The sequence below is a fragment of the Eulemur rufifrons genome, chromosome 15 (assembly GCF_041146395.1).
Source record: "Eulemur rufifrons isolate Redbay chromosome 15, OSU_ERuf_1, whole genome shotgun sequence".
Lineage (NCBI taxonomy): Eukaryota > Metazoa > Chordata > Mammalia > Primates > Lemuridae > Eulemur > Eulemur rufifrons.
In genome coordinates, this window is record NC_090997.1 from 60,188,353 (window position 1) to 60,251,532 (window position 63,180).

Sequence of the window (63,180 nt, forward strand, 5' to 3'; positions counted from 1 at the left end):
CCTGGCTGGAGATCTAGTTTCCTGAATCTCTAGTTGCTCTCATGTACTAACCTGTTCAGGTAGGAGAATCAGGTCCTTTCTGGGCTGTGATGGAAGGCAGTGGAAGAGGTGGCTTGTCTTCCTCTTTGACAGCTAGAAAACAGATGAAGCATTTTTCATCCCCTGGCAATCCCCTGTTGCAGTCATTGGCCATGACCACTGGCACACTGGCAGGAAGGAGACAAAAGCCATGTCATGTGATCTTCCTGATAGGGCTGTTGACACAGGCCTCTTCTGCAGCTCCACATTCTAGGGTGGGAGAGCAGCCAGTGGCCTCTGCCCCACCAGGCTCCGCAGTGGGGAGAGGGAAAGCTCTGCTCAGGGGCAGCTCTTGCAGAGGTCCTGAGGAAAATTCCAGACGGCCCAAGTAGAAAAGTGAGTATTTCATCACTAGTGGGAGAGAGTCTTAGTCTAGAAGAACGGACAAGTAAATTCAGGGCTAAGAAATTCTCTGAGCTTCTAATTGTGTCTGAAAAATATATTCTTTCCTATAGGTATAAAATGACATTCCTTCTAATAACAGTTATTCTGAAGTTTCAAGAAGGTCTTTGCAGGTATTTATCACTTCTTTACTGATTTAGAAATTTAAAAGGCAAGATTTACTTAAGAGATTGGTGATAAACATATGAAGTGATTTGTATGATTTTTCCTTGTTTCTCAACTAACTAATGAATATACAGGACTAAGCCCTCTGGGTCTTCATAATGCTTTAGACATGTTGTAACCATTTTGATTTTCCTGCTAACACCTATTTCAGAAATACTAGGAAAGAAAAAAAAATAACTAATGAAGGTAAGGGAAGAATTTGAAATCTCAGCTTGTTTTCTTAATTGTAAGTGTTACATACAGTGTACCCCTCATTTTAAGTTACAGCTTACAATTCAGTTTATGCAATTTCTTTAGTTTTTGACAATAGTGAGATAACTAATCAATTTGGATTTTGTTAGCATAGCACATTTTAAAAATTGTCTTTAGCAGTGGAATGGGCCATTGGTGAAAATACCTATAGAGAGATGGACAGACATATGAATAGTTGGTCAAAATATAAATTGAAAATTGCATACCTTCTTTTCATTGTATGTGGCTTAGCTAATCACACAAAAGTAGGATATATAAAGGTAAATTTTTGTTATAGGAAGTTAATAGAATCTAACAAGGGGGAAATGTGCATTAGGATTGCCACTGCAATGCACCCTTCTGTGATCCTGATCTTCAAAGTCACATTTTGCTACAGTATCTCATAATAGTTACACCAAAGGAATAAGATTTATAAAGGCTTTCACCAAAATTTTAAAGACTAATAAGAAAACCATTTCTGGTAACTAAGAGCTAGGAGTTGAGAACCTTGGAATGTTGTCAGTTTTTGCTTTTGTTTGCCAAGTGAGAGCAAATCCCATCCTCTGACCCTCAGTTTCCTCAAAGCTAAAATGCAGGGGCTGGGCTAGAAGAACTGCACAGTTCTAAAAGTCTTGGACATTTTAATGAATAAATTCAAAGTAGATGTATAGTCCTTTTCTTTTACCTGTAAAACTTCAGATTTGGTACTTGTTAAACAGCTTGTGCCAGAAATTTAAAAATGTAATTAGTAAATGAGTGTTATGCCTTTGTTTCTAATTTTATTTGGTATGAATGACTAGAATTTACAAAAATTCCCCTCCCCTTTCCAGACGTCTGATGGCACGGACTCTGTGTCTCTCAAAAGCAACATCTCTAGACACAGCAGTGTAAGTGTGTGGGGATGGACAGGACTTGGGCACTCAGAACTGACCATACTGCATTGTCACGAAGTCAGCAAGTTATTTCTGTCCACACCTGTACTGAGCAGGCTACACTGAGCCTCTGTTTGACTTAGCCCCCCTTTTCTCACAGTTTCACAATTTTATGGCTCTCCTGGTTGCACTGATATCCTTGAAAAAGACAGCCAAGTTCGGTTAGTGAAACCGCAGTAAAGTGTGGCTGCCTGGTCAGCACAGGGTCTTATCGGGAGAGAAATGTGTTTTGTGGAGTATTGAGGTCCAGACAGGTGGAGTAAGGCTTTTTTCTCTTTTTCTTGTTGTTACTTTTGTTTTGCTTCAGGTTTAACCTTTTCTATTCCTTACTATTTTAGAGCTCTTTTCTCTAAATATGAAAGAAATCCAACTTTAGCACTTTCGGAGGCGGCAGAAAATGTGCACAGGTGAATATGAGAGCGAGAGAGAGAGGACACAGATACTGGAAAGCAAACCAGTTGCGGCTCCCACAGCCAACTTGACGACAAATATTGAAATCTATAACTTCCTTTTACCAAAACCCCTCAGGTGGCTGACCTAATTGTATACACTTACGTATGCATGGAGGTGCTTTGTGTGTATCCCTTTAGTAAACGAACACTTCCAAAGTCACTGTTCCAGCCATACTTCCCACAGTTCTGTGTGAGTCGTTTATTTTGGCCAGTGTGGTTAGGAGGAAGGCGTGCACTCTTCCCTCCCCTAGCACCATTGCTTGTCCAGCTGCAGCTACTGGGATGCCATTCGAGGCTCAGCTCAGATGATGCCTTCCCCATAACCCTGCTGCCCTGGTTGCTCTCTCCTTTCCTCTCCTGGGCTGCTTCTGTGGCATCTATCACATCATTCCCTGAACTGCATACACATGCACACGTGCTTGTACTGTGCCAAATTGGGAAAACTTTCTCCATGTCCGGCACCGTGTCTGTAAAAATGGTCCACTGAGCAAATGAATATATGGAAGACTACTGAATAGCTGGCTGCCTTTACCATTAAATTCAACTGGTCCCTGTTCTCTTGATTTTTCATTTCTCTTTATTTCTTGTCCTTTTGGTCTTGAGAACCCGAATTTGGATCATTGGGAATTTCAAACACACACTTTTCCGCACACACTAATCTGTCGACCACTTCTTTAGTTTTCCTACCAATGCAAAATAAACTAGGTGAACTTTCAAACTATTAAAATTTGACAGAGAGTAGTATATGAGATGGCACCAAGTAAGGAGCTTGAATATTAGTCTGATACTGGTGTGATGTGAATTAGGGAAAGACACCTACTCTTATTGGGCCTCTGTTTCTGCTTCTGTAAAATGAGGGGTTGGACTGATGGACAGTGGTTCTCAAACACAGGCCTCGGATCCTCAGGCTGCCTCCATAACCAGATTTCTGCTTTTGTTTATTCTATTCATTAGAATACCTCTAAGATTTCGGTAGGTTTAATAGAAGAAAAAAAGATAGTCAGTGGTGGTTCCATTACTACAATAAGATGTTTGATATTGTTATATTCTACTACATTATCTCTAAGTTTCCATACGGAATTGTAAAATTGTGATTTGAAGAGAGTATGAGAAGAGCTTTACTAAAACTGAAGTGAAAGCCTCAAAGAGAATTATTACACACAGGAATTGGGTTGTTGTTTAGTTTTGATTTTAACCAGAGTTGTTTGTGGTACTTTTGGATATAAAGTGTTGAGGATTTTTTAACATTTACTTTTTTATTCTTTAAAAAAAACATGAGATTATTTCAAAAGAATGTATATCCTTGAGCCATCAGCTTTCTGGGCATGCTCCCTTCATCTGTCTCACCTGCCAAAAGAAAACTTCTCTCTCCCCAGAAGGCTCCCTGTGGACTTACTGGTTTTGTGTGCTAGCTGTCCCGCAGAATTACACCTTCCAAAACACATTTTATAGCACCTATAGTACTTAGGTGGATTTTGGCCATTCTTTCTTTCTCTTCCTTGAAGTAAAATAAAGCAAACCAATATACTCACACCTAAGGAACTGAGAAAAGCACTATTAAGAAGTTACAAGGAAAGAAAAACCTTTTAAAAAGTCATGTCCTTAAAGAATGAATTGGTTACTTTTTGTATTTACCATATAGTGATAAGTTGTACTTAGGAAAAATTTATAAAAATATTTGGAAAAGGTACACCCATAAAATCTTTACGCCTGATTGGTTGGTTTTGCCATTATACCTGTAGTGTTTCATCAGTTTAAAAAAAAAAAAAAAAATCTTTCTAGAAAAGTTAGATCTCACCTGTCCTAAGTCCCCAATGTTATCCTTTCAGTATGTGTATTTTTTCATTCAGAGCATTGGGCCCAACTGAAAAGAAACTTAAGAAGGATCAAAAAGTCAAAAAGTTTCCCTAGTTGTACCTAGGAGTGAAAATCATGGTAACAAGAATATGTGACATGTAATATGGTACTTGTTAATCGTTAACTCTTTGAGTTGGACCTGGCTCCTTAAGCAAACAACCACAGTGGGATGGGTCTTCTTTCCCCCTTAGACCCAGGCTTAGGGACTAAGCTTGAGGATTGAGGAGGCCTCTTCCCCAGACTAAGAGAGTGGATTCTCAGCAGGAGGGCTTTCACTGTCTCTTCAAACAGGAAGGGAAGGAATCATGTTACTAAAACTGCTATTTTCAAATAAAGAAGGCAGAGAAGGGGGACTGGTTCTGCAAATGTCTTTAAGATCACAGGGTAGCTGACCTGACTTTCTCAGCTGTTATTTTGCTTGTTTAACTGACCCGTTGTCTGAACAGGTGTGTGGTACAGCAAAGGATTGCTTAGGATAGCTGGCATAACTTTCCTTTCTGTCTGGAAGAAAGAGGGGCAAAAAGTAGGCCATAACATGGCCTGGCTAGCAAGATTTTGAAGTCTGAGCCCTTGAAGGGAAAAATGATGCTGAAACCTGAATTTTCTTTATAGAAGACAAAATTATTTTTGAAAAGGTGAGTGGGTGGCCTAGGATGGTTATATTGTATTTGGGGAATGGTGTTGCCTGTATATCTTCTGGGTAACAAGTTTGTTTTCTTTCTTTTTACATGTATAAACTGTATAACTAAAATTTACATTTTAAAAATTAACATTATGCTAAGTGAAATAAACCAGACACAAGAAGACAAAAATTATATGATTCCACTTACATGAGATTTTTGGAATAGTCAAGTTTGTAGAGACAGAACGTAGAGTAGAGATTACCAGGGAGGAGGGCCAGGGAGGAATGAATAAGGAGTTATCGTTAAATAGGTTTTGGGATGATGAAAAAATTCTAGAGATGGATAGTGATGATGGTTGCACAACAATGTGAATGTACTTCATGCTACTGAACTGTACACTTAAAGTGGTTAAAATGATAAGTTTTATGCTATGTATATTTTGCTGCAATAAAAACATCAGTTATTATAAATATTGTTCAATGACATATTTATTATAATATATACCAAAGGAAACCTGTAAAAACTTGGTCCAGTTACTGGGAAGTTATCATGATTAACACATAGCAAGATTTTTTTTTTAAGTGAACTATTTTGGCAAGATTTTTTCTTTTACTATAAGATTTTCTGCATCCTGTGTATTAAGGGCATGATCTTCTTGAATTTCTAGTTAGCAATGCTTTTAGTATTTTTTATGCTTCATGTACTTTACATTTAACTAACAATTTAAAAAATAACTATCTACTTGATGTTAATAATTTATATCTTACCTCATCAGACTGTGGTGTAGTAAAATATCTAGCATATTAAATTCAACAATTATTTAGGATCCTTTCTTGGAAGACAGACTGTCTTCTGATTGTTACCACTTGATGAAGCATTTGGTAGGATGGCGGGTTTATACCCAAATACTTCTCAACCAGGTATGTAAAAATATATCTCTTTAAAAATCCATGGTCAACATTCAGAGGTCATTAAAACCTAAAAATTATAAAATATTATTATTTTTATTTTTCAAAAATTTATCCCTTAGTTTTTGGGAGTAGAATTTTAATTTTAGGATGAATTGAATCTTTTATTTTATTCAGTTTAGGCAAACTGGACCCAACTTCATTTTCTGCCTCACCTGGTGATTTTATTTACACCAGTTCTAGGAGCATGGTCCTAGAAAGGAGTGCGGTGCCCACTCCTTTCTTCTCTGCTCATTCCCTCTCCCCAAAGAAGAAAAAGGCTTGTTGGAAATAATTTAATTTAAATTTGTAGTCGAAACATTTTTGAATTTGACAGAAGTAATGTCTCTTGGTGAAAACTAAAACTAAAACTCAGCTGAAAACTAAAATTAAAACAACCAAATTAGAATAAAGCAGAATATTAAGTAATAAATAATCTCTCAAAAGTAGCGTTCTCCACTTTATGTGTTTTTTCCTGTGTTTTATTTACAGTTTAAAAAGAGAAAACACAGTTAGAGCCAGACTTATAAATACATAAATTTTCTATTCTATTGTATCCTAATTGCTTTAATTCTTTTAAATATACTTATTAGAACCTGAGGATGCTTACGAAACTTTAAAATACCAATACTCTAATTAGGTTTGCTTGTTATCATTGGAACCTAGTTCTCGAAAAAAAGGATTGAAGCTGAAATTGAGTTCCCTGAATTGAGAGGCTCCCTGAATAAACGTGTCTTGGCTAATGTCCTTTTTTATGGTTTATTTTAGCAGTAGCACAGTGCCCCCACCCCACTGCCCCCACCCCTCCAGTGTTTACAATAGTCTGTTTGGGTAGAAAGTTCATGCCTTAGAGCATCCTCAGCCCTTAGTTTACAGAGTGATGAGATAGTTTGAATAAGTGTCTAGAGTACAAAGGTTATGAACTACTTGTAAAATGTTACAGAATAAAAGCCCCTCTGGGGTTTCATTGCAGAGCATGATCATTGTGTTGGTCTCTTGTTTTCATGGAGACTCAGTTCTTGAATCATAGGTCATCTGCGTGAAGCATCAGTCCACCTACCTACTGCTTGGTTAAGTGGTTGGCCAAAGACTGATGGTGTCATGAGGTAGCAGTCATTATTTCATTGTAGCAGGCAAATAGAGAGCAAGATCATCTAAAAATTTTTATAGAAAGAGTTATGTATAAAGAAAACTGAAGAAAGATACAAACTCAGATGTTTTACACATGGGTTTTAAAATGCTTTTTGACTCTGAAGTAAATGATTTGCCTCTTAATTCTTCTTAAAAGTATTTAAAAAATCTTTTGTTTGGATGCCTAGTATACTTCTGCTTAAAATTGAAAACCAAATTGCTACTTGTTCCCTTCTGTCTGTCTCTCACTTAGGACTAATTCTGAATTTGGTGGGGGTGGGCAGAGGGTGTCTTCAGTGGTATTGGATTTTCCTTCAAGATTGTCTTTCAAGGCTATGTCAAGTATTTAAAAGACCATTTAGATGAGTAAGAAAGCATAGCTCTTCAACTAAAACAATCAATTCTATATGTTTTCTTTTGTGCTTTACTAACTAATGTATGAAAGACTCAGACATTTCAGCCTAAGAAGATCAGTGTGGGATTAATGTATCAGCTTTAAGAAGATAAGGACCACGTGCATTTTACTTCTTCAGGTAGAACTAAAAATAGCAACGTGCAGCTTAATCAATTATTTTTATGGTATTGCAATGAACCATAGTGGTTCTCTGTAAGGAGAAAAAAAGAAGCTGAATTTAAAGTTTTTCAAGAAAAGGTATAAATTTCTTTGATCTTTATGGGAATACTGTGTATGTGTTCCTTTGTGAGCAAAAACGTGTTACTGGTCCTTTGACAGGTCCTTTGACAGAGCAGGTATGTTATTTTGAATTCGAAGTGAGGAGAAGGTTTTGATATTCCACATGCACTATTTCACTCAAGATATCACTACTGTGAATACTGGCAATTCATTTATACCCTAGGAACAAAATATATTGAAATGATCCATGCTGCTACAGAACCTGTAACCTGGGATTCATCAGCTAACTAGCCCTTCTCGATATGCTCTGTCCTGAATTATCTGAGCCAAGCAAGGAAATCATTCTCACAAAGCATGTTTCCTCATGTTTCCCAGCAATTAATGGGTTAGGACTTGGTTCGTCACACTCAAACTGCTCCTTCTCCACTAAATGGTGGCATCTCTGCAGGAGGGGTTATTGTGAAGGATAATGCCTTCCCACCCAGAACTGCTTGGTTCAAAACATACCATGGAATTTTAACCTTAGGTTGTCCAGTAGTTAAAAATCAATGCTAACTGAACCATCCTAGCATTTTTGCTGGTAGGACTGGGCAGGGGCCTTAAATGTATGTCTGCTAATACCCAACTTTGCAGCTTGATGAAGCAAAAAGAAGAGTTAGCTTTTATAGGATTTTTTTTTCCTTTGTTTTAGTTATGTTTGTGTGAACAAAATGCCATCATTACTTTGGGAGAATACATGCATGTCCTGCATTCTTATATACATGAGACAGACATATGATTAATCTGGTTGGGGCCCACTGTGTGATGAGTAACCTGGTTCACTGTTATAATTAGTTGTCTATCATATCTTATATTTTATTTACTTGTTAGAACATTTTAAACGGCAAATGTTTGTCATTTGAGTATCTGAAACCCTAGGGGGGAAAAGGAGAATGGAATATGCGTCCTCTTGAAAAGCCTGCAGATTTAGATTATCAGCACAGTTAATACTTAAGGGACCTTGTGTCTCCCTGACTTGCCAATATCTGTTTGTTGAGTGTTGCAAGAGTTTGCTAATTAAACAATTCACAAGGTGTTTTGAGTGGAACTTGTGGACATTTCACCAATTGAACAATTTATTGCTGCAGTTGGAAAAAGTTAGTTGGTGTTTATTAACTAACTTTCTTGCCACGTTTATGAGGAATCATGTGTACAACTCCTGGTCCCTGACTCTAGAATTTTAACGAGTTCAGAGTCATCATTGACACGTTACTTGCCAATGTGCCTGTTGCTATTTCAAGGCACAACCATCACTTTGCTGAACTTGCAAATATGGATTAAGTAATAAGACTCTTTTGACTGAGAGTCCAAATAAAATTAAAGCTGTGTGGGAGGGTATTGGAAGAGAGGTACATTCTTAAGAACAAATATCAACTTTTTTATTCAAGGAAAAACATTGTTTCAGGTATAAAGTTAGAAATTGAAGTATTTAAGATTAACAGTAAACCCTTTCAAGTTAAGAATTTCCATCTCATAATCCTTTACAGATGAAGCTACATAGCAGTTTATTTCATAATTTAAGTGCAAATTTCCACTGCTAAGTCTTTGTTGTACAACCCCGCAGGACTTAGGGTACTGGCCCTTCTCCTCTGTTGCCCAGTCAGTGAGTAAGCTAAGCCCTCAGTGCCAAAATGGAAGAAGCACAGAGTTTAGACTCGGACCCACAGATCCCTAAGAAGATAGGGACAGTTTCGGGCCACCTCACCTGTTGCCACCTCTCCTGTGCAAGTAATTTGAATTGAACTAATTGGCCATTCCTAAAATGTAATTAGTAGGAATATTAATCTAGCCTTAATAAGGGTAGAAAAACTGTCCCACTCATCAAATACCATATCTAATCTGCTCCAAAGTGTATTAACTTGCTTGGGCTCTAATGCCTTCAGACCCAAAAGCCTGTGTTGTCAGCCACACACAATTCACTCAGAAATAGCAAGGGCAGCTCCTGCAAAGGAAGTAGATGTGAGTCTATTTGCCCTTTGTTGTGGTCAGTAAAGGAACTACTTGTGCTTTTTAATTAAAAGGATAGGACCATATTCTTCTTAATTGCAATTTGAGCTATAATACAAAGCATTTAAAGAAGAATGACTTTTTAAAAGAAATTCATTGACTTTTCTCTCCTGCATTCAACCCCTACCCTTTTCTTTGAATGACTTCTCATTTTACACTTTTTAGTTAGCCTCTCCTCCAGAACATATTCAACCTCTTCAGTTCTAAATAAGTTTTCAAAGCTGCAGCACTGCTTGTTTGTTATTTGGCTTGTGAAGGTGCCCAAGGTATGCAAAGCCCTGGCGGGTGAGAATGCAGGGGCCACGGGTATGGCTTTTGCTTTCAGAATGTGGATTTAAAAGTGCTCAAGAAACATGAATTCAGCAGGGCACGTTTAGAATAGCCAGAAAGAGTTCATCAGAAACTTCAGACAGCTGCTTGTGCTATGTAGAATTTTATCCTTAGAACTAGACAAGGAAATTTGTAGTTCCTGTTTTAATTAGAAGAGACTTTCACAACATAAGTATAAAAGGCATGGTTTGCCCCAAAGACACGCATCTGCTTCATATAAAACAAATGCATTATAAGTGTGAGAAATTGCTTGAAGATGGCTATGATATTGAGAATATGCTGTGTATTTACTTTATGGTCATCTGAGGTTTTCTTTTCCTGTAAGGTTAAGAACCTCAAGAATTTTTATGAGTGGTTTAGAGAAAATCATGTTTAAGTACTCTTGTTAATGTATTTCTATAGAGAGATGAAAAGAAGCCTTTTGCTTCATACACCTGCCAAATATATTCACATCCATGCAGCTTTTTCTGTAGACCCTGAGAGGAGGCAATGGTCCTTAATTTTTCATCACAATTGTTGGCTTAGGATGCATGGTGAATGGAGTTGATAGGAACATATGTGTTGGGGGTGGGTATATGTTTTTTCTTCTGAATTTGTAGGATAATTTACTGGTTTATTACACAATATTGATTTTTCTTTTCAATAAATCAACTTTACATATTATACATATGCAGAGAGTGCCAAATTCACTGTTTCAAAGGAAAGCATGTCAAAGAGCCATTTTAAATCTTTTGGAGTGACAGAAGATTTCTAGCAGAACCATAAGTCATCTTTTAAAATGATACTGGATATAATAATCACTCTGTCCTTGCTCTATATAAAACTCACTTATTGTTCCTATACCCTTTGTTCTCTAAGAAAAGATATCTTAAACTTTAGATAATTCATTTTTTTTAAAATTATACAAGTATAGGTAAGAAAGAAAATAGGGAGAGGTATATTCTGAAAATTATAGTTCAACTTTTGCTGTTAAAGGTAGGTAGAACATAATGCAAATTAATTTATAGTTTTCCTCTCTCCACCCTGTGCTGTTCCTCCTAACTTTCCCATTTGGGCAAGGGACACCTCTTGGATATATAGGTTTACAATCTTGAAATGCTTTGTGACTCTTCCTTTCCTTGGCCCTTCCTTACATGACATACCACCCTGCACCAATAGTTGGCAAATGTTCCTAGAATCAACTCTCAGGTGACTTTTGGAACAGCTTCCATCTAAGTCAATGTGAGCTGCTATAACAAAGTACCACAGACTGGGTGGCTTATAAACAACAGAAATTTATTTCTCTTAGTTCTGAAGGCTGGGAAATCCAAGATCAGTGTCCAGCATGGTTGCATTCTGGAGAGGGCTCTTCTCTAGGTTGCAGACTGCGAACTTCTTATCATATCCTCACGTGGCAGGAAGAGGGTGAGAGAGCTCTCTGGGGTCTCTTTTATGAGACACTAATCCCATTCATGAGGGCTCTACCCTCCCAAATACTATCACAGTGAGGGCTAGGATTTCAACATATGAATTTGGGAGGACAAAAACATGCAGTTCATTGCAGCCTCAAAACAAGTGATTCTGGCCTTCGTTTTCTTCCACTTTGGCATTTCTTTACAAGTAGCGGTCAGCATTTTGCTTTCACTTTATCTTCATAATGTCAGTGTCCTGTTCAAGAAATCACTGTGTACCACAATCACTCGATGAACCAAATTTGTATTTATAGCCTTCAAAGTAAGTCTCCATCCATTCATTTAATAATTCTTACATCCAACAAATATTTCTTGAGTACCTACATGTTGCAAGCATTATTCTAAGTGCTGAAGATACAGCAGTAAAACAAAGCAACACCAACACAAGACATTCTGTAACCCCAATGGGGATTACATTCTAGTGGGAGAGACAGATAAATCAATAAACAAACACATTTATTAATATGATTTGAGATATTGATAAGAGATAGTGATCATGATAGTGGACTTAAAACAGTGTAAGGGGATAGTGAATGATGAGAGAGTATGCTGTTATAGATAAAGGTAGACAAGAAAGGTCTTTAATGAAATGAGTGAGACTGTAATGATATGAGTGAGTAATCAGTGTAAGGACTAATGGAAGAGTAGTACAGATTCAAAGGTGGAAATGAGCTTGTTAAGGAAACAGGAAAAAAAAAATCAAAACAACCAGTGTGGTTAGATCCTGGAGAACAAGTAGGAGAGTGAAAGGAGATGAGATCCAAGAGATAGTTAGAACACAGAAGGTCTTGTTTGTATACCATGATAAGTAGCAGTTTTAATTTCATTCTGAGGATGATGGAAAACCCTTGGTGAGTTTTATCATCTGATTTATGCTTTCAAGATCTCTGAATGGTGGGTGAGGAGTAGACGGTAGGGAACAGGAGGGAGAGAGGAAGAATAGTTAGTAGACCCACTCATTCAACATTCCAGGCAAGAGATGATGGTGTCTTGTGTCAGGATAATAGTGGTAGAGATGGTGAGATATGGTTGGAGGAGTTGGGATATATTTGAAAGGTAGAGCCAGTAGGACTTACTGAGGGATCGGATGTGGGCTGGAGAGACAGGGGGAATCACCAATGACTGATGGTTTCCAAGTTTGATCTTGGAGATGGAGGAGTACCACTTACTGATATTGGAAGGGCATGGAGAAGACCAGTCTTATGAAGAGAGAATCAATTCTGCTTTGGATTGTTAAGATTGAGATGTTCATAAAATGTCCAAATAAAGATGTTAAGTAGGGAGCTGTTTGTAGGAATCTGGTCCTCATAGGAGTCTTCCAGGCTGGAGATTAAAATCAGGTGCTGTCAGCATGTATTCAATGTGTTTGATGTAGAGCGCTATTTAAATTCGAGCATTAGATGAGATAGCTGAGCTGCACATCACTATCTTTTCAAGGAGGAAGACAAGGATCCAGCAAAGTCCACTAGAGGCAGTGGCCAGTGAGGTAGGTGGAAAACAGGAGAGTGTAGTAGTCTGAAGTCAAGTGAACGATGTTCTCAAGAAGAAGAGCATAATTGTGTCAAGTGCTGCTCAGAGATAAGCCAGCTGAGAACAGAATTTCCCATTCATTTGGCAAGATGAAAGTCATTGGTGAACATGTAGAATGATTTCAGTGCAATCACGGAAGAGAAAGCTTGATTGCAATGGGTTGGCGAGAAATGAGGATGAGAGGAATTGGAACCTATAGACATAGATAACTCACTTGAGTACTAGGGATTGGGGTAAATATGAAAGAGAAGGGACCATGTAATAAAAAATTATATACAAGGGAGGATGGAGAATAGACTTGAAGTTGGGTGATAAGGGAAGTGAGAAAAAGTGGTAAATATTGCAGAATGAAAGGTGGAGCAGCTGGTCACTGGATTGGAAGATCTGATGTAATTTGAGGGATTCTTGGAATCAGGGTAGTAAAAATGTGCTGGGAACACTGAAAAAAGAAGATGTGGAGACAGAGGCTTTGGAGGAAGTGTGCTTCATGGTGCTTCATGGTGCCATGACCATTAAGTGGACTGGGAATGGGTGGCTGGGAAAGGGGGAAACGGGGGAGAAAAAAATCCGATGATGGCAGAGGTAACAAGAATAATAGCAGGGAAGAGGACAGTGAGCCAGGTATAAAAGTCTTCAGTCAATAAGGGGGATAGACCAGGATATCTGGGAAGGATGGCAACAAGCAGAGGTGCAGCTGATGCCTGATGTGATGTGCTTCAAAGGAATTGGGATTGGGGTTGGGAGAAATGATTTGTAAGCAGTCAGGGAAGCAAGGAGAACCTCAACTCCAATGCCAAGTTTCGTGCTTCTCTCTTTGATTTTCAGCCAATGTCCTGGGATTTAGCCAGACCAGTTAAATGGCTTCACTACTCTGGACTGAATACATTCCAGCAGTTCAAATCCACCTTGTCCTTAAACACCTGGCTCAGGAGTTACCTGAGTTACCCTGTTACCTGGTTACCCAGTTACCCTGGCCAGGATGTCCCTGGCTTGCCTTCTGGCTGAATTCATTTGCATTGGGCATGATAACTATGACCCATAGCTCATTGTTATTTCAACTATATTTTCTAGTATGCAATTATATTCTGAGTTCCTCTACTTTATTTTGGCCATCCCCAGCAAGTTTGGCCCTTATACCCCAGCAACAAGTACTGTGATATAAGTACACGCTATTTCCTATTTGAGTTGAAGGTCTTAATGAGGAAATTGAGGCTCAGAGACATTGAGTGATGGGCTTAAAGCTTTCAGCTAATTAGGGGCAGAGGTCTTCATGCATTTTAGAGGCATTGGGAGACTTTAATGATATCCACCAAGCAAAGTCAGCTTTGGCACAGCCATGATCAGTTTCTACTTTAGAGAATGGAGTTTGAATTTAGACCTGTCCAGGAGGCCTGGAAGTAAAGTAGACAGGCTTTAAAGGACAATTACAAGATATGTTCAGGAGAAGATCTATCCTAATCTAAAGCTAATGACACTAATCCATCTATTAGATTGGCAAAGATGAAAATAGCTGAAAATGCCAGTATAGGCAAGGGTGAGGGAGAAATAGCTATCAGTGAAGTTGTGAACACATTCATTAATGTTGGGGAGCAAGTGGGATCTATCTATTAAAATTTTAAAAATCTCTTAGCCTCCATTGTCTACATATCTTGTTTTTATAACTCTTTTAGGATATTTATAGAGGTTCTTGATCATTTCAAATTTGTAACTGCCTATTCAATCTTAAAAATACATTTTTACTATATAAACAGGACTACATCTCTCTCACGTGCAATATATCTTTTTATTCTTTAAGATCTAAGTACCAAGAGTAATTTTCTATTTCTTTGTCCTATAGAAAACTAAAAATCTTTATTTTTCTTCCATAGGAAAGAAAAGGTTTTGAATAGCTGTCAAGACATTTTACAACAAAACTCCCCCGCCCTCAACACACACACCTTTTTGAATTGTAGGTTTTGACTACATTTTGCTGCTGCTCAGCTTTCAACAATTGTTTACCACACAGGATCACTGCTAATATTCTCAGAGAATGTTGGTTCTTCCCTGGTTGCTTCTGGGAGGATTTGGTGAGGGGGCTCTGGGGGTAGAAATGAAAAATTACTGCTGGTTTCTGTTTTTAAGAGTCAAAGGAAATAGCAGTCCTGTCTCATTCCACCCCTCCCCCAAAAGTCTGAATGAAGACGGATGAATTCCCTTCCCCTCAAAGGGCGAAGGGGATGCCCTCTATCTACAATAAGGATGGTGGGGTGATTCCTGGGTCCCCGCAAATGCAGTCCTTTCCTCGTGTTGTTTTCCTGGGGCTTCCTGACTGTGACCGCTGCTCAGCTCTTAAAACCTCTACCTCCAGGTCAGGCGAAGGTCAACTAACTCAAAGCCTCCTTTCCAGATCAGTCTTCAAATGGCAAAAAAAGTACCAGGGGAAATAATGTGCTTGGGTTTTCAAAGGCTGCCTTGAATGCCGAGTATTTGCACTCTGAGTCTTTCACGTCTTAGGTCTGGAGCACATAGTATCGGCACCAATGTGTATGATCCAAAGTTGGTTTCACACTACAGTTTTCTTGATCTTAATTTATATACTGCTTATAAATGTCTTATATCGCCTCACTCCCCTCCCCTACCCCCCAGTAATGAACAATCACATTTTAAACCGAAAACATGATTATTGACGCGTCCGGCATGAGTTTTCTCCTCATTTTCAGGTATTTAAGAATTAGGTGTGACTGGCTGCCCTGTGTGATACATATTTTCTCTAAGGCATTCCTTCATGCATAAAGGTAATGAGTCAATTTAGTAATTTGAAAAATAATTTCTAAAAAATATGAAAGAAATGCTTTATGATCAATCCCCAAAGTATTTATCAGTCAATTCTGGAAATTCCATTTTAAGTTTACCACATGCTGAATCAAAGTTCTTGATCAAATCCTTTGTTAGCTTGATATTAAAAAGATGGGGTGAGGACAACAGCTGAGAAAGAGGGTGGAAGGTAGAAATGTGTCAAGAAGCTTTCACAATGTTGTTTGGGTTAATTTCTCCCTTATACGCTAGTCTTATTTAAAGAAAATTACCCTTCTTTGTAGGGATTTAGCCTATATTCTGTTTACTTCTACGTTTTAACAGAGTGCAGAATAGAGGATAGCTTTGAATTTGAAACTGTCTTAAAGAGTTCAAAGCTCACTCATTCTGCAAAGGGAAACAATGCCCTAGTATTAAAATTTTACCTCCACTCCAGCATCTGGATTGGACCTGACTGCAAAAGGAAGTACATTTCTCATAGATGAAAGGGAGAAATCACTGTCCTGTCTAAAAATAGCATTGTGTTTCCCACCAGTTCATATCAGCTAGAGGTAGGATTAAAAAGTAGTTTTCTAGGAGAAACACAATAATTGAGTGTGACTGTTTCCTCTGCAAGGCCCAGCCCAGGTGGTGAAAGTTAAGTATTGTCATTCAGATAAGGCCCAAAAGCAGTTTGCATGAATGTCTATTTGGCTCTTCTGCAAAATGTCTTCTCTGGGTGTTGAGCCGTGGACAGACAAAATCCAGGCCTGTTCACAGGGCAGCAGGGCGCTCGCTCAGACACTTAGTGAGATGCTTAGCAGGGAAACAGTTGGGCTGTTTAAAACACAGGTGGATGTTTTTGCAATGAGTCCAAGTACAGAGACTTGCAGAGGGTTTGCCAAATGACTTGAGCCTGATGTTTTGAGGACCGCTGGAATAATTATACTCCTGCATGAAATGGGAGAAAGAAAGCAGTGCAAGAACAAGTATTTGTTTTCTGAGAGCATACAGGCAGCCTCAATTTATCCTGACCTCTAGGAACAGGGAAATCCTCCCTCTAGTTTTCCTGGTAGTGTAGGCATAAGTTGGGTTTTTATGTTTCAGATGTTTCCAGAGCTGGTTCTCCTTAGTGAGAAGGAAAGAATGCATACCTGGCCAAAGTTCTCACAGATGCTGAGTTAAAACTAGCATTGATCAGGAGACCTTCCACTTGGGTGGGACCAGAGGAACAGCAGAGAACCTTGGAAAGAGCTTTCAGAGCCTCGCAGATGTGAGTAGGTTTCTCATGCCAGTCACTGAATTGCTTATTGAACTTGGGACAGTTGCTTAACTGAGTCACTATTTCTTGATATGTGGAAGAGAGATGATGCACCCTCCTCTTAGAATGCCTGGTCCTGAGTAGGGCCTCCGCCACCCACAGCCGTTGTCCACGTGATTAACCTCACACAGATAGCTAGAATGGTCGAGGACTCCCATCCACCTGTTCTTTCTGATCTTCAGGGCACTTGAAGGTTTTCTTGATGGCTGGAAGATGTCTGTGGCTCTTTGTCAATTTTATGTATTATATATTCAACAAGTATTTCTTTTTGTCAATCTTTTTTTTTTTTTTTTAAGAGACAGGGTCTTGCTATGTTGCCCAGGTACTAGACTCCTGCCTCGGCCTCCCAAGTAGCTGGGACTATAGGTAAGCACTACCGCGCCCAGCTCAGTATATATTATTTATTCAACAAGCATTTCTTGAGTACCTACCACGTATAGACCTGCCCCACACAAATCAGTCCACAAGAGCTAGGCCCCAGGCAACAGTACGTTTTCAGAGAGCATCCTGTGATTTAGCTCCTTTTGTAATGCCTTGTGTTAATAGTAAGCTGAAACAAACATAGGTTAAAAGTCTTAAAGGAGGAAATTGTAAGCAACAATTCACTTTTTCTTATGTGTATCATTAACATTTCTCAATAGTTAATGATATTCAGGTTATTAAAATTGTATATTAAAAGGGCTACACTTTTGGTATGCAAATAGTTTTCAAAAGTATGTTTTTAATTACTGCACAAAAGTTGATCATGTGACTAGGCTGCCTGCCCAATAATGTTGTATAAATATAGAAAATGATTATAGTGTCATCTGTAGTTTATCAGTTTATTTTAAACAAAAACTGGGTCAACAGGCCTTCAGATAAGAGGTTAGGATAAAAGAAGATTGAGACTTCACTGCTTCCATAGATTGAGCCCATGACTTCCAAAATCGGGGAGCTGCCCCATAATCCTAATGGATTGACTTCCAAAATTCCTTGGATTTGTCCTGCTGGACTTGTCTCTCTAGGGCTTAGCTGGATCCCTGCAGATAGATATTATGGTTTATATACAGTAATTCCACTTAGGCCAGCTGTAAATTTAAGTCTATTGTATTAATACAACATTGAAAGGCAGCCTTGCCCTTGTCCATGGAAGCCGAGCCTGCCTTTCAGATGTGTTTAGCAGAAAATCGAGGATTTTCAATTAGTTGGTTGGGAAGCCCCTGGAGAAACAGCCCCCCTGCCTAACTACCCATTGTCTATGGTTTCCACTTGCTCCTCCCAAATGGGACAAATAAATAAAGAGATTCTGTGCATGGTCATTAATGGGCAAGCTTTGGTGGGGGCTTTGTTCTTAAATGGGGGCTTTATCTTATCCCTGCTGGTTAAGCCCCTTCGTGTACTCCTCACCTGTCATAACTGTCATACATTTAATTCATCATGCTGGTGGACAGGAGCTAGCCGATCTTGTCAAAAGGCAGGAGGGAGCTGTGAGGAGAGCTCCGTCAAGTCAGTCTTAGAACTTTACCCTCAAAGACGATTATCAGATTTTAATGAAGACTTTTTTAAAATAAGATTTGAATCAAGTAGGCAGTTTTGTGAAGGAGAATTTTCTGCTTCATGATTCTCCCTCAGAGCAGGTCGGATTTTAGAATGCAGCATTTCTAAAGATAGTACAACAAAACGTGTTTACTTTTAGGAATTCAAATAAAAAATGTGATGGGTTTTCAAAAAACAGCATTCTTCTGTTCCTCCCCTAATTTTTAATTGTTTTTCTGATTATAAAAGTAATATTCATACTTATAGATTTGAAAAAATACAAAAAAGAAAAAATCAATAGTATTTCTACCACCTAGTTATAGTTGATTATTAATATTTTATGTATATATTTCTAATCTTATTTTCCTATGGAGATATATATACACATTTTCTACCAAAAATGCTTATAGTAATGTCAGTTATGAATCCAAGTATTTTCTCCATTATTACATATCTTTTGCAACACTGTTATTTATTATGAAAATAGGATATGCTTATGGTAAAGTATTGAATCATGCCTGTGGACATTTATTAAGCACAGTCTGTGTACCAGTCCCCTTTCCAGATGCTCTGTATGTATTAAGTGATTTAGTCTTCACAACCTCCCAATGAACTTAGTGCTCTTATTATCTCCATTTTGCTGATGAAGAATGAGAAAAGTAGAGATGGTAATTAACTTGCCTAAAGTCAGACAGCATGTAAATAGTAAAGCCAAGATCTTAACCCAGGCAGCATGACCTCAGAGCCAATTCTCTTAACCACTATTCCAAACAGCCTCATAGAATTTGCTTGTATAAATAATACGTTTAACTGATTCCATATTGTTAATCATTTGGCTTGTTTCCAAATTTTCAATATTATAAACAGTGCTTGTGGTCAAAAGCTTAGTGGATAATTCTCTGGGTGCATCCAGTTATTTCTCTAGAATAAATTCTCTAGAATAAATCTGTGTTAAAATGTGTAAGTTTGCTTCCTCAAAAAGCTAAACATAGGATTACCACGTGACCCAACAATTCTACTCCAAAAGAATTGACAACAGGGACTCAAAATGTTTGTAGCAGCATTATTCACAATAGCCAAAAGGTGGAAGCAACCCAAATGTCCATCAATAGAAGAATGGATATACAAGATGTGGTATACCCATACAATGGAATATTAGCCATAAAAAGGAGTGAAGTTCTGACACATGCTACATGTGGATGAACCCTGAAAACATTAAGATAAGTAAAATAAGCCAGACTCAAAGGTTTTTTTTTTTTTTTTTTTTTTTTTTTTTTTTGAGACAGAGTCTCACTCTGTTGCCCAGGCTAGAGTGAGTGCCGTGGCGTCAGCCTAGCTCACAGCAACCTCAAACTCCTGGGCTCAAGCGATCCTCCTGCCTCAGCCTCCCGAGTAGCTGGAACTACAGGCATGCACCACTATGCCCGGCTAATTTTTTCTATATATATTTTTAGCTGTCCATATAATTTCTTTCTATTTTTAGTAGAGATGGGGTCTCGCTCTTGCTCAGGCTGGTCTCGAACTCCTGAGCTCAAACGATCCGCCCACCTCGGCCTCCCAGAGTGCTAGGATTACAGGCGTGAGCCACCGCGCCCGGCCGCAAAGGTTTAAATACTGTATGATTTCACTTATCTGAGGTACCTAGAAAAGGCTGAATCATAGAGACCAAAAGTAGAGTAGAGGTTTCCAGGGGCTGGGGGCTGGGGAGAAGTGGGAGTTACTGCTTAATAAGATCAGAGTTTCTGTTTCCGGTGATGAAAAAGTTTTGGGAATAGTGGTGATCGTTACGTAACAGTGTGAATGTAATGAATACCAGTGAGTTGTATATTTTTAAATGATTAAAATGGTAAATTTATGTTTTATATATTTTACCACAATAAAAAAATGTCTAAGTTTGCCAAATTGCCTTGCATCAAGGTTTAGCACATTTAAAGCAACATCATTGTTTTTTAAAATTTAAAATGATTTATAATTTATCTAAATTATATTTATTCACATTGTTCCCAATTCTAAAGGTGCCAAAGGTATACAATGAAAACTCTACGCAGCCCTCCAGCCACACAGTTCTTTTCCTCAGAGGGAACATCGGTCTTCAGCTCCAAAGACTCTCTATTTGGAGCTATTTGCTTTCGGCTATCGTAGATCACCAAGATCAGAGCCTTCCTCAGCAACATGTGATTTCCCATGACCTCCCCCCCATCTTTTTGCTTGAGGGTCTGGGAGCACGGGGTTGCAGAACGCACACCCAGACTGGGGACAAAGACTTCAGATCAGCCATCAGCTCTTCCACCGCTAGCCACTGCGTTTGGCAGTTCACTCCCCTTTTGCATAGAATGAAGGGCTTCTGTAGGGTCCCTTCTGGCATCTGGAATCTACAAAGTGTTTAATAGCTTAGCATAGCATCCAATCAATTAAAAAACTTACACACAGCTGATAACAAATTCAGTAGCTTTATTTTATATGACTCCTGATAATATCTATGTTAAAAATAAAATAACAAGTTCCTGATAAAGCCATAAATGAAGATGCTAAAACTTTCTGATGATGCAGAACTTTTTTATTTTAAATCAAGTTTATCCAAATTGTTCATAGACTTAGACAACTCTGAAGTGCTGTTACAAGTTAAAAACATGAAAACATCTTTAGAATTTAGGGAAAATATTAAAGGCTTTTTCCTTCCAACAGCAACAGATAGCTAGAATGTCCTTTCATAGTTGTATTAATCATGGAAAGAAAGCAAACTGGAATCTGAGAAAAACACCCAATTTCTAACTTCAGAAGATGTCATATCTTACTACAGTAGGGAGTTGCATTACTCTCCCTATGGTCTGACAGCCTTCTCCACTGCTCAGATACCATGGAGAAAGAGAGGGGCTTCTCAGATATTCTAAATGACACGTGCCAAACACGTGGAAGGTAAATCCCCTAACTTAGTCCCTTCTTCCAGCATTCCCTGGCAGACAGCCAAGCTAAATATTTCTGCTGGATAAAAAATGAACTCTTGTATGCTACACTGTTAACTAGTTGCCTGATTGCAGTGAAAGGAGTTGCTTCAGTAAGGAGAATGGGAAATAAGGAGTTGGCCTCCAACACCCTATGTATGTTTTTTCATCTTAAAAAATTTCTCTAAGCTATTTATGGGCTGTGATTGGATTCATTTATGCCAGAAGGAAGAAGAAAAATTGGAAAATAAATTTAACGCAATTCTTCCCTCTCCTTGCCCACCACCTCTCCCTCAATTTGTTTTTAATGATTATCTTTTCAGATTTCCTAGGTGGCTGTCATTTTGTATCTGTTGCATGTTTTTTTAGCTAAATCAATTTTCAAAGGCTGTTAACATTTGGTCAACTGAGATACCCAACATATGGACCAGTGGGTTTGTGTCAGATGGGGATTATAGTTAATAGAAATTTATGACAACTGCTAAACTGCTGACTTCATTAAGACTAATTAGAGGAATAGAATTGGGAATCAACTTTCAGATACCCCCTTCTAATTGTTTAGATATTTTTCTTTTATATAAAAAATAGGACGTTTTTAGTAGTTGTAAGAAGAATACAAATGGAATTACAGTGCACTTTCGCATCTGCTTTTTTTCGTCCAGTGGTTTATCATGAGCATTCTTTCATATCACATTTATTTTAAAACTTTTTAAATGGCTGAATAATACTCAAATCATGTGGCCATGTCATAATCCATTTAGCAATTTCTCTAAGTTTGACTATTTAGGCTGCTTCCAGCTTGTTATAATTATACATAACATTGTAATTAATATGCTTATGTAACTTTGCTCAAGTTATTTTCCTGTGGATATATTCCCATAACCGTCATTATTGGGTCAAAGATTATGAATCTTTAAGGCTGTTAGTATATACAGCTAAATTTCTTTCCATAAAAGTAATAACAACAAACTATAGTTTGTAAATATCTAGAAATTTAAATTTAGCCTAAAATTTCAAGAATTTCCTTCTTTTTATATTTTTCTCTATGTAAATATTAGTGTCATTAATATTTGAATAATTACCCCTGTGGCATAGTGTTTCTATCTTTTGTTCATTTGACAAATATGTTGGGCTTTGACTGTGTGCTAGGCACCATGCCATACCCCAAAGAGTAGCTTTTGCTACTTTCAAATATTTATGTTTAAGGCAGTCTTCCAGACTGCTTCTTTGAACAATCATAATTTATAATGATATATTTGAACCATCTACATTAAGAATGCATCTTGTCATGCCATCCATTCATGTTCTAATCCAGAGAATGATCAGAATACTGTTTGATAAGAATGGTATATAGATCCAATAAAAAATTAGTAACATGAAAATAATGATACTGACCCACTTTCAGTAGAATGTAGAGCTTTGTGTTGATTTTCTGGTATTGGGTATTGCACTGGTGTTTACCCATCTACACTCTTGGTGGGGGTTTTCTTTCCAAGCCACATTATTCACCTATCACCAGAATTAGGGGCACAATCTGTGGCCATAGACCCTAACCAGCCTAAGTGACCTCTTTGAGTACAGAACTCATATCCTTGGCCACATTACCCCATTTCATTAGTCATCTCAGAGACAGCAGCCTTGTGATTTCAAGATTGCTCATTTTTAAGCACCAAAGGAGGCAAAAAAAATCTTCATCTTTCTCTGCTGCACCCTTTTAATAAAAAGATTTGTTATGTAAAATTTGGCTTCAGTCAAAGGGCCACACTTAAGGACCAGGAAGGCCACATGTTTCCCTAAGGCCACAACCACAGTCCACTTTCTATGGGGGAGGGGAGTTAGGGAAGACAATATTTTAAGTGTAGATATCATCTAAAAAGTTGGCATCTGATTAATTAAAGCAGTGGTTCCCAACTTGGCAGCACATTGAAATCACCTGAGGAGCTTTACAAAATAGTGGGCTCACACCCCAACATTCTGATTTAATTGGTTTGAGATGGAACCCGAACGTCAGGATATTTAAAAGCTCCCCAGGCTGTTCTAGGTGGGCAGCAAAGTTGGGGGACTACTGAAAGCTTCAGTGGGGCATAGTTTAATGACCTACTATCAGTATGTTCCATTTTCTGATAAATTTGTCTGGGCTTTTGAAGTTATGTCTACAGCAATCGTAGAATTTATCTTCTTTACCTATTGTGAAGAAAAGATATCCTTCAACTTCTTAGCTATTTCTTTGGGGGTAGGAAAAGAGGAGAGGAGTGAGGCATAAATTCACATTCTAAAAGACAGCAACAAGTAATTGAACCTGGAAATTATTTTGCAGGGATATTCTGAGACATTAATATATGAGTCTTAAGCAGAATTCCAGACTATAAATGAGGTAACTCTGGGAATTGTGACCTCCTTGTCCTCTCTCCACTGAAGTGCAGCACACAATTGGGGGTGCCTCACCTGGGACTAAGGTATCTCCTATTCTCCAGGCTCATCTCTATTTTCTATTATGGGAGGGGGGAGGAGAGAGAGAAAGAGAGAACAAGAAAACTCTTCATTCCTGCAATTAGTTAGTTCCACAGTTAGTCTTTTCTCTGTGACCCAGTGCTAATAAAACTCAAGACCCGATAACCAGATTTCAGCACGTCCCACTGGGAGACTGTGCCCAGATGTGTGTGCGGCTTCTCCTGCGGTGTGTGGTGCTGCCTGTGTGGCGGAGCTGCATGACAACCCTCTAACCCTTTGTGTCGCGAGCCCCGGGTAAATGAGAACAGAAACATGGTGGGGTGGATTTAGCTCTTCTCTGGAAAGAGAATGGTTTCAATACTCCTCGTCCCACACAGACTTCCAGGGGTGCTTTGAAGGGAACCTTATGCCAGCAGGCCTTTGAGCTTCCCAGGAAGACGTGGCCTGTGTTGTGTGCAGATTTGACTCTGGCGGGCTGGGGGAGGGGAAGTAGGGATGTCACAAGGGAGTAGAAGAGGTGAGAACTGGCTGCTGCTTATTCTCTTCACCATGCAGCAACTAACGGGAGAGAGATGCCCAAAATCCTGGTGAGAAATGTGTGCCTGTGTGCATATATATCATTCTAAACCCAGAGTATCTAATTCCTTTTGATTGCAGGTGTTAAGGGCAGTATCATAGTGTATTATATTATTTCTTCAGTTTAAAAAACATTCTAAAAATGATTAAGCCATTTTATATTGTCCATGTTCTCTGGTCAGCTGGACAGTGTTAAGGAACTATTATTTTTATTTATTGTTTTCCCTAGATAATATGTAGTTAAGTATTTTATTGTTTAAAAGTTATTTTTTCTTTCTTTTTCTTTCTCTCTCTTTCTTTCTTTCGCAACAAGGTCTCATGCTGTCACTCAGGCTGGAGTGCAGTGGTGCCATCATTGCTCACTGTATCCTCGAATTCCTGGGCTAAAGGGAGCCTCCTGCCTCAGCCTCCTGAGTAGCTAGGACTACAGATCCATGCCACCACACTCAGCTAATATTTTTTATTTTTTGCAGAGATGGGGTCTTACTATGTTGCCCAGTCTGGGCTCAAGTAATCCTCCCAAAGTACTGGCGTGAACCACCACACCTGGCCTATCTGTGATTTTTAAAATTTGTGTGAAAAGAGAAAGGAGTCAGTAAACTTAGTAACTGATTTCAATAAGTATACTTGTTGGGGCCATGAGCAGTCACTGCACATGGAATCGCAGGCCCAGTGTTCAAGTGAGGAAGAGGCCTGGTTCTAGCATTGACCCTGATGCAGGTCCCACAACCTCATCTGCATCCCTTGGAAGCCAGATGGGACGTTGAATTCACAATTTTTCAGATTTTAGAGATGTAATATGGATGCATACATCCTCAGTGCAGTGTTCTTATTCAAACATTAGTGTTTCTGCAGCAGAAAACAACATAAAAATTCTCACTAGTTGAGAGAAAGACTACAGTCTCCATCTAGCATCAGTGAGAGCTATGCAGGGTTTTGGGGAAGGGAAGGAGTGCGAGAAGGCTGTGATAATTCTGGTGACAGTAGGGGTGATGAAAATTGCAGAGGAGTGAAACTGGAAATGGAGAAAGTAATTATAAGGCCATTGTTATATCTTAGTGATGAGAGTTGATCTACGGAAGTGGGAATAAAAAGTCAAACAACTTTTCATTTCCAGAGCTTTTGGCTTTGGGAATTGCATATAAGATATTTTGGTCCTCTACTAGTAAGTAAATGAGTAACCAAAAGAAAATTACTTTCTCTGTCTGGGAGTCAATTTCTTCCTCTGTGAAATTAAGAAATTAGGTAAGATTTCTAGGGATTGTAGTTTTCCATGGACTGAACACTTCTGAACCAACCACTCAAATTGTCAATTGCTCACAGAATTCTGTATAATAGTTTTAAAATACATTAGTAATGTATGTTTGATCATTGATTAAATAAACATGGTATATGCACTTTGGAATACTCTGTAGCTGTTAAAAATCATGCAGAATGGTAAGATGTTCACAATCGTAAGGGAAAAAAGTAGTTTATAAGACATGATTTATAATATGATTCCATTTAAAAAGTGATACTTAGATGCAAGAATCTACACCAAATGGTTAACAGTGGTGTTTTGTTGAGGTTCACTTGGAACTTTATGCACCATCTCGGGTATAAAGCCTTTTGTTGGGGATTTATGAACAAGGCACACCAGATAATTGCATAGACATCTAAAGGCAAATGCAGTAAAGTTGCCTCCTGGGGTATGAAGTGAGAAGCAGAAAATCAAAAACCATGATTATTTTCTCCCTCATTCAAGGGCCTCATTTTGAGTTTCCTTTGACTCCTCTCTGAGTTACTTTTCCCTGTCTGTTCATTTTTCATCAGCTCAGTGTGGCCACCAGACCTGACACTTTTATGATCAAAACCTCTAGGTCCAGGATCACCACAATGTACCAACAAGTTTTGCTTCTCATTTTGAATTCTTAAAAATCTGATCAGCACAGTTTACCTTGGGATACTTTCTTCATAGCACCACCACCACCATCACCTGCCTGTGTTATATCTAGGTGGTGATATTTTAGGAAATGTTCATTTCTTCCTTACTTATAGAAATTTTTACCATGAACACTGAATTACCTGTGTATTTAAAATAAAAGAGTAATTTATTTAAATTTTTTAAAGTTTTTATTTTAAGAGACGGGGTGTCGCCATGCTGCCCAGGCTGGAGTGCAGTGGCTATTCACAGCCATGATCATAACACACGACAGCCTTTAAACTACTGGCCTCAGGCCATCCTGCCACCTCAACCTGCTGAGTAGCTGGGACTATAAGGGGTGCACCATCACCGTTGCTCGTAATTTATTTTTAAATGTAAATTTTTAAAAAATCCTAGCTGCCAGCTGAATACTTCCTTTATCAGCATCACTAGCAATCAAAGTAGAACCTTAGAAACACCTTGCTTCTGGTTTGCTACTAACTAATTTTTGTTAAATTCAATGAGCTTGTCTCAGATATCTTTACATATGAAAAAAGTACATATTTTTGTGTGATACCCTCCTAACGAAGCATAGGTTTTATAGTTTTGTAATATGCCCTTTTACCCTTTAGATCAGGCTGTATATTTTATAAAGTCAATCTTTCAAATTTACTAGCTATTAAAAATCATTTTTCATAGTTCAGAAGAAATGTGGACAATACCAAAAAAATTACATCATTTTAAAATCCTAACTCCTTCTTTACATTATTAGCTGCTTTAAAACGATGAATTAACCCAAGTGGGATGGCTTGAATTCAAGAATTCAATTACTGACTGATCCCCTAGAAATGTTCTTAACTAACATTTACATAAGCAACTTGTAGTATTTTTTAATATTCTCCACACCCTCTGTATAACCAACACACTGACTTTTTAGCTATGATGTCTCTGTAGCAGGCACCTCTCCAGTACCCCGAGCCTTTCCTCTGTGCATTTTCTCATTTGCATATTTACCCAAGAGTTGTTTGTATTTGTTGCCAAACTTGACAATAGTTGTAATATGTAATTTAATTAAATATGATACAAACAAATGAAATATGAGAATTAAGAGTTGTTTCCATTACAAGTAGAACTCTTTGGAAAGACTTGATAAATACTGGTTGAAAAATCCTGTAATTTATTCTATAACAAAGATATCTGCACCTGAATGTTTATAGCAGCACAATTCACAATTGCGAAGATGTGGAAACAACCCAAGTGCCCATCAATACATGAGTGGATTAATAAAATGTGGTATATGTATACCATGGAGTACTACTCAGCTATAAGAAACAATGGTGATATAGCACCTCTTGTATTTTTCTGGGAAGAGTTGGAACCCATTCTACTAAGTGAAGTATCCCAAGAATGGAAAAAGAAGCACCACATGTACTCACCATCAGATTGGTTTCACTGATCATCACCTAAGAGCACATTTAGTAATAACATTGATCAGGTATTGGGCAGATGTGGGTGGGGGAGGGGATGGGTGTATACACTCATAATGAGCGCACTGTCTAGGGGATGGACAGGTTTGAAGCTCTGACTCGGGGTAGGGGGGAGCAAGGGCAATATATGTAACCTAAACTTTTGTACCCCCACAATAAGCTGAAATAAGAATAATAAAAAAATATCCTGTAATTTAAATGGTGCGAGTGAAGCAACTATAAAATGCTGGGGGGCATAGGACTATAAATATAGGAAGATTTTGCACTCAGGTTACTTGAAATGAAAGGCAATGCATTATGGGAGGGTTTATGCTATAAAGAGATTATGAATTGTGAACAGGAAGAGGTTCATTCTCAACTAGAAGGCCTTGGCCCTGCGACAAAAAAAAAAAAATGGGCATATTAACATTCATTGATATAAGTTTTAAATACTGTACAATGTTTAAGGTTAGTATTTATCATTTTTAAGAGTCTCTAATTTAACTGTTTGTGTAATTTAAAAACTATTGGTTCCAATTGCATTGGATAAGAATGCATCAACCATATTGATTACCAATAAAATTGAAAAAAAAAGTTAATTTTGACTACCATAACAGAACTTGATTGTGTTATAAATATTTCTTAATATAGCAACATACCTCATTTAAAAATTTCTCTAAAACCACATTTTTATAAATTGAGCCATATTTTTAAAGCAAGGACAGTTTTCTATTCATCTTCAGTGGCTTCATTTCCAAGGGAAAAATTTTCAAAAATCCTCATTTTTCTGTACTAAATTAGATTTCTAGGAGCCATGGTTTGAGCTCTGACTCTTAACCTGTTCTGTATATTTTGAGACAATTGGATTTTTACTTCCAGTAATCTGTGTCGTTCAGAATAAGAACATTAATACTTAGCAACAATAGCTTCTTGAGAAATCCAAAAGAGAAAAAAAATCTTTACATAGCCTTTCCTTAACCATTAAATGCCCCTGGTTCTGATGTTTCTTCCCTGCCCCTCAGAAGCTATTGTATTTGTTTTTCTGTAGGATTACCCCAGTTTTTAACACACTGAGAATTATATTATTAATAGATGCTCATTAGGACTTCTAGCACAAAGGAGACCATAATTTTAACTGAAGGCAGACTTTCCTTTTCAGGGAGAGTTGCAGCAAGCTTCTTTTTCTTTTTTAAGAGATGGGGTCTTGCTGTATTGCCCAGGCTAGACTTAAGACTCCTGGCCTCAACCAATCCTCCTGCCTCAGCCTCCCAAGTAGCCGGGACTATAGACACTTGCTAAAGTGCCTGGCTAGAAAACTTCTTTTTTTGTCATTACCTAAAGTCATATTCCAAAAGTCAAGGGAGTTGAAATAAGACTACTACAAAAATCACTACAGGTAAAATCAAATTATAGAAACTCCAAATACATGGTTGAAATCTCATGTGACATTAGTATTGAATAATAAGCAAAATATTACATTGTACATTGTTTTGTGTACAGAAGGAAGAATTTGGAGTGATAGTGGCTGTGAAAAAATTAGACTTGAAATCAGTATTTGGCGTAGAAGGCATTCAGAAAATTGAATGGTGTTGATTATGTTTATATCAGTCTTCCTTTTAAAAAGCACACAAGAGCTGTTACTTTACTTATAAGGAGAAAACTGAGGCATTTGTTTCTGAATCATTTAAAACTGTAGCACTAGAAAAAAATAATCCCAAATTAAATTCATTAGATATGAATGAATATTATGTGAGGAAGGCAAATGCTTAGCAAAATGTAATGTAATTTTAGACTGCATTATTTAAGACATGGAACTCTGTTTCCTACACACAAATGGATTATATGCAAAATGGTTGCATAACTTATTTATCTTTGTTTTAAACTGCGCTGCGCATCCTAAAACAATTTTGCAATCAGAATTATCAGCCCACTAAGCAGCAAGGAGTTTGTTTTGTTAATTGCTCTAGTTAACCCTAATTACTGTGGGGTGGAGTGCCTGTGTAGGGGAGCAAGGCCCTAAGACTGGCAGGAGGAAATTTTAGGAAGAAGTCCAGGGCCAGCGTGTGCAGATGGCTGAGCGAACAAAAGCACACCCCACAAGAACTGTGTAAATCACTTTCGCTTGGAAAATCTATTCTGTTTGTTTTTAGTGGATGAACTTATTTTCAAGTGCTTTTGTCAGAGGTAGGTTCTTCACTTTCCCATAAGCATGCTCATTTTTATGTCTGTGGCTTCTGCTCTGGAACATTTTTTAAGTTCCATAAACAAGGGCTGAGCAGCAGTGTACTTTCTCTAGAAAGAGAAAGTATCTTGAGAGCCTCTGCAATGCTTCATTCGCAGGTGGGACCTGAGAACCATTTTTGAGCCATTCATTTAGCACACATTAATCAACCATCTAACACACGCCGGGCACTGTGCTAAGGGCTGGGTTTTCAAAGACACCCATGATTGCTTATAGCCCAGTAGACACAGAGATAGATCTTGTTCAGGTGGATTCACTGGTAGAACATAAGCAAAAAGTGGTTCAAGATGAGGAAATGGAGCCCAAGGCCCCTGAGGCACAGTCTGGACTGGAAGCCAGGCATCTGGGGCCGTGCCTGGCTCTGTTACCATGACCCGGCAGTTCTGGAGCAATAATGTATTTCAACAACCCAGTACTATTAATATATATGGACTTCTGTGCTGTATCTTTGCTTCTTGGGACTTCTGAAATTAAAGATGTTTCCAAGAATGTCCAAAATCATATGATTGAGTGTGGAAGTTTAATATGCATAACAATTTGAAGAATAATTTCACAGGCTAAGTGTTCATTTGTGATGGCATTTTGGAAAACCTTTTGTCTTCTAAAGAATGGAGGAACATTGTTACCAGAGAAACCTTTTCTTCAAGTCTGACAGAACCTTTTCATATTAATGTAAACTAGTTGTTAATGAAATAGAGGGCAATAAGGAAATAAATCTTTGATTTGTTTAAATAGATTCTGGGCAGAATATCAAGACGAATTGGTGTCACTTGTCTGATGAGGGGAAAGCTTTGGGAGAACACTGAGTTAAGCAGCGAGGTACTTGTGATGTGTTCTTTCTTGCTGAGTAAATGTGTTTACTTTTTTCACTGGTATTTATACTAGTTAATGTGTTGCTTCAGATAAATCTACTTCCTGAGTCCATCTTTCAGCTTGTCCTCCTCTCTTGGGAGCTGACAAATGGTTTGAGTTTGACACAGTTTATCAGCTGAGCCCCTGCTGGGTGCTGCCAGCCACTTGCTCAAACTACTGTAGAGGAAAAAGTGAGCTATCTGCAATTTTTTGGTCATTGTCCCTCTGTCTAGAGGAGGGTGCATAGCCCTGGGACAGATTCAGATGGCTGTGAGGAGTTTTACCTCTTACTAGCACATAAGTTTTCAGCCCCAAACGAGCCCTGGATCATTTCCTGCTAAGGTCACTGTAAAATTGAATCCAATGGGACACAATTTTTAATTTTATCAGAAGGGCAAAATTAAATATGCTTTCATACCTCTGATGAAAAAGGGCACTGAAAGTGCCTTACATTTGTGGAACACTGAAAAAACATGCCCCCCAAAATGACTGCAATCCCAGAGATTGCTGCTTTTGTTGGGGCAAGACAGCAGGGAGATGCCTTCTTTGTGTAATACCAATGCTTCCCAGTTTAACATTCAGTCGCGTTAAAGTGAAGGCATAAACTTGAATTAAACAGCATGAGGGCCTTGAGTGGGTCATTTGGGATCTCTGGAACTTAAAGTTTTATTTTTTAAACTTTTTATTATAACACATTTTTTAAAAAGCTAAAGAGAATAATATAATGTACCTTATACCCAGTTCAACAATTAACAACTTAAGACCCTGGGTAGTTTCATCTGTACCTCAACCCTACCCCTGATGATTTTAAAGCAAATGCCAAAAAGCATATAATTTCATCTGAAAATATTTCAGTATGTATACCTGAAGTACAAGGATGTCTTTAAAAAAAAAAAAAAAAACCAACACCACATGATTCTTGATTTTTGGTTTTACTGCGATTCCAAAGCTATGTATTTTTAGGCTACTGAGCAGGGAAGAGTTGGAAGAGATGTCTCTATGAAGATTTTTTTAGCATTAAAAATATACCCCAGGGGCCAAGATTGCATTACAAAAATGATTTTGCTCCTTTCATGGATTCTAGAAGGTTCTGAAAGGAGAGCACACACACGCAGGCAGGCACCAAACTGGCATTTAAAGCTGTGTTGTTTAGATAGAATTATATCCTTTGGGGTGTTGGGTGAGAATGAACGCTTTACTCTGCCTAGCTGGTGGTGGCAGTGTAATTAGTGAGATGTCAGCTACAAATAGAATCACTGAGGCATGTACTCCGCACACATAAGCACAGGCAGATTTGGCAGCTAGCAGTGATCTAGCAGTTGGATCCTAAGTGTGCCCCGTGCCACTTGTTGAGCCTAATGCAAAGTTCAGTTTAATCACTGATGTGCCCGTGAGCATGATTAGCTGTTACTGATTAGTGAACTGTCTGAGGCCCCGGAGTTATTGATTTGGATGCAGCCTTCTGTTCCACAGCTCCCCAACCCCCAACATCCTTCCTTCTCTTCCCCTCCATCTATGAGGAAGAGGGGAGAAGTAAAAGAGGAAAAAAGGTCCAGATGGGAAGAAAAGAATGCTGAAAAGATCCTATAGGAAGTAGGTCAGGTACTTTGGAGATTAGAGTAGCTTGCTTCATCCCTGCGGGAGCCAGGGACAAGTAGCATACAATTAGGAGGAATTAGAACAGCAACAAGTAGCTTGGATTTATCAGCTTTAATTGTCTATTGTCAGGACAGAGCTCTCCTCCCGAGGATCATGGTGGCAGTCTACATCCTAATACTTTTAATGGACCTCCATTGTGGGATTATCTCTCCTAAAGACAGTGCCTGTTCTTTTAAAAGGAGCTGTTGGGGAGCCTGCCTGGAAAACACCAGAGCTGTTGCTTTCTCTGTGATTGCTCCCATTCTAGGGTAATGCCGTGTTGCCCTTTAGTCCCCAGAGGCGCACCTTAAGGGGGAAGATGCCTATTGAACATTAACTTCTCAGCCCTGCTTCCCGGGTGTGTACTTTGAAGAAACAATGGGCTGTAGATGGAGACCAGATAAGTCAGGGCTGATGGCTTCAGAATGGCCACACTATCTTCGTGTTAAAAGGTTTCCCAGCTTATTCTTAGTCAACATTAGAGAGTTTTTCAAAAGATAAGGTGTCTATCAAACAAGGTTTGTTATTGTATTGCCTCTGCCTTCTCTTTTGCTCCTTCACCTCTCCACCCCTCAGGTGGAAAAGGAGGCATTTAAGGGACAGTCACCTTCCTCCAAACCCAGGCACTAAATTAGGGGGTTCAATTTGTTTTAATGTCACCACCAGTGTAACATTTAAAAGACTCTACAATAGGTGCACCTCTCCCTCCCCCTTTCCTAGCCCACCTGTACCTTAGGCCCAGTAGGTGCTTAATAATACCTGGGATCCAGTACAGAACACGGGGCCTTCGGCTGCGTTTGCACTGTCTGAGCAGCAGCCCCGTCTGTGGGCTGACATCTCCAGGTGCACAGTCGTCTGTAAGACCTAGTTACCAAAAGGAAGTCTGGAAGAGATGCCCTTTCTGCTTCCTGACCTCTGGTCCTCAGTTTCCTCAGCAAGAACATGAGGTGTTAGACTGGATCTGCGGTTCTCAACTCTAAAGGTCAGATACTAACTCCCCTTTGGAGCAGAATTTGTCAGGGGGCGGGGGGACGATTCAAATGATTTCATTATTAACTTTTATAATTCTGTCTCGTCTCCTCTCCTAACTCACCCTGGCACATAAAAATCAAGCCTTAATAGTCCTTAATCTCCCTTTAGAAAAAAATAAGAAGAAATCATCAATCCCATTCTCAATAAAGCGTCTTCATCCTTTGGTTCATACTCTGTGGTTTCAGGGAAGCACACTGTGGCAGGCACACCTGGGGCCCTGTTCCCTGTTCCGCAGGGACTGCTCCGTCCTACACCAGCCCTTCCACTAGGGTTCCTGCTTCTCCTTCTGAGCCTCCTTTCACCTTTGTTTTTAAGCCGACTGGCCTCTCTTTAATCTTTCTCTAGGAAAACCTCCTATCTCCCACCTTCCTTCTCTATTTCCGCCTTGGGTCCTCCCCTCTTCCAGTGGCCTCTCCTCCCACCATAAGGTGAGAAAAGCAACATTCGGTCTTGCTTTCTCATTTGTGTGGAAGCTACTGTTCTTCTCCCCCAAATGAAGAGAAGAGAAAAGAGAAAGAGTTTCAGAATGAATGCCTTTCCTGTTGCTCTGTCTCTCTTGCAGTCTGTGTTTTGCCTTCTGTTAGTTTACGTTTATTCCTTTTTCCTACCAATTGTAAGATTAGGTAATGTCTTCTGGGCTCGAAAATGATCTTTCTCCCCCTTTCCTTTCCCACAGACTTTTCAGAAATTAAAATCCCTCTCATGTCTGAATATTCACTATAATAAAAACATAATTAGGGGGAAAAACAAATATTGGAAACCCACCTTGGTTTCCCCACAAATCATATGGAAGTGATTATTATTGCTATTGTTATTTATTAAGTTCATGGATGTTGAACTAAATGAATAATTAAAAAATTGTAAATGATCTGATAATAGCACAACCGTCTGTCTGAAGGAGGGCTAAAAAAGATACTTAGGTGTAATGACTCTGTAAATATTCTGTGGCCTCAGACATATGTGGGTTTTAGAAAGACCTCTGGGTAGCACTTCTCATATCTTCATTCCTAGGGAGGGAAGGGAGCTCTGCCTTGGTTCTTCAGTTTACTTAATTTTTGTTTCCCTTATGTAAGAAGTCAAAATGCTGACCTCATTTCAAAACATCTGACGACAGCCCCGAACATCACCATCCCAAAGTTTAGGCCCTGAATATGTTTGTCAGAAGTTTTGGGGAGGTGAGCTGAGTCATGAGAAGGAAGCTTATGCTATTTTTAAATTGATTTAACACATCATTGAAACATATCATACACATCTCATACCAGTGACACACACATGCTGCATTGTAACATAGCATGTGTCATGCATAGATTCTCTCTCACTCATACACACACACTTGCTCTTCTTGTCCGGCATTTTAAAAGGAAGGCAGCCAGAAAGCCAAGCTCAGTGATTTGAATTGAAAAGGCTGTTAAAGTTTAAAAACCAAGTGTCCCTCTGGTTCTTAGCCTGGCTTTGAGACATGTGGGAGGGCTTCAAAGCCTCAGCGCCCCTCTTTTAGGCTCGGGCTTACAGTTGGTCCCCAAATGTTTACCAGCATGAAGATGCCTAACTTAACAGGAAGTGGGAAATGGGTGTGGGGGTGAGGCTGGGTGGGTGGGTAGGGAGTGGGGAGAAGAGGGTGGGGGGGTGTTCTCTTGATGTGGTTAGCCTGTCATTGACCTTGTTTGGGCATAGCAGGAGTTGAATTAGAAAATGAAAACATGTTTCATCTTGGGTACATTTCATCCCATTTTTTACTTTCCTTAGGGGAAAAAAAAAATTTTTCCCAAGTAGAGTTCAGGTCTCCAGATTTGGTACTTAATTTCCCTTTATTCTACAACAGTCCTTTCCCTATAGAGTCATCTGGTCCTCTACATTGCAATTCCCAACCTATCCTCGGACTGAAAGAGAAAAAAACTGGCCCAGTAGCTAAAACCAAATTAACATTGGCTTGTTGAGCTGTTGTGATGGTGCCACCAAAGGGAACAGATGAGGATGTCTGAGAACAGACTTGTTTGGATCATTCATGCTTTGCTGCCATTGCAAACACTCTTCATGAGAGAACTCTGCCTGAGAAATGCTGATTAATAAAGATAACTGAGGTTCCTTTGGTGTTCTAACAGAGAGGGAAATAATATAGTGACTAAAAATGCACCAAGTTATTACTTAGAAACAAACATTTTGAGACAGAAGAGTCGAGACAGTGGCAGCCTCAGATAGCTCTTTCTGCACAACTGTATCATTGCCAGTGTCTCCCAGCTTTAGGTAGCATTAAAATGGGCACTGCCCAGGTCTTCTGGAAGGACTGAGTGAAGTTCAGAAGTCAGTCCTTTTCTTCCTCCTTGGCTGTTTTGTGTTGGACAATACCTAAATATTACAATATGAACAGGTCTTTTCCTAATAGGGAACATACTTCCTTTCATTTATTCCATCTTCCTTTTTTGTGTCTTTCATTTTAAATGATATTATTGCCTATCCTTGACTACTATAATCATAGTCAGAAGTTGGTTTGGAGGTTTTTTTTCCTATCACTTTGAGATAAGAAGCAAACATTTGAAGGATTTCATATTCCAACACTCTGTCTCAAAATTTACTTTCCTGAAGTTCCACCCGTGGCCTTGTCCAGCTCAGCTGGAACACCTGGAACTAATTTTAGGGTTGCCTGGCTAAGCCCCACACTGGTATTTGAAGTTTGCGTCCTCCTTAGACTCAAGCCCATTTCACCACCTCTGAAGGTGAGTGCAGGCTGATATTAATTAACAGTGAGTTGATTCACTGGCATCTTCCAGTCATTAAAGCAAATATTTGGCTTAAAATAGCCCTCTTCCCACCTCAAATATCTAACTTTTTGCCTATTCCCTTATCCATCATGGCTGACTCACCGGCGCTTGCATGATGGTATAAGTGGCCTCAGAGCAGAGTTTGATTCTAAAAGGGAAGTGAAATACTCTAACATCTGCAAGTGAGACAGTTTGAACAGCAGGCCAGCCTTCAGTATGACTACATTGTTTTTCTGTCCATTGTGGTGCTGACTCAGCATCAGTTAATAAACCCTCTCGAGAAGGCTGGATTTCTCTTATTTAATTATCATCTTGGAGCTTTCTGAGAACTCTTAGGAACTGTTCATTCAGTTTTATACCCCTAGTATATCTGCCTTCTAAAAGTCCTGTTTCCTCTTGGTGCTAGCGTCCCCTCTGGCATAACATAGCAATAACAGGTGGACCATCCAGCAAGCAGGGAATATGTGCTACTTATGTCCCCTAGTGGGAATTTTTTTGTTCTGTACTACAGAGAGTGTAGAAGGACTTTAGACAAAAACTGTTTCCTCCCCTCCCCCCAAAAAAAGATTCTAGAAATTTTCTAAAAGAGGGATAAGACATTTTAAATATAAACAAACAGTTTTGGGATTGAGTTGGGCTTTTGTTTTGCTTTGTTTCATTTCTTCTTGTAAACAAATATTAAAATGTCCATTTCATTGTATGACTAAGTTGGTATCATTAGGTTGAGACTGGGTGTGTGTATGTGGGAGTGTGTGGGGGTGTGTGTATGCACACACGTATTTAAAATGTTAGAAAAGACGTTGCAACCTAAGGTCTAAGGAGAGATGAAAAAAAAAAACTACCTATGATGAGGCAAGCAGGAAAAGTGGAAGACTTGTATTTCAATGATCTAAAAGTAATTGAAATGGGGTGTTTGCTATAAACGGACACTTTGCATCATTGTTTCTCTGAATTAAAGGACTCCTTGCTGAAGGCACAAGACCATTGAAGGAAGTAAAGCATCTGGTTTGTTTTGTAATGAGAAGCAGGAATGCAAGGTCCACGCTCTTAATAATAAACAAACAGGACATTGTATGCCATCATCACAGGATGTCCTTCCTTCAACAGAGGACTGACTGGGGCTGGAGGAAAAGCCAGCTCGGGCTCAGAATGAGCCCCATTAATTACTGCCTCCGACTGCTGCCCACTTGCAGTGATCAATTCAATATTCCCCTTAACTGTGAAGCGATTAGTGCTCTACATTTTACTTACACTCCGGGGAAGTTTGCCTGTGGGCTTTGGGAGGAGAGGAAAGGAAAACAAAAATTAATCTGTAGGATTATAACTTTTTTCTATTTCCCTATTTACTAAATAGTTGAAAGAGGAAAGTTCTGCCAAATTTGAATATATTTCAGTTAGCAGGAGAAGTGTAATCTTACCCATTTTGGGGGGAAACGTGTATTTCATACGCCATAGCTTGTGGACTAGACAGCTCCATTGTATTCCATTAGATGCAAAAGCAATTTAACGTGCTCTTTTCAAGTAAGTTGTGTATTCTGTAACTGGGGCTTTGAGCTGAGAAACTACAAAGTGTTTAGGTAATTTAAAGTTTCCTTGATTGAAGGAATGTGCGCCCCCTGATTCTGCCGCGGTCAGGAAGGAGGGCGATCTGGAGTATTTAGAATACAATACAGCCCGAGTAGACGTTGAGGGTGAGTGCCGTCAAAGGGAAGTGAGAAGATTCCAAGTAAATGTTGAAATTCACAGGCGAAGAGAGGAAGCTCTCTCGGCCGCTCGCGATCTGGGGGAAAGCCCTGAACCCGGCTCGCAGGTGTGGCCACGCCACGCCCCCACTTCAGGCGGCTGAGTGGCTAATGAAATCTTCAGGGAGGGGAAAAAAGCCGCGGTCTGGTAAGTGCTGCCGTGACACTCGGCCCTCCAGTGTTGCAGAGAGGCAAGAGCAGCGCGCGGCACCTGTCCGCGGAGAGCTGGGACGCGGGCGCCCGGGCGGCAGTCCGCGGAGAAGCAGGGACCGCGGAGGTGCGCGTCAGTGCGGCTCAGCCCGGCCTGGGGACGCGGGGAGAATGGGCACTGGGTAGAGATGAGCGAGACTTGTTTCAGATGTTGGATATTTGCTTGGAAAAACGTGTGGGTACGACCTTGGTAAGGAACTTGATTTTATTCAGAAATTGATCTGAAAACTTTCTTTTCTTTTTTTCTTTTTCTCCTTTTTTCTTTCTTTTCTTTTCTTTTCTTTTCTTTTTTTTTTGCTAACGTGGTGGCAGTAGAAACCAGAAATGCTTCTGCTTTAGTAAAGTGCTTTTGGTACTGTCAAACATTTATAAAGACTTTTTCCTTATGAATCATTAACCCTTTCAGTTCTAGACATAATTGTCAATTCATTGAAATTTCAGTAGTGGTTACTGCTCACACCCATCAAAGTAACTATTCCGGCTTGACTTAAGTTTTCAATTTTATTTTATTTTGACATGTATTTGGCATCATGACTCTACATGCTGGAACTTAATAAAAGTAAGCAAGTTTATTTAAATCATAACTGGGAGAAAGACAACTTTGCATCCGACCTTTTTTACAAAAGAGCATCATATTTAGAGAAGTGGGAGAATGTGAAAGCTACCTTGAAGGACTTCCACCGGAGTGTTGTTTACATTTTAACAAGTACACGTTCTTACATGGAAATGATACTCATACCCCTAATTTTTATCAAACATGTCTATTTGGGGAAACATTGCAAAAGTGGTTTCCCTTTTGCCTTTGGAAAACACTTTTTCTGAGTGTGAAGGAGAATTTTCTGGGATATCCTTCTCAATTTGCTAGTGGAAGCAGAGTTTATCCTCCGAGTCTTCTATATTTGTTACAACTTTAGTTACAGTAAACTGTGATACATCAGTGACTTCTGGGAATTCGTATACTTTCAGATTTAAATGGAAAGTGCTATTTGTAGCTGAGGGCTCCTAAGGAATTCTCTCCAGGGAATTTTATTGAACAGTTTTATGTTTTGTTTTTGCTTTTTCAATTTGGTGTGAGGTGCCCACAAGTCAAAAGAAAGTGCACCCTGTTTTCCCCTTCACCCATTTTTCCTCCTTTCCTGTGGTCCAAATGATCTCTGAAAGGCTGTAGCTCAGATGCTGGCAGGATGCAACTCTTTTCAGTCATACATGTGAGAGGATGAAAGAGAGCATGCAGCAGAGGGGGGAGGCAGTTGTTTTGAAAGTTGTTTTGCGTTGGGAGCTGGTGGGAAAGTTCAGTCTTCCCCATTTGGAAAAGGCAGGCTGGGTTCCGCTCCTGCACCACACGCGCTTTCCATTTTTAGCTTCATTCAGAGGCAGACAGAGCTCCTTCCTCTTCCTCTCCTTGTTTGTGACACTTTTCTGAGGCAGCTTTTCCACAGTGCTGAGGGTCTGACGGCCATGACCCCAGGCTTTCTGGGACACAGGGCTGTTTGCCCACAACATTTTTCTGCCGTGAGAGGTAAAGCCAGGGATTGTTCAGAGGTGCTTCTTTTTTCTTTTCCCCCCAGTGAGGTTGCCACATTTTTTTTTTCTTTTTTTGGACTAAGTAGCATTTAAAAACTTTGCTTCTTCAAGGCAATTTATTTATACGGCTTTTTGGCTCTTACTCAACTGTACCAAGCACTCTGCATCTGCTTTTAAAGTCTTCAGACTACTGTATTAGTCATAGCCTCTCGGAGGGAGCCGCAGGAACGGCAGGACAATGGGGATTAAAGGCCTTTCCCTTCTCTTCCAGGCTGCCCCCAGTGTAGCTCCAGTGCTGTGAGGTTTCAAGGGTTGGCAGAGGGGACGGAGGGGACCATGAAAATGGACATGGAGGATGCGGATATGACTCTGTGGACAGAGGCCGAGTTTGAAGAGAAGTGTACATACATTGTGAACGACCACCCCTGGGATTCCGGCACTGATGGAGGGACTTCAGTTCAGGCAGAGGCATCCTTACCAAGGAATCTGCTTTTCAAATATGCCACAAACAACAAAGAGGTAAGCCTCTGGTTTATTGCTGATGAAGATTGGCAGCTGGCGCCAAATCTCCCTACTTGCCCTTGAGGCCTCCCAAATTTCTGAGAATCTCTGGGAATCTGTATCAGTAAATAATTGATCTCTCCATTCTCTTCTTTCATGGCTTTCTCTTTCCCTAAGTCAGTCCCTTCTCATTTCCTCCAGCCTTCAACTGTTTCATACTAATTAGTAAACAGTTAAATCTTTTGGCAAATTGACATGTCAGAAAAGCTGGCTGGCAGCATGGGGTGGGTAAAATTGTCAGAGAGCTTTGAGAAAGCTCTGGACCCGGTGGCCCTAGTCTCGCTGTTTTACAATATCTTTTGAGGGAGAAAACTTTTTCTTAGAAAAAAAGTTTTTAATGTTTCTTTTGTCTCCCTTCGGTAATTAGATGGCTTTATTCTTTTTAACGAGCCAGCTTTATTAGCTGGGTTTCTAAAATTATTCTCAAAACCTTGACGTGTTTATGAACTGAAGTGCTGGTATATAAACTGAGAAGAGGGTCATGTTAAAGTGTCCTCTGCCCGGATGATTTCAGAGCTAACCACTGTTTATCTGAGGCAGCTCCTTTGCTCTGGCTGGGCTGGCAGGCCGATTCCTCACTGGCCTCTGAAGTGGGTACACTCTTTGTTGTTTCAAAGGGCTGAAAACCCAAACTTGGAATGAGCAACTGATTTGTGTTTACCCTTTTATATAAAGATTATAGCTAGGCGTGATGTTTAGCTGTGAAATAACTTGCAGAACCACCTCTTATTTTGAGAATTTGGCTACTGCAGTTGCTCTCACTGGTCTATTGCTGGGTTGAGTTGAATGTAGCCCTCAGTGGACTTTCTACCACCACCATTCCCACAGAGCGCTGTCAATTCTATTACTGCCTTCAGAAAGTAGTGAAAAGGCAATCATTTGCTGTAGGAATCCAGAATTTGCTACTGGGACTATTCATTACAGCCATGTCAAATCACTTTCCCCCTTCCCTAAGGAACAGTATTTGAAGGACTCTGGGAGCCTGTTTGGGAAACACTTTGTCTCTTTCCTGTTTGTGTGTCTGAGTCCAATGTTTTTAGTAAGGGGGAGACACAGCTGTCTAAAATTAAATAGAGCAACTCTGCTCAATCTTTTTTTTTTTTTTTTTCCCCACTGCTGGGAGAATGGAGGCAGATTTTATAAAAAGCAAAATTTAAGTTGTAGTTGTGCATGAACAGTACCAAAAAGTCTAACCTCAGAGGTTGGCCTTAATTATAACTCTTCCTGAAAATAATGTTCTCAATAGAAAGTCTCTTAAAATGTGGGCTTTGGAATCAATGTAGGATTTGTTTGGGTATGTAAGGTTTGGCTGTGGCTTTAAAAGGTGTAGTGTGTTTTTTTGCCATATCAGATTTGACCATGTCAATTTTGACTGGTCAGTTCTCAAGGTTCATGTGTGCCACATTGCCCTGTCCAGTCCTTTGGGACTCAAATAAAGATCTCCATTCTGTTGGTCATCTTTGCCTTTTCATTCTATAATGTTCTATCCTCAGTTTAGCTCTTAACCTTGAGTTTTTCAATTTCTGTCATTCTACTTAAAATCATAGCTAAGTCAAGTAATGCTCTTAGATCATTTAGTTCAAGGTTCAGAAAGATAGTCACTTACCCAAAGGCATATGGATAAAACCAGACCTGGGACTTGGAGCAAAGTTCTTCTAACTTCTCCAGCAAGTACTTCTAGATTATGCTACACTGGCCCCTCTTGGTGTCACTGTGGTTTTATTTATCACCTTAACATATTTCAGACCGATCCTTTGTTAAGCTATTTTTCCCCCTCTGAACGTATAACTTCTTATTTCAGCATGTTAAGCAACCAAAAAATAGGCAGTGCATGTGGTCCTAAAGAGGGTCTTCTTCAAAATTAACCTAGAAAGTCAGGTTTCTCTTATCCTCTTTATCCATACTTTATTTAACTAAAACACTTGAATAGGGGATAATCTTCAGTTTCTAATCATACAAGCAACCAGGAAATAAATTTGAATGTAATACTGTCTTAAGCTTACTCTAGAATTTATACCTATTTTTCTGTTTCTCTCTCCTTTGTTTTTGGACTTTGGGAAAGGACAGCTCCCTTTAGGTGGTGAAAGAGGATGGTGGAATTGAGCCATTGAAGGCATGATAGCCGCAAACCAGTTCTAGGGCAGAAACATTGAGGATTGATGAAATGTTTACATTATCATTATTCAGTTAGTTCTTTGTTCCATGAGCCGTTGAAATAGGAAAAAAGCCTTTCTAAATGTAGTTTTTATCTGACTGATTTATCTTGCCCTTCTTTAAATGTTTTCATTTAAATAGCAAAAGATGTTACATTATGTACTATTGTGCTGACATACCGGGGAATTTTTTTTTAACAAGACCATTTTTCATTATGAATTTGTGCTATGTGTCAGCACCTTTTTGGTTTAAAAACAAAACATACAAACTACATTTCTGATCTTGACCTTCATTTTTAGATTTGGTTTAGAATCATTCTGCACCTTTAATGAGGCTGTTCTTACTTCCTATTTCCAGAACTAAAACCAGATATAGACATACTATTCAAAACTTTGAAAACTTTTTAAACTTAGGGTTATTCTTTTATGGGGATTTTCCCCTGTCCCCCTGAAATAATCTTTTATGACTACGTGACTACAGAAAAATCAATTTAAACATTTATATTTTAGAAGCAGTAGCCTGAAGAGTTTCTGCCCTCAGTTGAGGTTGCTTGCACTCAGAGGCCCTGTGGCTCTGAGTCTGGCCGCCAAAGTCGTGTGCTGATAAACATCAGACTGATCATGGGGACTCCCTCAGTGTCCACTTTGATTGAAGTCCATTATTAACTGAAGCCATCTGTAAAAAGTATCTCACCATAACATGCAATTCCGTCTTCATACTGTCTTTTATTTGGGAGATGATGTACCAAGGCATCACTGTGTTTCCTTTAATATAAACATAATGAAGGAGGAAACATTCCAAAAACACCGTCATTCACTCCACTCCTTTTAAAAATGGGGTGAATTACAGGCTGAAGGTTTTGGTCCACTGCTGGGTTCTTGTCCTCTCACTGCAAATATTCTTATAGTCAAAACAGAATTTTAATCAAATGAGTCATTTTTATGGGGTGGGATTTGGGGAGGGAAAAGAAATAGCTAGTAATTAAAATGATCTTAATGTAATTTGGGGTGAGGTTGCTCAGACCACATTTAGACCTGAATAATATTTCTGCTTAATACCCACTGCTCTGTATGTGTGTGCGTGTGCGTGTGTATGTGTGTTTGTATATTCTCTAAAGAAGGGATTTGCTCTTTTAAAAAACAAGACACAAAAAAACCCAAACCTATATTGTCCTTGCTATCAGAATTTCATTCAGCACCCCAACTCAACCCATACCTTTGTAAAATCTCCTTTGTTTTATAAAATTGAAAAGAAGCCCTGTTTTTTGTCTGGAAGCTGTGGATGTCAGGGTGTGTTTTGTAACTGAGGCCACTGGCAGAGACAGATCTGCCCAAGTAGCTGCGGGATGTGCACCACACATTAAGAGCTCCCGTGGGGGCAGATGAAGCAGGGAAGTATCAAAGCCCAGAGTCCTCCCGCCGATGGGTTTATGGAAGGCACACAGTGGCCTGTCCCCAGCAGTAATTCTTTAGGACCCTGGTCAGTTCCAGTGAAGTTTCCTTCCTGAATTAGGTGAACACATTATTAGTCTTTTTAGCACTGTGAAGTTTAAGGCATACGCCAGGCTCCTCTGTAAATGACGTTTAAGCATGTTGTACACGATGGGTCAGGGAGACGGGGCTGGCTGAGATCCCACATCTGCAGCTTTCCAGGACCAGAAGGAGAACTCTGACTTGATTGTCCACTTCCCATTAAAAACAACCCTGGTTCCTATTCCCCCTCCAAAGTTACCTTAACAAGCACTATCATCTTAGAGTTTCAGCTTTTATGTCCTCTTTGAATAATGTCTCCAACATGGATTTGAGATGAAGGTGTTTATTATATGTTAGAGTGCTGGACTTGGAGTGAATGTAGATGGTTTACAAGCTACAGGACTCCTTCCAAATTTTAAATTCTATGATTTTGTGTCTTTATTATCTATAGGTGTGAGTTTATATGGACCCTATAGCTCTGTACCTATTAGGAATTTAAGATATTAGGGCTCTGTCGCATTCCTAAAGATAATATAATATTGAGGCCCTTTTAATTTGTCTGGGGCTTAAGGATTTTTATAGACCTCTCATCCACCACAAATTCTCCTATTTTTAATTATTCTCATGTCTTGTTTGTTGAATTGCATTTGTAAGGTTAGCAATGGCAAGAGCTGCTTCCAGTACTGCTTTGTATCTTTCCAGTCACTAGACCATAGTTGTGCTCACATAGGTGTTGGGTAGCTTATGCCTTCCCTAAATTCCTTTGTAGGAACAAGACTCTAGTGGCTTCTTTTCGGCCACAAGAAAATGTTGTGTTTTCTTAGTGTAAGATTGATAGCTGAAAACCAAGAGGCCCATTCTGTAAAAGAATGGCAATTTGGAAGAAAAACCATGATCTCAATGTAATGCTACTTGTTGGTAATCTAGCTCTGACTCCCAAGACACTGTCTGCAAGAGACTATAATTTAAAACAAAGTTGATGAACCAGTTGAGTGCCTTTCTTAAAATTACTGCTGTAAAGTGGATATGTTGAAAATATCAACTGCTAATTATTGGCTCACCAACAAATGGCATTATTTGTTTTTCCTGTCTGTCATTTGAATAGTATAGAATAATCACTCAAATATGAATAGCAAATGATTTGCATGCCATACAATTCCACGAATCTTCCAAATTAATTAGGTTGAATAATATGTCCAAGACAATGAGCCTCTGAATAAGTAAGTCTACTTAAACTTTAAGTATGTATTTTTATCTCAAGACTGCTCTGAAATACTCTGTCCTCAATTTTTGTGCTGCCAACAAATACCAAAAATTATGAACTGTTATTAAAAGGACAGATAGATGTAAATGAAGGCAGAGGAGGAGGATGAAATGAACATCTGCTTTTTTCAGCTCTGACAGAAATTCATAAAGAACCAAAAATAACACTCTTGTTTCAACTTATGTTGGGTGTAGGAAATTTTCTTTTTTTCTCTTTTCAGTCTGAGTATGCTCCATTGACTTGTGTATTGAATACTGAATTGTTGTAGAAAAAAAAATTTGCAGATAAAAAATTTACGTGTGAAAGACTGGTCTTCATAACCGTATAGATGTACTTATTCCATATCCATTTAAACAGAGGTTTAAATTCTTGATGAGATTTAATGAGGAACTGGTATATATAATAACCAGAATCTTAGATTCCTCTGTGAATATTTATTGATTCACATATTTGGGGCTACCATTTCAGGTAGGAGCACAGAAGCCACCAAGGATCATAAAAACTGGAAAAGAAATATCGTTTACCCTTCTCTCCCCCTTGGTCCATTTCAGTAAGGTATTCAGTAAGTTTTTTGTAGGCTGTTTTGAACAAGAAGAAAATAAAAATGGGCAAGCTAGAGAATAAAAGCCCAAACAAAACTGTAACTGCAAAATATTGTAAAAGACAACTCACAGAGGAGTTCTTTTGAATGGTGATGAATTGTTTCCTGATTCATGGTTGGTGATTATTTTACCCCCTCAGAAAAAGACATTTCTGATTAAAGAGGAACTGGCATAGTTAGAGTGCTTCTTTAGCAAGGCACTAAAAGTCAAAATGTGTGATGCAGCCAGTCTGAAAAGGTCATTTCCTCAGATCTTAGTACCCGCAGCTCTCCTCAGTATAAATGCCGTTTCAGAGGAGGACTTTTGACCACTGTTGAGGAGAATATGCTAGAGAAAAACAAAGTTACTTGAAAGATCTTTATTCTATTAAAGAGAACTTACAAGCTCTTAAAAAAAAAAAACAAACAAACCAAACAAACCCTCATCTGGAATGAAAAAAACATAATGCATTTGGTTTCTGGTTCCATAGGCCACGGTGGAACAACCAAAGAACATTATTTTGGTTTCTGAGGTTAAAACTGTTTTATTCTCCTCAAGCACACTGTGTTTATGGTTTAAGGGAGAATGAGAAATAAGAAACTAGGAACAGGCTGAAATGGTCTAATCTTGACTATCTAAGTCTACAGTAAGTATCTTATTCTCATTCTTAAACAGGATGGTTTTCCTCTCTATGCTTCTAGTATAAAAAGTAATAATAAAAATAAAGGACCCTCTAGATTATTTTAATGCTTGGTTGAGAATTTGCTTATAATCTCAGACTTTAAAAGACGGTCCTCCCCAAGGTGAAGCTTGTTGTTAAGTATGTAGGCACCATTAATATTAATATGTTCTCCATATCAAAATTTTATCATTATTGATTGTATTACCATTTGACAATTCATTGAAATAAAAATATTGGTTAACATTTTACAGTTTAAGTAATTGTTTCATATGATGTACCCTCTTTAGGTTATTGGAGTGGTGAGTAAAGAATACATACCAAAAGGAACACGTTTTGGACCCCTAATAGGTGAAATCTACACCAATGATACAGTTCCCAAGAATGCCAACAGGAAATACTTTTGGCGGGTAAGTAAAGAAAATTTTTCCAAACTCATTAAGTATTAGGAAAAATGGAGCTAGAAGAGTTGGGTCACTTCCTTTTGCTACCTGTGCTGAGAAATGCTGAGGCTCACCCAAAGTGTCCAGGGTCCCCATGAACACAGGGAATTCTGAGCAAATGTGATGAAACTGGTTAAATATTTGGCCCTGGAAATACAGCCTGTAGGTGGTTAGTGATGGAGATATGGACTACATATGAATCTTGATTTAGCAACTCATTAGAACTTTGTGATGAAAGGAAACAGTTTCCTGCTTGCTTCAAGGGTAGGTTCATTTGCATTTCTCTGCAAGGAAGTAGTAATGAGTCACCAAGCCTTAGATTTCACCCCTTCTTGGTTTCTTGCTGAGTTAACTTTAATTGAATGGAAGAGTTATCACAAATTAATTATCTTGAAAGTTAATGCCATTAGGGAAGGATGGGTGGAAGATGGGGCTGGGGAATGGACAAGGACCACAGGATTAGTCCTATTTAAATGCATCTGCGCTATGAAAACTACGACATTTGACAGTATTAGGAAAAATGCTCACAATCGTGTGAGATGGTAAGCTTTCCTGTAACATCCAGCCAAAAGTTCTGGCCAGTACAATTTCCTTTGGAATATCAAGGTTGGACAGGACCTCAGAGGTGAGCTAATTAGATGGAATCTTTGAGTAAAGAGTGAACAGAGAAAAGTCAGACTGCTTTCCCCTTCCCCATAGGTGTCTCTGGGATATTCAGTTTCCTCAGTTAGGAAATGAAGGTGCGCTTACTTAAATTTAGTAAGCATTTTAACACATACTTACATAAAATGTACACAGCTGCCTGGTAACAACAAAAATTGTATTATGCTTGCCTCGGCTGGTCTTTTTGCCTAAAACACTGATATCATTTGGACAAGTATCATAAAACACTTCTGCTAGTGAATCACTCAGAAGCTATTTCTAAGAAACAATTTCTTTAACCCAGTAAGTTTTGTGCTTTTAGAAATCTATTTTACTATTACCCAAGCAGAGAGCAGTTATAGATTCACTAAGAGTGATGCGCTCAAAATTTTTATTTAATATTTGCTCATGCTTAAAATATATTCACCACATGACTTATAATGGAGAAAACATAAGTGTATTTTTGCCTTTATTGCCCATAAATTTTTCTCGGAAGTGAGCTATAAAGCTGTATAATTCTTGCAGTCAAAGGTCTGAATTAAGATGATGCAGCATAAGTTTCATTAAAGTATGGTCATTTTGAAAAAAAGGCAAGAAACACCTAAGAATCTCCCCTCACTGTCCCAGTTCCCTGTTTCATTTAAAGATTCACCTTAAGTAACTGAAAGTCTTTCCTTGGGAGGATTTATTTGAATCACTCCTTCACATGCAAAGGATATTGTAGGAGATAACTTCCCACATGTTGTTAAAAGCATCCTGATTTTGCTGGCAGGAATGTGAACATCTGTTGTGAGGAAAGAAAAAGTTTCATGCAAATTACACAGTCAAAGAAGAGAAGGGATGTTCAAGTTGAGAAACCAGTGACATTTCTTGTAACTGTACTATGACTCAGCACATTTTTTATCTTCTTGATATTATATGGAAATGCAGTGAGGTCGTAGAGAACAGTGTTCATTGTACGTATGCATTATTTTATTTTCTTGTGGGTGTGTGTATGTGTGTGTGACTTCATGCCATCGACATTTCTGTTTTTAAATGAGGATACAGTAAATTGTAGTCTGTGGAAGACTGACTGGAATCAACATACCCGTAGCTTTAGAAAGCAGTTTCCGCCCCAGCGAAGAGTGCAAGAGTGATGGAACCCCATGTTCCTGGAAGTTTGCACATCAGAGTAAACAAACTTGAAAACCCCTCTTGATAGCAGAATTTACCCAGCCTTGTTCCATTTTCTCTTAACAAAACACACCGCAAAAGCTCTCACAAGCTGCTTTGATGAAGCCACATGTATTTCCCCCTTCACAATTTACAGGAAGTTACTCTTAAAAGAAAGTGATTCTGGTGTTTACTGCCTGTGTTAAAGGGACAGAGTTCCTTTTTATTTCTGATAACGTTTGAGCGAAATGCAGAGACAATTTGTAGACTAACATAGTCAGCGTGTGAGTAGGAATAAAGCAATAACCTGCTGTCTTGTTAGAGCAAAATTTCTGCCACAAACAGTGCCCTACTACTTGGAGACTACAAGTTTCAGATAACCAGGTGTTGTATACGTGTAAGGAAATGTCTTAAATCTGAGGCTCTTAAAAGGTGGTACCTCCTAAAAGAGGGAGAGAGGAACTTCTGTGGAAGGATAAGGAGTTAGTTTCTACTAGAAAGAGTATACATTTTAATTTTTTCCTATTCCTTTCTTAACTCTGCTTTTTGACCAAGTGGCCTGAATGCATCTGTTAAGCAGAAGTAGTGTGACTCTAGGACAAATTTCAAATTTGAATTCTTCCTTATGCGTTGCCTTTAAGGAAGGACATACTTTCTTCCTGTTCTTTTTCCAAAAGCACACGCCTGTGGCTCTGAGTGTGGTGTTTTAGCCAACCTCCTCACAGATAAGAGGGCTCTCTCCTCCCTCCTTTGGCTTGAAAGAAAAGCACAAGGCTAAACATGTTTATCACGAGGAAAAGTGACTGCTCAGTAGACTGTCGATTCTGGCTGCTGTCCCGGTGTTCACTTTGTTATGGCAGGTGAAGTTCACCTTTGCCCCACCCAGTGTTTCCACAAAAAGGCAAGGTTCCAAGTATTCATATGAACAAGTGTTACTGTAGGACTCACAGGGTTGGGGGTGGAGGATGTTTGCATAGTTTAAGCCTTGGGCGGGGGTGTAGGAAATGGCAAGTACAGAGGCCGTAGAAAAAGTTGAGAGACTCAGTTTGACGTAGTCAGTCGCCTTGGTCTTCTACCCAGTGACTCAAAGCACTAAAAGTAATCATCATCGGAACTGAAGTTAGCAGCATCGCCCGCTTGCCATTCACTGCTGTAGCCAAAGTAGTACTCTGTGGTGGTTTGATCGGTTTGAGGCAGCTCCTTAAATGAGAATTTGTGTTTCATTCTTCTGTTACTTTTCCCGAATGTGAAAAGACGATAAAGCTGAAATGGAAAAGGTAACTGACAAAGTGTGCCTTACCTGTTTCCACCCTTCTGCTGATTCAAGACCACTCTGGCTAAACTGATTAGATTCTCTTGCTGACTAGGCAGTAGGGGATCAAAAGCACACACGGGACAGGCGGTGTTTATTCTGAGAGGTGCTGGGGAAGCTTTCCGTTGCTTTGGGGCTGACTTCCTTTTACATGCCTGTCTTCTCTTTTGGACAGATCTATTCCAGAGGGGAGCTTCACCACTTCATTGATGGCTTTAATGAGGAGAAAAGCAACTGGATGCGCTATGTGAACCCAGCACACTCTGCCCGGGAGCAAAACCTGGCTGCGTGTCAGAACGGCATGAACATCTATTTCTACACCATTAAGCCCATCCCTGCCAACCAGGAACTTCTTGTGTGGTATTGTCGGGACTTTGCAGAAAGGCTTCACTACCCTTATCCCGGAGAGCTGACAATGATGAGTCTCAGTAAGTGGATTACAGAATAAAAAAATCTAAAATGCCAGTAATGTCAGTTCTGCCCCTATGAGCTAATGACATGTTGTTTAATTATATGGCTTCATCATCTCTTGGCCCAAGTAGGAGGCTTAAACTAGGGACTAGGAAGAGGAAAAACATTTTTTTCAATCCTCATTCTCTGTTATGAAACTTGATCATAAAATATATGTATACTAAGAGCTACTTTGAGTATTTAATTCAGAAAGTTACAGGAAGAAATATATGTCCACTTCTAATTTATCTAAAAGGGCGTGGTTGAGAGTATAATAGGGGTTGGGCCAGACATGCTGAGTATGCAAAGCATAGCCCCTCGTTTGTGGTACTTTCTTGCTGCTTAGAATGTGCATTAAAATATTGTAGACATGTGCATTTGAATCTAAAGTTACGGTGTGATATGGAACATTATGAGATTTTTGCTAGAAAAACTCTGTTATAATTTCTCAAATATTACTCTAAATGAATAACTCTAAAGATTTCCTATCTTAGCTTCCTTCCTTATGGTAAACTACTTAACTGATCTGATCATATTACAGTAGCCACCTATCACTTTATCTTAACAGAGTCTCAGTTCCTTAGGTTTAGATGCTTTTACTTTTTTTATTTGGTTAAAAATGCTGTCGTGACCTCTCTCTGCAAAGGGCTACTTTATTTTAGTCATTCTCAAGTGATCTCTATGAGTGATTTAAGAATTACCATGAAATTCTAACCTCTGTTGGGACTATGGTTGTGTGTTCTTGGTTAGACTGCTCAATTTTATAGCAGTTTTAAAAATTAGCTCCTTTTCATTTAAAAGTTAAAACTAAATGCTAAAATTTTTGTAACTTTTTGTTTTGATATCATTTCAAACTTCAAGGAAACGTTGTAAGAAAAGTACAAAGAATTCCCAGTTACCCTTTACCCAGATTCACCAACTGTTGCTCTGTTGTCCATTTGCTTTATCTGAAGCTAAATTGTTATAAGCCAAATTGTTTTAGTTCACATTTTCCCCCTTGAGACAGTTGGAATAAATATTAATTTTAACATAAATTGGAATTTTGACTTCAAATTTAGGACCAAGTAACAAAACAAGTACTTATCTTAGTCATTTATAATCTAACTATACTGTTCACTTTACTTGAAATAGACTGTATTTGCAGTTTTCTAAAAAATCTGGGATTATAAAAGCTTCAGGACCTCCCCCTTGGATCCTTTTTTATGGTTTGTGTGCATGGTCCTTACACACACAGTGCACCCTTGAACTTCAGGAAAAGGAATGTTCGGAAGCAAACTGGCTTCCAGTTTGAGCATGATATGGGTATAATCAGGTCGCAACCAAAGGTGGCAGTTCTTTCCGGCGTCTCTTCGGCACTCCCTGAGACTCTCTGTCATGTCGCTAGGGCCCAGCATCCCAGCAGGCACTCGCTATTTTGGCATCTGTATGTGCCAGGCCCAGTACTAAGGGCCTGGTGGCAAAAGACACAAAGGCACAGTTACATTTTCATGGAACTTACATTCCAGCAGGGCATCTCATGGGAAGATGCGCTGCTCCTTTCTAACTTTTCTCAGCATAGTGAGCCACTTCCTCTTGAGCGTCTCCTTACATTTTTTGAGTTTAATCGCTCACAGATTCAGAGAAAGTCTTTGATTTTTGTTTTTCTTTAAACAGTATGTCCATTTGAGATGACCCACCCCAGTGACTTTGCACTAACCACGAAGAAACTTTTTCACGTGCTTCTCCTGCCCTGTGCCAATCAAAGAAAGGTTTTAAAGGCCTGGCATTTTTATTCCCCAAGGAAAGACTTTGCACAGTATTTAAAGATTCAAGTGTTTACTCTTTGTGTTCAGAAGCAACTTTCATGTATACTATGAAATGACACTTTTGTTCCCTCAAATATCCCCTTTTATTTATGCAGCATATTTTCTAAACGGTGGTTTACCACGTTCCAGTACCCTTTCATTGTCCAACAGTCTCAGCAAAGGAGAGCTTACAATAACCAGTCACATTAAAACAAGACTCCTGCTGCCGATTGTGAAACCAGTTGTCTTAGGTGTGGCAACTGATGACTGAGACTCTGATCAGGAAAATTTCTACCACTTCATCAGGCCCAGTAGGTAGATTGTGTCTGCAGATGAGTTCTGGTGGCCGTGCACAGTAGAGGTTTGTGCCAGGATCTCATGAAAGCTTAAATGGCAGTGATGGTTCAACCAGTAGAGTTTTAAGAGGAAGGGATTTGAAGCAACTGAAGTAAAGAAAAGCAAGTAGCCAGAAATCACAAAATGGCCTTTTTCTAAAAACAAAGCAAACCAGAAAAAGGAGTAAAAGAACTATTACGTTAAACCCTTCCCCTCCCAATTTTGGGGGTATTTTTTTTTTGTCTATCTATCTAACTAACCCATCTAGAAAACAGTTGACCAAATTATAGACTTCTAAATGTTAATCTGCTTTCTCAGTTTCAGTTGAAAACAGACTTTGTTTTGCCTACTGCAGAACTTCTAGGTTCTTTCTTGTAGTCTTGGGGTTCTTATTATAGATCGAAAATGTGAGTCGGCATAATTAAGCCATTCAGAGCGTTCAGAAGCAGTTCACTCTTGAAATGACTCTGTCCGCCTACAGCCATTTAAGATTTAAGAACAAAAACAGATCTTGATTTTCTTTTTCATGTTAACTCAAGTTGCTGCTGAGGTGGAGAGTCAGAAATGACACCACACCAGCTCCACTGATCACTCAGCTGCCGGAGGACGGTTTTTGAAAATGTGCCTTTACTGTGTACAGACTTCATCAATTCCACATGTAGAACATCTTAGGGAGACTCTGTTTCGCTCTGGATATCCTTTTACAGTAAGATGTAAATCTGTTTTTTGAAGGCATTAGAGATGGCAAACATGTATTGTGGATTTACTACACACCGGGCACCGTGCTAAGTATTTTGCTTACAAAATTTAAAAGTCTGACCATATTGTTTGTTGGCCCAATCATTAGCTTTATATCAGAACAATAATCAAATTATATTAAGGTGCTTGGGAGGAAACTGACCTGGCTAAGTGTGAGGGGCGGTGCTGTGGACGGACTTAAACTTTTATGCTTGCGGCTTTAGTTTGTTGAATTTTAGAACCAAGGGAGTGTTGAAGACACTGGAAAAATGATGAGATTTAGATGTAATTTGCCACATAAAAAGGTCACAAAGTTATGAGGGTAAAGTTCCTATATTTTTATTTTATTAGGGTGGCATCCTTTTAAACAGTCATTATTAATTTGAGCCTGTGTGGATGATTCCAAATCCTTCACAAAATTCCTTCCCGTGGCTGTGAGATGCCTTGCCTATCAGCTTTTCCAGCTAAGTTGTCTCTCTCTTCCTTTACCATTTCAGCTTTAAAAAACAAAAGTGACAATTTGAACTTCCTGCCTGCTGGGCCTCACTGAAAGACTGATATTGGCTTGATAAGGAGATATTTATTTTGGTTTAGTGGCTTCAGAAATCCCTCTCCCTCAACAAGCTTTCCATCACTGGCCCCTGATCGGCATCTTCCCTGATAGTGTTGCTCCCTGTGTTTATTCTGGGCCTTCTGGCTGGCGGGAGAGTCGCTGATAACGGCCAGCAGGAGATAACATTCTCTCAGGGCCTCTCAACCTGGAATCGAATCCCTCAAGCCTGTCAGCCTGGGAATGGATTTGAAGGGCTCAGCTCTGGAGTTTCACAGGGTTCATTTCTAGACCTATCAGATAGCAAGCCTGGAGTTCCTTCTCCATTAAGTCAAGCAGGGACATTTTTTAAGACGATGAAAGATACTTGTGCAAAGGCTTCAGCATGAACCCTGAACCTGCCAGGTCTCCTCATGCCGAGGCCGAGGGCCCCACTGCCTCCGAGGCCCCTGCATGCACCCACAGCTGATGCCTTCAGCCCACTGCCGGGCAGGTGTCCGGCTCCCGGCGATTGCTCTGCTGCAACCAGAGTTCAAACTAAGTGTCACGTGTTCTACTTTTGGTTTCCAGGGAAGGCTGAGCAGGGAGCTTTCAGTTTTCCCTGCTCAGACCCGTGTTTTCCCAAAGGCACCATTTGTTCCGTGTGTTTGGCAGGGAGGGCTGGCAGCGGCAGAGACAGTCTGCCACTGTCCTCATTGCTGCTGTTCCTAAATAGTACATTTACCAAGTAATAATACGCCGTCTTTGGGAATAAATGCTTTCCTCTGAGCTTCCTCTGTTTTCTTTGGTGCTCTAAGTAATTGAACTGGCTCAGGAAGTACCTGTTGTGGTTTGGCAGAGGTGACTGTCACGCCTTGTGATTCCAGGGGCCAGCACTGCTGGGAGCCCGGTTAGACCAGACAGAGCCGCGGAGGAATGCTCGTGCTGCCTGCCTGCAAATTGTGGGTCAGGGCGGGCGTCCCTGTCGCTAGTCTCCTTGGCATAGGCAGTTTGAACAGGGTTTCATCAAATTTGTATTAAACAAGAATTGAGGCGAAAATTGATGACTGCTTATTACTTGAAATGAGTCTTAATGTTTCACATCGCCTTTGCAGGGTGTGCTGATTTCCTTCAGGTAAACTGTGAGCATCAGAACAGCTTTTATTAACCTATGAGACTCCCCCACCCCAGTAATTTTCCACCCCATTTTAATGGAAGCTCTCTTGTTCCAGCTCGAACAGCACTTTTCTATCATAAAGTCTGTACTGATGGAAACAAAATCTTCCAAATGCTGCTGTTCGTTCTGTTGATGCTGCCGTTGCCCCTGTTGGGCTGAGGAGGAAGCGGAGCAGCGCCTTTGAGCGAGCGGCCCAGAGCCCTCCAGAACGAGGGCATCAGGGCCGGATGCTCGGCCTTCATGTTGCCAGCCGGTGCCCACGTTTTCTCAAGCAGTGCAAGCAACCTTGGCACTTTGCTTCAGTCCTCTCCAGCCTTCTGAGTAATCGCTCTTTCTTCTTTATTTCAGCAGAAACACAGAGCAACACAAAGCAACAGAGCACTGAGAAAAATGAACTTTGCCCAAAGAATGTCCCAAAGAGAGAGCACAGCGTGAAAGAAATCCTAAGATTGGACTCCAACCCCTCCAAAGGAAAGGACTTCTACTCTTCTAACATTTCACCCCTCACTTTGGAAAAGGACATGGATGACTTTAGAAAAAACGGGAGCCCCGAAATGCCCTTCTACCCTCGGGTTGTTTATCCCATCCGGGCCCCTCTGCCTGAAGACTTTTTGAAAGCTTCTCTGCCCTATGGGATGGAGAGACCAACTTACATCACTCACCCCTCCCTCCCGTCCTCCACCACTCCCAGTCCCTCGGCAAGAAGCAGCCCTGACCAAAGCCTAAAAAGCTCCAGCCCACACAGCAGCCCGGGGAACACGATGTCCCCTGTGGCTCCTGGCTCTCAAGAACACCGGGACGCCTACACTTACTTGAACACGCCCTACGGCCCGGAAGGTTTGGGCTCCTACCCCGGATACGCACCCCTGCCCCACCTCCCGCCAGCTTTCATCCCCTCGTACAATGCTCACTACCCCAAGTTCCTTTTGCCCCCCTATGGCATGAATTGTAACAGCCTGAGCACGATGGGCAACATGAATGGCATCAACAACTTCAGCCTCTTCCCGAGGCTGTGCCCTGTCTACAGTAACCTCCTTGGAGGGGGCAGCCTGCCTCACCCCATGCTCAACCCAGCTGCCCTCCCAAGCTCGCTGCCCTCGGATGGAGCCCGGAGGTTGCTGCAGCCAGAGCATCCCAGGGACGTGCTTGTCCCGGCGCCGCACAGTGCCTTTTCCCTTACCGGGGCTGCTGCCAGCATGAAGGACAAGACCTGCAGCCCCACGAGCGGGTCTCCCACAGCGGGCACAGCCGCCACGGCAGAACACGTGGTGCAGCCCAAAGCTACCTCAGCTGTGATGGCAGCCCCCAGCAGTGACGAAGCCATGAATCTCATTAAAAACAAAAGAAACATGACGGGCTACAAGACGCTTCCCTACCCTCTGAAGAAGCAGAATGGCAAGATTAAGTATGAATGCAATGTTTGCGCCAAGACTTTTGGCCAGCTCTCCAATCTGAAGGTAGGCCCCTGGGGAGAGCAGTCTGGTTGTCTGCTAGGATCTATGCACGTCTGTACTTAGCTCACTTTCCTTGGGTTATAAATTGCATTTTCATCAGTATGAGGCCCGGGCTGGGAATAATATGTGTGGCTTCTACTTTGCTTTTGCCACTATCTAGCTCTGTGGCTTTGGATGAGTTCTTTTCCCTCTCCTGAGTTTCTTCTGAAAAATAAAAATGGGGAGTTTGGGCTAGAAGATCAGTTTCAAGTCCCTGCTAGCCTATGATTTTTGTCCTTTTAGCTCAAGCAAAACAACACATTCTGAAAACACTGGGATTTATTTGTTCTGTTTAAGACTTTGTCTTGATGCTTTCCTTAAGATGTTTGCATCGTAAACACCTGAGTCTTTGAGTAGAAACGTTAGGTCTCAGAGCTGACGTGAGAGCAGAGCTAACATATGTGGCTTCTTCCCAGGTCCACCTGCGAGTGCACAGTGGAGAGCGGCCGTTCAAATGTCAGACTTGCAACAAGGGCTTCACTCAGCTCGCCCACCTCCAGAAACACTACCTGGTACACACGGGAGAAAAGCCACATGAATGCCAGGTGGGCAGTATTTTCTGGGTAGAACTTTGGACATGTATAGACAATGCCTGTGGAGTTGTCCTCCCTTGCCGTGCAGCCTGTAGTTTAAACCATCACAAGAATTCAGCCTTGGCACGGGCTGATGGCACTGTGGCCTTACCGGCGCTCTGTATCTGCTGACAAGCAGAGATGATGACACAGCCAGGTTCCAGTGGGTGGGAAAATGATGGGGGAAATAAACACCTCCTCATGTGCAGCCCACATCCCTGAGGTTTGCTTACTACCACACCTTAGGTGCCACCTCGCCTCCCAGGTTGCCAGGCATTGGCCTGTAAGCCTGTCCCACCCGTCAGCAACTCTTAATCTTCTGGTCTTCCTGTCTCCCTTCTGTGCCCTGTCCCTCCCCCACCCTGTAGGTCTGCCACAAGCGATTCAGCAGCACCAGCAATCTTAAGACCCACCTGCGACTCCACTCTGGAGAGAAACCTTACCAATGCAAGATGTGCCCTGCCAAGTTCACCCAGTTTGTGCACCTGAAGCTGCACAAGCGTCTCCACACCCGGGAGCGGCCCCACAAGTGTGCCCAGTGCCACAAGAGCTACATCCATCTCTGCAGCCTCAAGGTCCACCTGAAGGGGAACTGCCCCGTGGCCCCGGCCACCGGGCTGCCCTTGGAGGACCTGACTCGAATTAATGAAGAAATTGAGAAGTTTGACATCAGTGACAATGCTGACCGGCTCGATGATGTGGAGGACGACATCAGTGTAACCTCTGTGGTGGAGAAAGAAATTCTGGCCGTGGTCAGAAAAGAGAAGGAAGAAACTGGCCTGAAAGTTTCTTTGCAAAGAAACATGGGGAATGGGCTCCTCTCCTCGGGGTGTAGCCTTTATGAGTCATCAGACCTGTCCCTCACGAAGCTGCCTCCCAGCCACCCACTACCTCTGGTACCTGTAAAGGTCAAACAAGAAACAGTAGAACCAATGGATCCTTAAGATTTTCAGACAACAAGTGTTTTGTTTCTTAAGTTATGACTTGGTGAGTCAGGGTGCCAGTAGCAAATTACTTGTACATAATTCCAGTTCTGCAAGCTCTCCTGACAGCAAATGGTTTCCCCTCACCTCTCTGGAATTAAAGAAGGAACTCCAAAGTTACTGAAATCTCAGGGCATGAACGAGGCAAAGACTATATATATATACATATATATATATACATATTATATATGCTTATTTACACCCATGTCTATATATTTGAACCTGTGTATTTTGAATATTTGTGTGGATATGTTTGCATAGCCTTCCCATTACTAAGACTATTGCCTAGCCATAATTATTTTTTCAATGGTAATCCTTCATAATTTATTATACAATTTATCATTCGAAAAGCAATAATTAAAAAAGTTTACAATGACTGGAAAGATTCCTTGTAATTTGAGTATAAATTGTTGTATTTTTGTCTTGTGGCCATTCTTTGTAGATAATTTCTGCCCATCTGTTGAAGTACCTAAGATTTAGGAAACAAACACGTGACTCCAGTCAACCTTTCTCTATAATAATGGTTTGAAAATGAGGTTTCGGTATTGCCAAAGTTAGACAGTTGATGTGTTAATTCATAGGATCGTATCATTTGAACAGCATTGTATGTAACTTGGGGGTATGTGTGCAGAATTACCCAATAATAACTTGAGTAGAAGAAACAAGAAGGGGATCTTGAATATTTCTGTTGATAGTTGATATTTTCCCCCAGCCACAATTTTACCAGAAAGGTGACAGGAAGGCTCTGCCAACCTGTCTCTCTCTCTCTCCAAAAGAGCAGGGTCCTCCCACCCAACCCCAAAGTCCTGTGACCATTCAGAGCGGCCACATGACTTTTGCTTCCCAATGTATTATCTGAAAATGTGAAGAAGACAAAATGCCATGTTTGAAACCACCGTGCCAGCCTTTCCCAAAGCACGGGTGGTTTTTGTATGTGTGAGGTTTGGGGGCTTGAGTCTGGGTGTTGTTTTGTTGTTGGTTTTTGTTTTTTTAATGTCAAAATTGCACAAACATGGTGCTCTACCAGGAAGGATTTGAGGTAGATCGGCTCAGGCCACACTTTAAAAATAAAAATAAAAAACGGGTATTCTGGTCATCTTGGGGTAAAAGCAGGTAATGAACATTCTTATCCCCGACACATCAATTGTATTTTTTTTCTGTAAAACTCGGATTTTCCTCAGTATTTGTGTTTTTACATTTTCTGGTTAATTTAATTGAAGTTGAAGGGGCATTGCAAAGTTGTTCGACAACAGTTACCTCATTGAGTATGTCCAGTAGTGCAGGAAATGATGTCTTATCTAATGATTTACTACTCTAGAGGAGAAACCAAGTAAGTGTGCTCTGGAAAGATAGACTGTGTGTCATTCTATCTTTTACTCTGCTTAGCCCAAAGATTACATGTTGGCGTGTAAGGTGTAGCAAAGAATGATGTATATTTATAAATCTATTTATACCACTATACCATGTGTATATATAATATATTTATAACCACTTAAATTGTGAGCCAAGCCATGTAAAAGAACCTACTTTTCCTAAGGGCAAAAAAAATTTTTTTTTTCTGAGACTTTGCTTATTTAATACTTGATGACTTCACAATCACATCGGTGTGCTTGGGCACTCCTCGCCTCTTGTAAGAGACCCTAAAACCTTGGTGCAAAGGTGGGGATCACATGACAACCAGGGAGAAAGAGATACATTGTTCTTTATTATTAAGGACTGTCTAAGACAGCTTTATTTTTGTTTTGCCACACGATGATTATGTGGTCACACCCAAGTCACAGACATAAAACTCTCATTATTAATTCCTCTACCACTGTAACTTTGCTCTCTTTCTCTCTCTTCTTCCTAAATACTGATGCATCATGATTCAATCTATGTTATAACTGTATTTGATATTTTATTCATGTCAACTAATAATCACCTGCAGAGGAGAACAAATTCGAATCATCCAGGGAAACCTGAGAGCCTTACTGATCTGTTGCTAGCGAGACTGACAACTTTTTAGGTATCAGTGTTTGATAATAAGTCCTTGATTGTAGGGAAACCAAAGCATCCCATCGACGCTGACACCAAATAGTTTTTATTCCCAACTACTCATCTGTTCTTTTTCTCCGTTTGTGCTTTTTGTACACCGTATTGGAGAGTTTTTATAAAGACTTCTTGCGTCTCTCACTATCTGTCTTTCCCTTTTCAGCCTCTTACATGTGAATGTTGAGCCCACAATCCACAGTGGTTTTATTTTTTTTCCTCTACTCAAAGTTAAAACTGACCAAAGTTATTGGCTTTTTACTTTGCTAGAACAACAAACTATCTTATGTTTACATACTGGTTTACATTGTTATTTATGTGCAAATTGTCAAAATGTAAATTAAATATAAATGTTCATGCTTTACCAATGCTGTCTAGTGTCTTGCGTGAAGGGCCAGTGAGCAGCATCTTGTCCAGCCTGCGAGGCGCCAGATTTCCAGCAGGAGATCATTTGCCTCCCCCTCCCCCACCCCTGTTGTGTGGCCGGCAGCACCAGCTATGACCTGCTCTCCCCCACCTCCCTCGGACTGTCCTTGTGAGGGACCTAACACCATTGATCTGTTGTCTCATAACAGTGTAAGATTTTTCTTTAGTTTGAACTATGAAAGTGTTCTCTAAGAAAGGCATTCCAAGCCTTAGCCAGTGAGTGGGGGAAGATTTGTTTGCTTTTGTTGGACTATTTTATTTTGTTGATGGGCATGGGGTGGTGAGGGGGTAAGGAAGACTTGGATTAATTCCAGAAATGCCTTCCTAGCTTGTGCCAGTATGTGGTGTGAGGAGACTCTGCCTACTACGGGGAAGGAGCCCGGGAAAGCTGAGTCCAAGAACACGTTGCCCATTGCTGATGTCACTTTTGCTTCAGACGCTAACACTGAGCAGGCCACAGGGAGTACCCTACGTCCCATTTTTCCCCTTCACATGTTAAACTGGGAATTTAACTTGTGCATTTAAAACAAATTTCCAGAAAGCTGTTTTACGAGAATCCTGGCAATGTTAGTGTGAAACCCAGGGATTATGGTGGCATGATGATGTGGCCCCATTTGCAGAGAATGAGTCTACTTGCTTAGCCATTGATGCTCTAGAAACTAACCTGTCTCCAGAGCAAAGGCACAGAGACATTTGAGTCTCATTTGATGGATATGAGTAAGAAGTGCTTCTAGAAAAGCGATAGCATCCTCAGTGGGGAAAAAAAAAAATCTAAAAGCCCTTTGCAAATGGTTTTCATGCTTCCCATTCTATCCATTACCAAGTTTATGGTTTCATGTCCATGCTAACTGCATGTTAAGAAAATAATGCTCCTCCTTACATTTGGACATGCAAAACTACCTGATGTTTTGTTTTGTTTTTAATGTTCTTTAAATTCACTTAAACATCTGTGCCAAGAATTTGAAATGCTGCCAACATGTAACTGTGGAGTTAAGAAAACCAGAACCCTATTGTCATAAACGTGCCAAATGGTGCTGGTTATACTCCTAAATTCTACAGAACCATTGTGGTAATAATTTTTCAAAACACAGCTCACTAAGGTCTAGAGTGTAACAGTTAACTACCATAAATCATAGTTCTTTACTTGGCAAATCATGTCTTTTCTTCTTGAGAGTTGCATATGTTGGGGACATTTGTGGGCTAGGCTGTTTAATGAAACATCACATGGAAAGATAATATTCACTAATGAGCCCAAGTCCAAGTCCACCCAGCCAAAGTCCACACTATTAGACTGAGACTTCATGAAGCTGTTTGCAGGACAGAGGAAGACAAGAAGTCACCTTTTTCTGGTTTTTCACTAACAAACTAAAAGCTCTGTGCAGAAATGATGCATTCAATTCCCTACCGTAAGGCAGTATACAGAATATACAGTACCAGTACATTTCTAGATATATTTTTTTCTTTGGAGAAATAAAATCAATTTAGGACCCATAAGTTGGTAGAAGTGAGCTTATTCCTTTGTGTGCTTGTGTATGTGCCCGTGTGTGTGTGTGTGTGTGTGTGTGTGTGTCTGTTGCCTTCTCTAAAAGGAGATACTAAGAAAAGGCCAGAACAGAGGAATGAAAGTAATTAGAGGCACATGGCAGAGGATTTCTCATGTACAACCAGGCCTCTAGAATAATCTGGTCTAGAAAGGAAGGTTGTACCACAAAGGGCAGCAGCTAAAAGCACTGGTGAATAGGAGAAAAGTTAGAATGTGGTCATTGAACCAATCCAGAAGACACTTCTATTTCCTTCAAGAGTTCTTTGTCCATAACTTGTCATTTCATTATCAGCTTCTGGCCAGAAGAAATCAGGTCATTACGAACATTGGCTACCTCTTTGGAGTCCACTTCTGGGTATGCAGTGGCTAAAAGCAATGTTTCAGGACCCACAGATAAGCCTCCCTAACATTCTTTTTCAAGCTTCTGGTCCTCAGAACCCCATGTTCGTTTGCTCAAAGTGCTGCTGACAGCATCTCCTTAAATAAGGGAGAAGTGATTTTAATCTCCATATAACCATAATAGTGTCATTCAGGCAAAAATGCAGCAAGATTTCAAAAGATTTATGCAAGTACATACTCTCTGCCCAGTTTCACAGAATACTATAACCTAAGCGACCCTCTCCTAGTTTGCTCTTCCTTCTAGGTTTAACAAGTAATGAACCAGAGTTAGCCATGTACACATCTCTCTTTCTCTGAATTTAAGGTAGAAGGTTTTATTCAGCATAAACATGAACATAGTCATCTTGTGGTTTTCCCCTACCCTCATCAAGAAAGAAAGGAGAAGTGACAGATAAGTACCAATGGATTATTTTGGTAAGAAATTCCTCAGTGTGTTAACAAAAGGTATTCTTCTCATGGAATTGTGGAAAATTCCTCAACTTTAGATGCCTTAAGGACTCACCTGTGGGTGCTGGCAGCTAGCTGTTCTCTGTTGCAGGTGAGGAGAGCAAAGGGAATGAAATGAACCCATAGTAGAATGGACTTGGATTTAAATCACCAAGACTTATGCCTACCTTGAGTGTTTGTAACATAATAGATTCCTTCCCACGGGGGGGGGGGGGGGGAAGAGGAGTCTCCTTCCTTACAGGGTTAAAGAAGAGTCTGTTT

The 63,180-nt window shown here is 39.9% G+C and overlaps 1 protein-coding gene across 2 annotated transcripts; it reads left to right on the top strand.

Moving 5' to 3' along the window:
- Positions 1-38,170: 38,170 nt before the first annotated feature.
- PRDM1 (PR/SET domain 1) lies at positions 38,171-60,472 on the top strand. 2 transcript variants are annotated; one of them, XM_069488239.1, is made up of 7 exons: positions 38,171-38,420; positions 40,026-40,273; positions 46,756-46,875; positions 50,190-50,442; positions 55,377-56,485; positions 56,938-57,066; positions 57,462-60,472. In XM_069488239.1, the coding sequence occupies exons 2-7, from the start codon at positions 40,091-40,093 to the stop codon at positions 58,035-58,037; spliced, it is 2,370 nt and encodes a 789-aa protein (XP_069344340.1). In that variant the 5' UTR covers positions 38,171-38,420; positions 40,026-40,090; the 3' UTR covers positions 58,038-60,472. The 2 variants fall into 2 exon arrangements, with proteins under 2 accessions (XP_069344340.1, XP_069344341.1); XM_069488240.1 differs by lacking the exons at positions 38,171-38,420; positions 40,026-40,273; positions 46,756-46,875 and adding an exon at positions 49,825-49,979.
- Positions 60,473-63,180: the final 2,708 nt, after the last annotated feature.

What these genes read in the sequence shown, in the direction of transcription:
- PRDM1 (XM_069488239.1), top strand. Translation starts at nt 40,091, where the DNA reads ATGAAAATGGACATGGAGGATGCGGATATGACTCTGTGGACAGAGGCC. An exon ending in ATGCCACAAACAACAAAGAG is followed by an intron (nt 40,274 to 46,755) that starts GTAAGCCTCTGG and finishes TACCCTCTTTAG; the next exon opens with GTTATTGGAGTGGTGAGTAA. An exon ending in AAAAGCCACATGAATGCCAG is followed by an intron (nt 57,067 to 57,461) that starts GTGGGCAGTATT and finishes CCCACCCTGTAG; the next exon opens with GTCTGCCACAAGCGATTCAG.